The 72089-nt window shown below is 35.8% G+C and overlaps 1 protein-coding gene and 2 long non-coding RNA genes across 3 annotated transcripts in view; all 3 read left to right on the forward strand.

Annotated features, from left to right (window-relative positions):
- The first annotated feature begins 14669 nt into the window (after positions 1–14669).
- LOC138698844 (uncharacterized) lies at positions 14670–21119 on the forward strand. Its single transcript, XR_011331955.1, has 3 exons — positions 14670–14852; positions 16906–17152; positions 18912–21119. It is a non-coding gene; the product is annotated as an uncharacterized lncRNA (long non-coding RNA).
- An 18394-nt stretch (positions 21120–39513) lies between these two features.
- On the forward strand, positions 39514–48479 carry LOC138698015 (uncharacterized). The gene is made up of 3 exons (XR_011331654.1): positions 39514–44744; positions 44845–46948; positions 47246–48479. It is a non-coding gene; the product is annotated as an uncharacterized lncRNA (long non-coding RNA).
- Positions 48480–58971: 10492 nt separating this feature from the next.
- LOC138698016 (interleukin enhancer-binding factor 2 homolog) overlaps positions 58972–72089 on the forward strand; it is a 39054-nt gene continuing 25936 nt past the window's right edge. Inside the window, exons 1-5 of the mRNA XM_069823691.1 lie at positions 58972–59179; positions 59444–59622; positions 59710–59838; positions 70876–71044; positions 71179–71341. Coding sequence (XP_069679792.1) covers positions 59461–59622; positions 59710–59838; positions 70876–71044; positions 71179–71341 — 623 coding nt within the window. The 5' untranslated portion in view covers positions 58972–59179; positions 59444–59460. The remainder of the gene's footprint in view (positions 59180–59443; positions 59623–59709; positions 59839–70875; positions 71045–71178; positions 71342–72089) is intronic.

Here is a 72089-nt window from a genome sequence, read left to right on the forward strand (position 1 = left end):
TTAATTATGGTTTATTTAACGACGTCGCAACTGCCGAGGTTATATCAGCCTCGCCGGTGTGCCGGAATTTTGTCCCACAGAAGCTCTTTTACATGCCAGTAAATCTACTGACATGAGCCTGTCGGATTTAAGCACACAGCCGACAGAAAAACGGATCATTATATCTAGAAGTGCCGTATCTATTATCTCTACAATATTGTAGGACTTTTCATCAGAGTATATTTTACCGACATTGTTTCAGTATGTTCCACTGGGAGAGTGTCAAAAAGTATGGTTCCTGCTCTATAGGTCTTTAGCGCATTATTGATTCCAGATAAGAGATTATCTACCCATAACGTATCCTGGTTGCAGGATTGGTGGAGATAGTTCTATCGACCAGTCGATACATCAGCCAGATGTGACGTTTTTCAAAATATTTTCTGTAACGACGTGTTAAAACAATGCGAACGAGATCCCTACGAAAAGCGAGAAGAATCTGCTAACCACTTTTGATGTAATTCGCGACATGCCAAGAATTCTCGAAGGGCCTGTTATTCAGTGTAACGGCGCTACCACCTCCGCACCGAAGTTGAAGATAGAAATATTTACAAATTTCTATGAACTTCAGAATACTGGCATTAATTAAAACCTTGCGATTTACGATAAATGATAAATTTTCACTCACTTCATTTATTTCTCCACAATATCATAACAGTGTATCGTTTCCTGCTTGGGGTGGTTACCTGGTTGAGTTTTTTTTTCCCCCAACCGTAAGGCGAATCCTCGCCCTTATCTCACCAAACACCATCTCACTATCACCAATTCCATACACACTAAATAACCTAGCAGTTGATGCAGCGAATCAACTAAAAAAAACATATAGGTTCCCTGCCCCTAAATATTCACAAAAGTCTCTATGCCATTCTTAGTCATTTTGTTGATTTTTCGTTAATCACCCTCTAGATATTATTTGTGAAGACATGGAATACGCTTAAGTAGTTCACAAGAGGTAGAGTTTCCGCTTATTTATTGAGCAGATTGCAGTGGCTGACCACATTATTAGGAAACTTTACCACTTTATGTAGTTGTGAATAATCTATTATTGATTTTAAATCCTCAGAGAACTTCATTTTGACAACATATTTTTTATGGTTTGCATTTTTGGCACTTACAACCTTTTTTATGTCTATTCTACAATTTTATTGTTTATCTTAAAATTTTGAAAATCAATATTAAAAATGCCACATAAAATTTCATTTATCTTTAAAATTGGCTGAGATATATACATTTTAGTGAACTACTGTATCCTTGTATTTTCTTTTCAAAATTTGAGCTCCAAAATGTTTCTTATTAATCTCGAATTTAAGTTATTGCAACAATTATATTTCTAGATACAGCCGGTGCCAGCGTTTTTGGCGCATGTCCTTGAGTTCGGCCAGTCAGTGAGTACTTGTTGGCAGTGCAGCTGAGAACGGTACCACCCAACACTGACTGCGTCAAAGGCAAGGACATTTGCATTTTGCGTTTCTGAGGTGTGTTCTTGAGTACACTGTCCAGTCAGTGGCATGTGGTTACTTCGGCTGAGAGTGATACCACCTCCTAAACAGATGTGACGTCAACAATCTGCCAATCACAGTAGTTGTCAGCTTTCATGCCCACAGTCTCTGGAAAAATAAAATACTCGCTCTCAACGTTTCCATTTCTTATTTCACATATCAGAAACGGTGGCTTTGGTTATACAACAAATGAAAATTGTGTATCAATTAGAAAAAAATTCAAATTTCAGTATTTCCTCTCAAGTTATTTTCAGCTCAAGTGGCTGTCCAGATTTAAACCCCCTATCTTTCACTTCCAAATCTGGTGGAGATATAATGATAACTTGATGAGACACTTATGGGAAATTGGTGTAATGATGGTAAACGGATAATTCGTCGAACATACCTATTCTAGTACATCTTTGTCCAGTACTATTTCTAACTGAACTCGTCGGAGTTTAACCCAGATCTCCGGCTTGGAAAGTCAGCGATCTAGTGAGGGTGAGTCTAGATTTACAATTACTTTCTGTGTTGTTTAACAACGTTCAGTATACAGTGTTTACAGACTATATGGCCTCACTGAAAATGGATGTGAATCTAGGTAAACGATTTAATGCAAAATCGAACTCGAAATTAGAATTCGAGTAACATCAATTAACCTTCTTTTCCTGAATGACTTTGTGCGAACGGGGGGAGGGACAGATTTCCCTTCATGCATCACGCCCCTGAGACCTACATAGACCGCAGTTGAGCATGTTGCCCATCTTGTAACACTCCACTTAATTTACATCCCAAAACCGAGGCGGAAAGCAGCGCTGCCATAAGAAACAATTAAGGGGGTAGCACAAACGAGAGAATTGTAGTCTAATGGATGCCATTCCGATGGGAAACACTTCACTAGCTGCTGCTTCCTGGTAACGCAAATTGCTTGTTTGCTGGCTAGTATAGCTACAGAGAAAATATTGCCTTAGTATCTACAACTTACGAGGAGAGTCAAAAAGTAACCTTAATAATTGTTTTATTAATTGAATCTGTACAATAAGACTACAGACACTTCACCATTTTTCAACATAATCCCCACTACGTTCAATGCAAGTGTTCCTGTTATACTATTTCTAAATGAAACTATGAATTCAGGTTAGTCAAAAAATGTAAATACAGTGGACTCTCCTAAGTTCACTGAACAGAATTGAAAAGTTCAGTCCAATAAGGGTAGTGGGTGTGGCAGGTGAAATGAATACAAATTCTTATTGGTTATCCATCAACGAATACAGTACTGTACTTGCATTTCCTGCCCACCCCGAGACTTGTGTATGCGCTTCTAGTAGCACAATGGGTTTCGACAGTTCCGTCTCACAAACGGCACAATTCTCAAATAGAAAAAGAAGAGTTCATTAATTTAAAATCAGTGATTAAATATGGATGTCTTAATCAATAAAATATTCTGTTTTCCTTTAACAAAAGTATCACTACAAGATACAGAACCAATTCCCATTCAAATGGCAAACCCATTTCTTAGTGCCCGTATAGGGGCGTGTCTAATTCTCTTACGTAAGCAGTCGAACTATGGGATGTCGAACTTAAGATCTTCCACTGTATCATAAAATCAACTTCTTGTACTCAAACCACTCTTTTCTCTACTGCATCGTAAATGGCTGACTTCATGTTAATTTGTCGCAACTAGTTCAAGTAGATACTTTAAATTTTAAAACCCTCGCGAAAACAAGTTTAAGTCGATTTGAGGCATAATTATACAGGGACATCGTTTTATTTTTACTAACATTTCTAATATTAACCTAGCTGTACCTTTGGATCAACGATTAAGAACCGGAAACACCTTTTGCTACCCCCTTCCATGACTGGAGTTCGATGATACTGACGTAATATACAAACAAATCACTTTACTAGGTATAGGAGGGAAGAAAAGTAGTTCATCCCTTTACGTAAACTAGGAAATATCGCAATTTTGAGTTTGATCATTTTCATTAGGTTTTTGTTTAATCAAAATACAGTACAGTATTAAGAATGAGTGATTTTACTACTCACGAACTGAGCTATCTATTCGGACGTATTCATTATGCAGTGTATATTATACTGTCTACAACACATTAGCGTACACTATAGGGAATGAAGTTAAATTGAAAAATAATCATAATATGGATATTTAAACACATTTTTGAAAATGGTGGCAGTTCATTTCGATACAGGCTTCAGTTCTAATGTGCATGTTATCGCACTATAGACTATTGTACGTAATTCCAATTACCAGGTTCGTACTTCGTATCAGTAACTCATGTTGAAATAATTCTGTACCTACTCTATAAAAGAGACCTTACGTACTGTAAATTCAATCTTCACTTCTGTCCGATCCGAAAACAAAAAATTGCTCAGACATGCTATCTACTGTCCGTCCAAGTGGTTACGTCGCAGCGTCGTAGAAAGGGAGAAAATCATTACGTAGACGTCCAATACCTAACATAAATTAATGTTCTCAGAAAAGAGCTAAGACAGCCCAGCCACTAACATATACAGAGAGGCGCATAGAAGCAGGTGGGGGAAACCGGGATGCGACGTAGACAAATGGAAAATGATGCGATATTGAAAGCTCTTTCGTTACTGGAAAACGCGAACATATTTTTGAACGTACTGTTCACTATGACCGTAAGGCTACTATGACTGTATATGCTGTCTTGGTTCTGTGTGGAGGACGGTTGAACTTCATTAGTAGAAGGGATGGGAGTGAAGTACATTAAAAAACTCAGGTACAATAAAAATTGAAGTAAAAATAAGATAATGTCTCTGTATATACTGTAGTAAAATCTGTACCGAACTTCATGGGGTGTCGTCCTCGGTTGTCGTGTGATTGCCATGATTTTCGGGTTCATACACAGTCAAAAAAACTGACCTTCAAGGAGGATAAAATCATATGCATGTCTTTTTTTAAGAGGAAACTAATCTTGAAAGATCAATATAAATAATTATATTTAATGAAGCGCCTGAAGGATATAGACAGGCAAACAACAGAAGTGAATGTATTGATAAAGTTGCTCTGGAGATCCAATCGATGATCGAAACAAGTTGAGGAACTGATACCTCTATGTGCCACTGTCACATATTCTGTAACACAGTACATGAGGGTAGGCCAGTATATAGATATAATTATACAGTATGGACGCTCCGCGTCGGTATCTTTAATGTAGCAGGACTGATTTAATGACCTTCAAACCAGTTTGAGCGTGAGATTCTGCTTTCTCCCAGAAGTTGGCACTGACATCACACCAGCTATCATTCGACACAGCGGAAATATAACACATACAATTAATACATCTAGGTACATTATGTACTCAAATAAAATAAATTGGACCGATGAAATAATAAATCCTTCATTAACTGTAATGTCTAGACTCTAGAGTTCCTTTATAATGAGAGTTGTGATGTTGACCTCCATCAACAATTAAAATATGTAATGATTTGATAGCACTGAAAATGGAAAAACAAAACTCCTATGAGAAGTAAAACTATATGCCTATATTATATTGTATACAAATATTAAACGAATGATACATAATTTTATAATGTTTTATATTATTTTATAATATAATTTATTATATATAAAACATAAAAAATATTATTACAACTAGGTTGTCACTGAGAAATAAGGAAAAACTGTTAACTTCAATTTATTTGAAGCAAAGCATTACTGGATTATGCAGTAAGGTAAGCGATGTTTGGATCCTGTGTCTCAACTCTATACTCAATTATTATCTTAGCGTGTGCTCGATTACACTAACCTCTAGCGCTTGAAAGTGGAACTAAACGCCGGCGCACAGAGAAACAAAACACAGGAAAATTCTCTCAGTGTCCATTCTTTGTAATACCTATTCGCTGGGTAGGCCACCAAAGGGAAAACTGAGAGATAGAACTTCAACTGAGGGATTCAATCCGGCATCGGAACTGGAATCCGGTGTGGCTTATTGGATAAAGCATCAGCTGAAAACTCGGGTTCGGGTCCCGATGCCGAGAGAGTTTTTCTCTGTTCTGTCCATCCTTCATCTATGAAGGAAGCAGAGAGGGCAGGCTGGGCTTAGCCTGGTTTCGTCTAGGAGCTTAGAGGGCGCTTAAATTCGTCAACGAAGAGGGAACGAGAATATGTCCTCTTTGCGATAGAGACGAGACTTCCCATCACCCTTTGTCGGAGTGTGAAGTCACAGAAACTCTTAGGAAACGATACCTGTCAGAGTCCTTCATTAACACCCGGCAACAATTGACATATTAAATAACGCTAAATTCTTTGAGAGTCTGGGAAAATTTATGACAAAAGTTCGACAGCTGAGGGTGGAACTGGCCGTGGTGGGAGGGGGGCTGAGGAAATAAGGTGAATAATTATTTTATTAGTGTTGCAATGGGTAGTATTGACTCCGAACGCAAATAAGGTAATTAGGGAATAATGTTATTTTGCATTTATTGTGTGTTTTTTCCTATTTGTTTTCATTGTGTGTGTGTGTGTGTGTGTTTTATGTCTTACATTTATATTTATTATTTGGATTGTATATTGCAATTTTGTTAAGAAATTGAATTTAATTGTTTTTATATATGTTTCACTGTATGTTTTTCATATCATACTTTTATTTTATATTTATTATTTGAATATATATTTTTTTTTAATTTGGTATGGAATTGAATTAGTTGTAATTGTGAGAATAATAATTATGGTAATGATAATAATTTTATTGATAATAATAATGATAATATTATTATTATCATTATTATTTTGTTATTATCAGTATTCTTTCTTTCTTTGAAGATTCAAACTGTGCATAGTTATAGCACGAATGGTGGAATTTATAGTAGACAAAGCAGATGTTGTAAAGGGTACTCCCGTTTCCCCCTATCATTCCCTCAACATACTCCATCTTCCCCTCATTTCGTCTGTCATATGCAACAGTTACAAATAGGCTGGGGCGAAGTCTTGGGGATAGTACGGGTTTTCGATGCTGATATTGGAAGGGCTTGGGACTCCGGCCCTCTCCGGAGCCAAGTCCCATCTACAGACTGGTACCTAATAATTACTCGTCTGTGGATGGGACTTGGCTCCGTCAGAGCAGAGATAGGAGGGGCCATCTGTCAGCATGGGATTGACGAATACCATTCTGGCTACATCTGGGACTTCGATATACAGAGTAGAATGAGGACTAAAAGGATCCTTTTGAGAGAATAAGCATTTCTAGTTGAATTTTGGAATGCGTATTCCAGGAATACGGAAGACATTGGAGAGGTGAAATGCTTCGACCAGAGGCGGCTTTTCAGGTGAACAAAGTGAAGCACAACTTTACCATAGAATTTTTAAAAATTGAAAAATTCACTTTACTTTACTATGCATCAGAATGCGACTGATTTTATTATATTTATGTTCATGTAAGTTCAAAAATCGCGCCTCGCTAAAGAACTAACGAACATATCGCCTGTGAATCCACTTCTTGCATTGCGACTTTCTGTTTCTCTTGCTATGGTTACCGAAGCAACAAGACTCCGATACGTTAAAGTTCTGCGCTGGTGAAGTGAACTCGAATTTTCTCCTGTCAGTTTCACTCGGCCATGGTTACCATAGCAACAAGCCTACACTGCTCGCCCCGCAACAGCAGTTAGTATTATATCATGACTTCGGTCAGACGTGAAATAGTACAGGAGACGAATTCACAATGTTCCGCCAATCAACGACAAAGGAACTAATCAGGGTAGCCAACTCTAACAATGACAATTACAGAAATTTAAAAGTGTAAAATTAATTTCGTGCATAGAAAAGATATACTAAATGAATATATTTGTATTTTCTTTTTTTTTTTTTTTACAGTTTTACTAAAGAAACAACCACGAATCTTGAGAAATGTGAAAATATAGTCTAATGTAAGAGGAATTGAAAAACTTGGTTATGGTGTTAGCGTTTAGGTACTACTGTAAGCTATGTACAAAGTTAAATTTTGCCGCGGTTTCGTGAGCGAGTGCATAAAGATTTCATTGTGTGTATTGTAATTATTTTCTCTACTGTTTTTATTGGATTAGTTATTAGGCCTATTTTAAATTAAGAGTAATATTTGTTCATAAAATCAGAGTGCTTTAGGGATTTAGGGCTGTTTATTAATAAGTTTATACGCGGAAAGAAGTTTTTCTTCCATGAATAGCATTAAAAACTAATTTCGTAGTTCCATATCACAACAAAGGCTCTCTTCACTCGCAAATATTTCCATTCAGAAGCAAATTGTGCACAAAATTATGAAGAAATCAACCTCTCCACGACAATGCTACTGATAAATTTTCTGCCATGAACAGGATTGAACTTGTCTTAAAAAAATTAGTGTGATTATTAATTATGACCGTTAATTTATGATGATGGTTATTATTATTATTATGATTATGATTATCATCATCATCATCATCGTCGTCATCAAAGTAACGTATTTTAAATATACCGGTATTTAATAAACATAGCCCTATACATATTTTTGTTATTATAAAATTAGAAGTCGACCCAACACTGCTTCACGCACTTTTTACGTCACGAGCCGCCACTGGCTTCGATGTCGCGGTAAATTTATTTTATTTTGGAAAGTTCAAAGTAAATATTTACCTTCCCGAGGCTATAAACAAAACCAAAGACGAAGACAATCTTCTCATAAAAGTTACTGCGTCGGTGCAGAATACCTTATTTGTTTTGAAAATATTCTCTCTTCTTTCTTTCCCTTCTCGTCATTAATTACCCAAACTTAATACTTTCTCTGTTAGTAGAATTACCTATTCCACATGATTTATGTACCCTCTGTTCTATCGGCAAGGGACAGTGTAAGCGTGCTAGTGTCATAATGAAGTCTTGAGCAAAGTTTTGCAACAGTTGGCGTCACCAGCAGCTCTCTTCTAATCTAATTAGTGTGCTCGATTCTCACACATTCGTAACTAAGCCATGAAAAGAGGGAAAATGTTTTTGTGGCTGATTACACCAATGTAGTATGTCACTCAGTTAATATATTGTTTTTTATCCTTCAGTGCACACATTTATGGATGAAATGTAGTATGTAAAAGACTTTTTTGCATTCTTCACATTGATGTGATTCACCATCATAACCACGCATTTTCCCTGTTTTCTACTTCAACGCAGGAGATGCTAGGATGATATATGAGAAATTATGGTGATGGATTATTAGGATTGGAAAGGAGTTGGGTCGTGGCCCTTTGAAGGAAAAATATTCATTTAATCACTATAATGGTAGTAAAAATAAAACTGAAGTACTTTCTCAAGGTTTGTACTTATGAATATGAGCACTTTCTGTGACTATATACTCGTAACCACTAGAATATACTCATTTTCGTAAGAATGAAAACATTCTACCTAACGCGAATATATACTCATCTCAACGGCCTTCTTGATCATTTAAAAGTTAGTATATACTTACTCGTGTTATATACAAGGTGTTTCCGAGGTGGTGTTACAAACTTTCAGGGATGATGGCGAAGGGCACATGTATCAATTTGAGATAAGGAACCCTGGTCCGGAAATGACCGAGTCGAAAGTTACAAGCAAAAATAGTTCTGTGGAAATGAAATAATTTTATTCCTCTGTACATCTTATTTATGTGTATTTATCTGTACATCTTACACATACTCTATTCATCTGACGTCGTTTACGTTGTCTACTTACAGTATTCCATTCAGTGCGCTGTCTGTGGGATGGGGATAGGAAACTACACTAAAGCAATGAACATAGCGTAATGTGTAACGGACATGGTCGGTCCTGATATGCACGTCTGTAGACAGGAGTGTATGTGTACAAGTTGCAGTGTCCAGTCGATCAGTCCTAGTGAAATGGAGGAGTACACGAGAGCGGAATAAGCAGACCTCATTTTCGAATACGCGTGAGCCAATGGGAACAGTAGACAAGCTCACAGATTGTATCGGTACAAGTACCCACGTAGGAGACATCCGGCCCATACCATTTTTCCACGAATGTTCCAAAAGGTAAGGGAAGGAGGACACGTGGTGCCAAATTACAATTCCATTTCCACACAACTATTTTTGCTTATAACTTTCGACTCAGTCATTTCCGGACCATGGTTCCTTATCTCAAATTGATACATGTGCCATTTGCCATCATCCCTGAAACACCCTATATATTATCCTCTTGACCACATCGCACTGTGATGCTAATTTTTATAGACTTCCACATGCTATCGGCATGCTATAATGACTTGTGTTTTGAATTTTGTAAATTTTGATAATGCATAGATAAATAACAATGAATCAATAAAACAGGAAACAAGAAAATAGTACTGGAAACTGTCATTAACGAGATGTTGGATGGAGATTACAATCAATTTCTAGAATTCCAGGTGTATTAATAGTATTTTTATTATGGAACAATTATTTATATATAATTATAAATTTAAAGTTACAAGTAATTGCATTTTGCAATTCATATTTTACAAAATAAACTGTAATTGTTAATTATAAATAACAATACATAATCTCATAATTTGATAGTAATTTATATTTTGTATGTCATGTTTTTTATAAATAACAAACACTTGTTTAATCAATTTACATTCACTTTTGTGAAGGGTTAATGGTTTTTTTAGTTTTTTTAATCCACATATTCACTTATTTTTCTATATTTTTCCATGAGGCACTACATCGTTGATAAATTCTGCCATTTTTTCAGACTTGACTTTAAACTGAACACAAATCAATAAATACTCAGAATTGAACCTGCTACAAACCATACTCAGAATAACATGAGAAAGAACGTATAAAAATGACAACGTACTAGCTTTTATTATCAAATATGAGTAGTGTAAACATTGGTAATTTCGTGATAATTTCATGAAAACTAATTTAAAATGCAAATGTGTAAATATATCCTTTTTCCGATTTTTTCATCTAAAAGACGATAACTTGCTGTACAAATCTGGAGACATAAAAGATTGGATACGTTCTTGAGTATGTGCCAAAAACCACTTTTACAACTTAAGCTGAAAGGTTGGTTATTTCGTGATAACCTTGATAATTTCGTGATATTGCATTGATAATTTCGTGAGAGGTAGAATAATTGTGGAAAAATTCATTAAAGTGAAATTAAATTCTCATTTATTGTTACAAGACTTCAAACATAGTAATTCCGTCTAATATTCATAGCAAGAAAACATAGAAATACATATCAACACATAATAAGAATGAAATCAAAGTAAAAATTGAAATTGAAAAGGGATCTTCTTTGCCCTGAAAGGGTGAACACTTTTATTACGGACTTTACTATAGCCTATGTTACTAGGGTAACTCCAAAAGTAATACATAACGTTTGTTTAAAAATTATATTTTTATCCTACAGCTTTGCTATTTTCACAGAATGTAGATGCATCCTTAAGGAAAAAAATGTCACTTTTCCACATAATCCCCGTCCCTTTCAACTGCCTTACGTAACCTAGGAACGAGAGCCTGTAGACCAGCACGGTAAAAGTCTGGACCAACACGTCTGAGCCACTCTTTAGCAGCGTGCACAAGGGATTCATCTTCTAACCTCGTTCCGCGAAGGGATCCTTCAGTTTACCAAAGAGATGGTAATCGCGCGGTTCCAGTTCAGGACTGTAAGGCGGAGGTTTCAGTGTTGTCTATCCGAATTTTCTGATCTGGTCTGTGGTCTTGTGACTGACATATGGCTGTGCGTTGTCGTGCAATAGCAGAACATCCTGCTTCTCCCGATGTCGTCGAACACGACTCAGTCGAACTAGAAGTTTCTTGAGATTTGCAACATACCCGTCAGAATTAATGGTGGTTCCGTGTGGCATGATGTTCACAAGCAAGAGTCCTTCTGAATCGAAAAACACAGTAGCCATAACGTTTCCTGCCGAAGGTGTACTTTTGAATTTGTATTTCTTTGGTGAATTTGCATGATGCCACTCCATTGTCTGCCTCTGTCTCCGGTCCAAAATGGTGGAGCTATGTTCCATCTTCTGTCACAATTCTTGCAAGTAAGTCATCTAGCACTTATCATTGACACTTAGCATGATAACAATTCAAACAGAAGCTACACTGAACCCATTGCGTCTCCGTTTTATTTTTCGTTGTCACATCTTGTCTTCAGATTTCTAAAATTCCTATTGTAATACAATTTTTAAAATAGTATAAAATGTAACACTTAATGCTCAACAAAATTTCGCCTCAAACAGCTAAGATTTCTATCAGTAAAGCTAAGCCTATATGGCGACTACAGATGTATCTAAAATTCCAAAAACATTTCCTAAAATTTCATGAAGATACAATAAATCTTTGTACCAAATATCATATCCTTACCTTTAGTAATAAGCCTGTAATGTAATTACAAACATCCACAAAATTTGTACGCCTGAGAAGTCGACGCAAACTTGCTCTCTCCAAACATAAAAGCTCACTGAAGCAACTACAATAGTCACACAAAGCTTAGCTGTATGTTTCTGGAAACTGGATAACATGTGCAATCCCTTGGCGGAAATTTGGATCTCGTAACACCATTGGTTAGTTCACAAAAGAGCAAAGAAAAAGTATCACGAAATAACCACTGCCACGAAATTACCAATGTTTGCCCTATATATTCTGTACAAGATGAACCTTGAGTAAATTCTACTATGCTTCCATGTTAGAGTATGTTATCAAAAATGAGTAAGTATACTCAAATGTTTTTATTCTTACTAACAAGAGTATTTACTAAAAAAAAGTCTAGTATATATACTACAGTAGCCTATATACTCATTTTTATTCTTATCACTAAATGCTTGTTTGATTGTCGTTATAAATATCAACATTTCATTTAATTGGGCCTTAATTTATTCTCAAATAAAGAACTGGCTTTATATTGCACTGAAATGTAGCGTGAATCATGAATCACAAATAAGCCCTTAATAAGTCTGTTTCGGCCACTCTGCCTTTCCGCTCTTAACTTTTGAGTTTGTTGTTGTTCTGGACATTCTCTTTTTCCAGTTATCAAACTATGTGGATATCAAATTATTTTTTATTTTTATATTTTGTCAATAACTTGTTTTACTTCAAGTTCTTTTCAAATTTCGTTATTTATTTTCTGACCCAAAAGTGCATAATGTGTTGTTTCTCTGAAAAAAAAATGAGCCACTTTCAGTCTACCTTTCTTTATATTTCAGAGTGAAAATGTCACTGCTGTACAACAGACTGGGAAGAACCACTTTTATTCTTTTTCTTCATTAAAGTAGATATGATAAGGTCGTTCAGTGTTATTTATGTTTATTTGAATTTTGTAAATTTTACGATTGTGTTTTTATTTTCATATGATTTATCATAACGCTAGTAACGAAAGCTTTTCCCAAATATTTGTTATGTACCACAATTCTATTTCGTGTTAGATGCTGTATAAATATTCAATGTTTTGGGTTCCTCCAATAATATTTCCACTCCAAATTTGTTTCATAAATTGTGTAATAGGAATTATAGTAGAGAAGGCAAGACTTGTTCAGTGACCTTTTCATATGCCATGGCTATATCACTAATAGGTATGGAAGGGGAAGATAGGTTTTAGTCGTGTCGGTAGATTCGTATATTAACCATCATGAAACAAACTCTCTTTCTGATTGCTTATTCTTCCCCTAACTCACAGTTCACGTGCCAGGTCTCGCCCCGTCTACATATATTATTTTCTCATTTGTTAATTAACACTAACCATCTGAAAAAGGAAGGATGTTCATTTCATTGTTTATTAATTTGATTGCTGTTTGTAAATTTGGTGTCATTTTGGAATCATTTTATGGCCTTAACTATGCCAGTAGAAATAAATCTACTAAATAATTAAATAAATAAATACATTTCGAACACTCTATTCTTCTCCATATTCATATTTAAAATGCGTCTAGTCGTTTCTCTTCACTTCATCGTAATGTCCATGTTTCTGCTCATACAATGTCACACTCCACACAAAGCACTTCACTATTCTCTTCCTTAGTTCTTTTTTGGGTTATTTACGACGCTGTAACAACATCTAGGTTATTTAGCGTCTGAATGAAATGAAAGTGATAATGCCGGTGAAATGAGTCCGGGGTCCAGCACCGAAAGTTACCCAGCATTTGCTCGTATTGGGTTGAGGGAAAACCCCGGAAAAAACCTCAACCAGGTAACTTGCCCCGACCGGGATTCGAACCCGGGCCACCTGGTTTTCGCGGCCAGACGCGCTGACCGTTACTCCACAGGTGTGGACCTTAGTTCTTTTTCCAGAGGTCCGCAGAAGATGTTTCTTTTTCTATTAAAAGCTTCCTTTGTCATTGCTATTCTCCTTTTCATTTCAAGGCAGCAGCTCATGATACTACTTATAGTACACCTCAAGTATTTAAACTCTCCACTTGCTCTGCTACCTCATTTCTAATTCGCATGTTTACTTTCTTTAGTTTTCTTCCGATAACCATCGTCTTCGTCTTATTTGAATTTATCTTCATCCCATACAGTTCACAGGTGTCATTTAGCTCTAGTAACATATCCCTTGGTATCGCTTCCTCTTCTGCCAAGAAGGACATAATATCAGCAAATCTTATGCACTTTATTCTTCTTCTTCCTACTATTATCCCTCGCATGTTCTAAAACAGTTCTTCACTAAATCCTCCAAGTATATGTTGAATATGGTACGTAACAAAGAGCAACCTTGCATACTCCTTACCCTATTCTACTTTCTGCTGATATTTCTTCTCCTATACTACTGTGGTTACTTTAAGTCACTTTTTAACACAGAAGAAACAATGCTCCTAAAACAAATCCTCTTTAATTAATTTTTTCGTTAATGGTTTTACTTTCCATTAATGCGAGCAATTGCCTGTAACTCTCATTAGCAATAATTGAATGCTTTGACAATTCTCATGCCTTGTGGAATAAAGAGAAGTATGTTGCCTAGATAGCTGAAAGTTTTAAGTTACATATATGTTACTTCAACAGCATGTACAGTTCTTGAAAAGCATCGCTGCATTCCTAATTATAAGACTCTATAAATATCATTAATACATAGTCGGCCCTGACAGTAGGAACGCCACGCCCGTGCTCTCTTGTCGTGTACCGGATGTATAACCACGGAAACCATATTGCTTCCTGTTACTCTTAATTAAATAGCTGTATCATCGATTAGCCTGACGTATAACTTTTGAAGATAAAAAAATATAAACGTGTGTGAGCTGCTGTAAAATTTAGTTGTTACAATTAATTTGTGAAGGAAACGTAGTGCCAATTTCTACACAACGTAGTGTGTTTTATGTGTGTAATTGGATGTAGACATCGGATTTAAAACTACTTCAATTTAGTTGATTCACTAATATAGTAAGTTTCTCAATACTATACAGACAAAGTATATTTCACTTTAGATTATTTCTATAACACTTGTGCTATCATTAAATATGCTAGCATCCTGTGGGAATCAAATCAGAAAATTTACCTAATCGAAATCTGCTATAATTCCGTTGTCGAAATCTGAATGTGCGAGTACGTTTACTTAACATAGTAGACCTATTCACTTTACCCTTATGTCCGTAATTGTAATTCCTCTATTAATATTTCATCGTCTTATTATGTTAAATGTAAATCAGTTTAACAATGATTGATAACATGAACGATATGTAATTTATTCTACACGTAGTGCAATATTAATTCAATAGAAGAAATTTTTTACCTCAGTGTGTTTTCAAAATTTATGGTTATAATATATCCATAGATTTATTTATGCATGTTCAACAGTTTAAAAACATGAAACAGTATTTAAATAAGTCGGTGTTATATATTTCCAAGATACATAGAAATTTCACGTTGTGTAATTCGCAAGTTGGTTGTATTATTTTATGTTTCAATAATTTAATTTTATTTGCTCATTTATATTTACTTGATGTAAGAAATTGTAAAAACTTCAGTCAGAATGAATACATCACAATTTTATTATTTATTTTAGTTAAAATATCCATCATACTTATTATTGATTATAGTATTTCTACTCGACTAACGTTTTCGCCCTTGAAAGAGCGTCACCAGGTCATATTTAAGTTGCACATTAGAAAAATTAAATTACACATATGAAAACAGATTATATGATAATTTATGATATATATGTAGGCTATATATAAAATATTAAAAATTACAGTTCAGATTAGTGCTTAAAAATACGTGTGTCTTGTTCTGCTCAAATTACATGAAAATGCATTTAGGTTATTTTATCTTAGATGGTCTCAAATGGCCCACCTGGATGGCGCAAGCGGTAGAGGCACGGCATGTTTTTGTCGCTTGGCCTGAAGCGTTGTGGGTTCGAGTCCCGCCTCAGGCATGGGTGTTGTGTACGTACTAGTTTAAGGAAAATCAGAAAAACAGAAATAAGATAAACAGAAAAGAAAACTTAGAAAAGAAAAAAAATGCAATTCGTTCACTGCAAAATCCTATTCACGTCGCAGTCGGTATTCCATTGCACTGCGGCGTACTAGTTACTTGCAGTTACTTAATTTTTGCTATGTGTAGCATACGTATGATCTGATGATGTTCTGTGAAGAGCTAAAACGTTAGTCTAGTAGAATAATACTATAATCGATGATAAGTTAGATGACGAAAAATTGTATCTAAAATAGGTAATACAATTAATTAAAACTGTAACTTATCAGAAAACAAAATGACCATTAAAATCATAAATTGAGTTCTTATTTTTTGATAGTATTCGTTTTAGTAAATATTCATTTCGAATAAATATCTACATAAACAATTTTATTTTAAAGCAAGGTCTTTGAAAGAATCCTTCAGAACAGTGCTAAGTATAATGATATGGAAGTATGATTATATGTACTGGGGTTTTCAAAAGTAAAATACAACTTTAACTGTTCATAGTTTCTTCATTTTCTATACGATCTTACAAATTTGCTTATTACACAAAGAATGGAATTTTTGCATCACCATGACAACGAGTTTGTTTGTTTCTGATTGTTCTGGTGGTCGTGTTATCAGCAGACGCTTTCTTGTAACTTGTCCTGCAAGATCGCCAGATATTAACTCAGTAGATTATTGATTGTGGGGCTAACTGAGCAACCTGCGGCTTATAGATGAGTTGAAGGATCCCATCGCAAACACTGTGACAGATATTCTCAGAACACGAACTCAGAGATGCTTGAAGAAAAGCTATTCCTTGTACAAGAACAAAATGATGGATATAGACAACATCTATGACGAAGTTGTGACAGTGGGTGGTGATGCAAAAGATCCTATTTCATGTGTAATCTGCCAGTGCCATAATTTTTAAGATTGTGTAGAAAACGAAGAAAATATGAGTAACTAAATTTAGCTCTTACCGGTACTTTTGAAAAACCCTATACCCTACATCTACAGTATGAGACTCGCTTTGCAGGCCCTGGTCGGAGGAGGACATCGCAGGGGAAGCTGAGAGTGGGGATGTAGTTGAACTGATAAGAGGTGTTGACAGGCTAAAGGGCTGACCATTCAGCTACCGCAGGGGTCATTACATGCATAATGTTTTTATGAAGCTTGCACTGTAGACGTTATCAGTTCGGAAGCTGGCGGATAGGAGCGTGGTTTAAAGTAGCTTTGAAATAACAGTGATGCATTCCTTTTACATTCTTCACAGAGCCGGTGAGGTGAGTCCAGTATAATACATATTATGTATGTATGTATGTATGTATGTATGTATGTATTTATTTATTCACACTGCAAATGGATATATACCCGGTGGCAGCGGTAACTAATTACACTCAATAATGACAATTAATAATAAACACAATAAAATATACAATTAATAATAATATTAATAATAATAATTAATACTACTACTAATAATAATAATTAATACTAATAATGATAATAATAATAATAATAATAATAATAATAACAGGGAGCACGATCACTTAAATGAAGCACGATCACTTAAAATAACATTTAAAGTAAATCTAATTTGTGTCTTAACCCTAAGTTTGAACTAAAACCCATGAGTATGATATGTTCATACCTGCACAAGTACCTTTCAGCACTACACTCATTTCGCTGTCAACTCACTCACTGAAATGGAACTACGACACATTTCACTGATTCTATCCTGATTTCACTACACTTCAAAAACATTTCACTGTTCAAATACTTAGCACTACCACTATAAACCATAAAGCTTCACTGACAGAAACACACTTGACTTACACAACACACTTCACTGACACAACACACTTTACTGACACAACACACTTCACTCTTCACTGACACAACACACTTCTTCAAATAACAAAATATCAATTACACCCTTTAAATAGTGTATATAATATACTACCGTCTATTAGTAAAGTCCTTAAGCCTATTTTTAAATACATTTTTGGTTGTTGGTAAAGCCTTTAGTAAGTCTGCAGGTAAAGCATTCCAGTTCCTGATAGTACGATTGAGAAAAGAAAACTTTCCAGTGTCCGTCCTCTTCTATCTTCTTTCCCTCAATTTGTATGAGTGGTCGTTCCTTAAGTCGACCTGGTTGGCTAGTTGGTATAGCGCTGGCCTTCTATGCCCAAGGTTGCGGGTTCGATCCCGGGCCAGGTCGATGGCAGTTAAGTGTGATTAAATGTGACAGGCTCATGTCAGTAGATTTACTGGCATGTAAAAGAACTCCTGCGGGACAAAATTCCGGCACATCCGGCGACGCTGATATAACCTCTGCAGTTGCGAGCGTCGTTAAATAAAACATAATATTTTTTTAACATTCGTTCCTTGAAGAGTAATTTGGCGGCTGCAACCTTTTTTTTTATTTCGCTCCAGGCAGGCTCATCTCTGTAATTATGTTTTGAACATTGCGCATAATCGAATTCGCGTTCTCCTCTCCGTGAGTGTTTCCCATTTTAATGGTGAACTTTACGATAAAGCTTGAGAGCCCGTTTCTGAATCTTTTCCAGTGTCTTAATATGTTCTGATCTATAATGATCCCAACATGCAGCACCATATTCCATTACAGGAGGACTAGTGATTGATATGCGATCTCTTTGGATATGCACACTGTATAATATATATGTAATTGTTTTAATTGAAAATATCCATGAAAACATTGTTCAGTATGATAGTTTGTAATTAAATATAATTATTAAATTTAAGAGGAATAATCAATGTTCTACATCCATAATACGAACTTACTGTTGTAAAATTGTATTATTGCCTGACACAATAAGAAATGTTCTGCATATTTTTATATTCAGATTATTTGCATATTAATATTAAAACAATGTTCGTATTTATGTAAAAATCAAATGGAAGCTAACGTTAAATATTATTTCGGGTATCATTTTTGTTTATAATTTGAAAACTGCACCATAAACTGTTATAAATTATTCTCTGAAATTTATAAGTCGAATTAACTCCATTTTCTTCCAGATGGGCCTCATGCAAACGATAATTCTATGGAGTATGATAGTATTAGCTCGTGTCTACTGTGATCACCAAGAACCAGCATCCAAGTTGGCAGTGTATGAAGACAGAGAGAATTTTGAAGAAAGCGAGTGTGATGAAGCCCGGTTTATCGACACAAGAGAAGTGAACGAAACTCTAAAGTGCAAAAAGACCCAAGAGTGTTTGTACTGGAAAATTGACAGTATTAAAACTTCACCATTAGATGATTTATCACAAGACTTTTTCACCACAGGAAATATCAGTTTAGGTCTTGAAGTTATGTCACTTTGCAAAGACATTATGCTGAATTTAGATGAACACGTTAAAAGTTTCATGAATGTCTGTAAGAGTATAAATGCTGAAGACCTAAGAGATGAAATTCAGAAACTATATCACAAATTTTGGCTATATAAAGAATTTTACAAATTTGTAAACGAATTCCTATCATGGAAAAAGTTGTCGAGGCTTTATGAAACCATAGTAGATTCAAATAACTCTGTGTATACCGTAGAACGTATAAAGGAAGCCTATATTACGGAAACAACAAAATTATATGACAGAACCGTAAAATTCCTGAAAATTGCGAATGCGTCTCATCTATTAAGCAAATTCAACGGTTCAGAGATTTCGATAATAACATCTGATGATATGAAATTGTTTATGCAGGAAGGCTTAGAATTTCTTCGCTTTCGTCATAGTTATAAAGCAATTTTATATTATATTTATGGGCCAATTCACGTTTTGATATTTATTTCAGGCATTGTAGGAAATTGCACTTTGCTTATAATGTTTATTCGACACAAAGAATTGCGCACCAGTCAAAACGTTCTGTTGATTAATCTAGTAATCGGGGATATTCTTAACCTAACTGTAAACTTAATGTATCAATATGTTATTGAAATCATATACGAGAATCAACGCACATGTTTTGAAATTCACACTTGCAAAATTATTACTTTTTTCCAGGTTATTCCTTTTTGGTTAAGCATATACTGTTTAGTATCCCTTAGTGTGCAAAGATTCGTTTACGTATCAACTTCTCTGAATCACACGGGACTGTTTAGCTCGGTTAGAACAGTGACTATAGTTAATGTAATATCATTATGGGTTGTATGTGTTATCCTATGTATCCCTCATGTCGTCTTCACGTCTTCGGACTATTTTGGAATTTGCTATTACATTAATAATTTTTACGGATCCATATTTGATTTAATATTTGGTGTTCTCCTACCTGTACTAATAATAGCAACGATGCATACCGTAACAGCTCGGCGTTTGTCTCGTAGTATAAGAGCCATACCTGGAGAGACTGTCGGACAAGGACTAGTAAGACGCTCCAGAAGCAGAAGCGCAAGTGTGCTGAGGGGTTTGATCATTGTGTTCACATTCAGTTACTTGCCGTATTTCCTGTACTTATTTCTATTAAACTCAAACATCATACACTACGGATCAGACTGGCTAGAGTACTTACTCTATCAATTAATATTTTTAAATTCTGTGGCCAATCCCATAGCACTCTATTTAAGTAGTGGAACATTCAAACGTTATTTTAAACTGCATCTTCTGTGTTGTGTTAAGACAGGCCCGCAGAACCCGTAAGTAGGGGAACTATGACGTCAGCCTCACTCCACTTCTATTGGGGATGATCGACTTTCTCATATAGTTGTTTACATTCTCTGCCTGTGCAAAGGTCCATCAGTGGCGGCATGTAATTTTCAAAAAGGATTGTAATAAATTCATTGTATTTATAATGCGTTATCTCGTTTCAAAGTTTACAATTATGATAGATTTCCTGTCGGTAGTTTCTTTGAGATTTCTTTGCACCTAACCTGCTTTAGATTTTCGAAAACTTTCTTCCTATCATCACCTACGGAAGCATAAATTTATAGTATTTAAGTAATGAACCTTAACAGTCACTATTAATTTCAATTCAAAATGAACACAACGAGTGATTCCTTAATTTAACAATATATAAATAAATAATCAATATACAGTTCGTAATAATGAACTTACCCGAAAGTTTGTGCATTCCATAATTCTTAATATGGGCTTTGTTGAAATGTGGTGTAATATTGAAATGACGAGTAGAAATAAATAGGGATGGGACACAGTAAACAAGCAATTCTTTCGTCGTCAACAACAAAATAATCATATTCCCATTTCCTTTGGAAGTAGTATTTCTTCATGGGTTTAGATTTTGCCATGTTCCAGTTCTCTTTAAACTGCAGCACGCGTATATGTATTTATTTATTTACTTACTTACTTATTTATTCATTCATTCATTCATTCATTCATTCATTCATTCATTTATTTGCTTATTTACTTACTTATTTATTTACTTATTTATTTATTTATTTATTTATTTATTTATTTACTTACTTACTTATTTATTTACTTATTTATTTATTTATTTATCTATTTATTTATTTATTTATTTATTTATTTATTTATTTATCTGTCTGCCCGCCCGCCCGCCCGCCTGTAGTGCCAATTTTATCATTCTGAAGAATTTTTAATCTCATCTGGTAACAGTCACACTTATGGTAAGTCTTTGTTTTTTATGGAAAGAATAAGTGAATTAAATATTGTTTAATAGATTGTTCTGTTTACTGGTTGAACCACTTTTCACAGTACGATTTGTACATTACCGATAATATTTAAAAATATGGGCGAAAATTCATTTCTTGCTTTCTTTGGAGTAATGACTTTTGTGCATTGCAAAAGACAAAATATGATTTCGAACTTCATCTTATCTTCTCCTGACTACTTTCTTCGTGCTGGTTTCCCCCTCTCTTGTCTGTGTCTGGTATACCTGATGTTCTCCCTAGTTTCTTACCTAATATCACTTCAATGAATGCATTAGTTTCACCTGATTCTTTTAAGAAGCAGCCTTTGCACACCTCAAAATTTTTACCATATGCATTCAAAGTATACGTATAAGTAAGAAAACTATATTTTTCCCCAATTCTCACCATTTCTTAAATTGGATGTCGCTTTTTGTCTTCTAATAAGGCTAGATGCATAGGGCCGTGACACTCTATCACGATTTCCTATTGATCAGTCTTCAATAAATAGCCACTGTCTCTCGAAATCTGTGACTTTGTCCTTGCATTTCTTTCTACAATCGCTGAATGGGTGAGATTTATTAGCAACATGCTCCTTATTTTTAACATAGATACTCGTATAACATTTTAATAATTGTACGTATAAGTAATACAATTACTACATACCTTTATTGGATAAATGTTATAACCCTTCTTTACTGGTTCCCAAAATCTGAAGTATTTTCAGAGCTCTGTAAGGCATGTTTCTAAACTAAATGCTATCAACAAACTGACACAAGGAAGTGGATTATTGAATTGCAAGTGAAGAATAGTTATCGTTGATGCAGTTTCATTATTAATAAGCAAAATTAGTGACAAATGAAATTGATTCTTGTTAGGACTATAGCGAAAAAATTATAATTGAATAATATCATTAAATCATCAAACAACAAATTCGTATTAAATCATTAATCAACACTTAATCGCTAACATAATAGCAAGATAATTATGTGAAATACATTTTTAAAAAACCTGATACAAAAGAAGCGATAGAGCAAGTTAAATTCACTTACCTGTTTATTACCATATAGGCCTGTAAGATGAATGTCAAAGGTGGTAAAAACAAGATAACTTGACTTTTCTGTATATTACCAAGACTCATAAAAGTCAAAGGTGGGAATTACAAGATAAGTAGACATATCTGTTTCTGTCAGGGATTTTATAACTTGTATGAATTATTTTAAAGTAAAATTCGCTTATATTACGTATATTATTAATTGACTTATCTTATTACCATCAAACGACGGAGAAAGTGCAAAAAATGAGCACTATCGAATTAAAAAAAAATCGAAAAAATTGACTTACCGGTATCTGGTTTTTCCCGGAACGAGTGATTTTACCTTTTCTGCCTTTTTTGACGTAAATGCCTAGTTAGTCGATTTTATCTTGTTCAACGCCTTTTTTTCTTGTAACTTATACCTTTAAGATTTTTTTAATTTAAATTTAAAATAAACGTTGAAATTTAAAAATAAATAGCTGTAATTTCTTCACATAACAATATCATTCTCTTTTTTTTTTTTTAGCTTGTTAGCAATCAACAACGTTCACTCATGCAGAGTACAACGCCGATAATGTGTAGCGAGCACCGACGCACAGTGGGGTATTGGTAGATTTAGGCGGCCAAAATTATTTTGTACTTTAATTGAGTCTAAACGTGCTGTCTTACTGATTTATTGTATTTTAAACGATGTGAAATACTTTTTATATAGAAAAATATTATTTCTACATTTTCAAGCCATTTAATAATTCATAAAATCAGAACATAAGTTTAACTTAAATATTAATTTTATTATTACTTAAAATCTGACTCACGTTGATCAGCCGGATGATGATGATGATGATGATGATGATGATGATGATGATGATGATGATGATGATGATGATTCATTTCATTTGTTATGTCAGTAGATTCTTTGACAAACCTTATTCTAATAGGGCAACAATAACGTGGTGATGATGGAGTTGGGTTTTGCCAGATCTAATTTTTATTTTGCAAAAAATCTGTGGTACAAAAGAAGTCTGAGAAATATTTGTATCGGAATCAGCATCATTCTGAAATTTCTGTTTATACTGAGCTTACTATAATCCATCACATCCCCATTTGCAAATTAACACCAACGAGTTACTTTCGTCTTCACTTAAAGTTTGTACAACTCCTATAAAATGCGTCAACAATCTTGTAATCGTATAGTCCAATAACCTTTGTAACATCTTCTTAACAGAAGTATCAGTAGTATCATATGACTCCTCATCCAAGTAACAATCCAAATTTTCCTTCTGTAATACATTGCAGCAAGGATATAACTTTTATTAATTCCTATTATTTCATATTGTCTTCTTGAAAAACCAGCTTCAACAAACATGTCAAGTTCCTCATTTCACCTGGGCAGCATAAGTCAATATCTACTTCCGTATCTGTAGTCCTACACAAACCATCTTTCTTTCTTCTTTTGCTTCTCTCAGTCAATGTCTTAAATGTCTTCTTTGGCCGTCCCGGTCGATCGAGTCCGGATGAATTGCCACAAAACCCGAACAGGTAAAGATAGTTATAAGATCGATATATATTAATTGCCACAAAACTACCTGCGGTAAGAGAGAAGACAGTCTGTCAGCTTTCCCAATAACGGGACTGCCTCATTGGACAAAGCATAACAAACACACAGAGTGAAAACAAAAACAGACCACAAAAGAGAAATGTGGAGAACGAACAAAAAAGGGGAAATTAAGTAGGGGAGACTCGTCTAATTTGGCAATACTTTGTATTTTGACACAGTTTGTAGTTACATATTCTGAAATTAAATATTCCTCTATTATGGAATGTGTTTAAAAATTAAATCCCAATAAACCTCTGAAAGAAAATTCTACAAATCTAAATTACTTTACACATAACACACTAATAAATAACAAGTTACAGGTTTCCAGATTGTGTACTTCATCAGGATAATTTGGCAATAATACAGAGGTAATTTGGCAATACGATAAAAAAATAAATTTTGCAAAATAAAACAGTGGTACAAGGTTTATAAGACTTAATTTACTAGGACAAGAAATCACTAAATACCATAAACACAAAACAAAAGCAAGAAAAAAAAATGAATGGATTTTTCCGATCACTCTTATTAATTATATTGAAGGCTTGTCTTCTAATTTCTGTTGTCGATAGCCCAAACCCAAGTTCTTGCATTATGATTACATATGTCACCAGTTTTTGCTCTTCCTCGACGGTTAGAGCTAGGGGTCTTCCTTTCTTGGGAAAGACAACGTCATCGGGTCCTGAGGATGCATACAGAAACCTCTTTAAGTTGTTAAAGGGTACATTGTACTTCTTAGAATCCCTATAAGTCGACCATCTAACTTTCAAAACACTCCCAACCGCAGCCCCCAAATCATCTTTGGATTATTTTTCAGAATAATGTCCTCGTTCTCTTGGCATATCTGCAACACACCACACACAGTGCTGCATTCAAGACTGTAAAAATGCCTCATACGTCCCTACTTTTAAATTTTACCATCGAGTACACATTCTTGTTCAAAGAGAGCAGCAATATATCACTATAAAGGAAAATGGCTAATTCACACTACCCTGGAGAAGACATTTTTTGCTAAGAAAAACATAAAACAAGCTAAGGTCTGATGGGTTATTAACAGAAGATATTAATTATATAAATGGCTTACCTTATAATATGGAATCTCAGTTTTTGATATGCAATGCACAAACAAACGTAGGTAATGAACAACACTTTCTTTCCGTCTTTGTATACACACGTCCATACAACCACCACGTCAACAGGAAGTATTCAACACTTCTTTCTATTAGTAACAATATGTGCCACTATAATGCGCGGATTCGAATGAAACGAAAAATAAAAGTACATTCAGTTGTTGCACTCTATGATCGTGTCATTGAACTTCTTAAAACTCTGGAGGAAATTTGGCAATAGAGGAAATACAAGAATATTGCCAAATATCCCATATTGCCAAATTTTCCGAGTTTCCCCTACAAGTAATAGCATACACATAACAGGCCTAAACATAGTAAACAAATAGATTAGACGTTCAAACAAAAGTTCTTCCTTCTTAGGGAACAAAGTACAGGTGGTATTTTAAAATGGCAAGTGATCCTCTGATAGCAGTAAGGGAAACATCACGAATGAAGTCGTTGTTCAGCTAGAACTTCTTGCAGAACCTGACAAAGAGGCGAGGTATTGTGCCCCTAGCGCCACCCATTAGCCCAACTACTTCAATGGAGGTGAGGTGATATTTCTCCAAATAGAATGGAACTGTGGGCTCATAAATTCTGCATTTTTCTGCGTGGACTTCAGCGGGCTGTTGTTCCTGTGCCTCGAACCTGACTGTCGGGTCGATAATGTAGGCGGATGTAGAGCCTGGTGGAATGGCAAGCATGTCAATTCGCCGACAGGATCCCTCTTGAGAGATGCCATGGACTTCTTCGTGTACAGTGAGACCTTTCTTTCTCAAGGCTTCGGCAATCATGGACCTGATTCTGTGATGTCTAGAGTTCCTCAGTGTCTCGCTGAAAGGACAGGCACCCAAAACGTGGCCAAGAATTTCAATCTCACTGACGCAACGACGACAGTGGTTTCCGTCTCGGGACCTTCCTGGTATAGCACGCAGCGGACAAACATTAGCTGTCATTTTAAGAGCTAGTCTCCATTTACTGCTAGTGAGGCGATTAGGTTGTCGGATCCACTTATTGGCGGGAGTGAACTCCTTATAGAGGATGACGCCTTTCCCTTTCTGATTTAAAGAGCACCAAGATTGAAATGCTCGCTCCCTGAGGTCTTGTCTCAATTTTTTCACTTGAAGTGAATCAGAAGAGATTTTTTGAAGTCCAAGTTTATTTAAACAAACCCCAATTTCATTAGACAAGTTGCGACAAGCGTTTACATGGATATTTTGGGATCATTGTAAGCTCTGACATGCATTGATATGCTGCAAAAAAGCTTCCCAGCTAGATTTAAATAGTCCCAATCCCTTGCATTTTCTGTCAGCATAAAGCATGTTGTCTGGCGTATCAGTGGGAAGCTGGACTATTTCCTTCAATGTGGTTTTAATGAGAACATCGGCATCAGAAAGAAATTTGGCTGGTATTTTATTCAGTGGTGTTGTCTGAAACTGATACATCTGAGTAGGGCAGATGTAGCTGCATAATACAGAATATTTCTGATGGTGTTGTAATAGAGGAGTTGATGCAAGCATATCTAGTTTGTTCTTTAACTTTTCCATACACCTGACTGCATCAAATACAGTAGAAGTGTGGTAACTTACACCGAGATATTTTATGTTTTCTTCCGGGACAATTGATGGAATTGCTTGGCCAGAAATTAAGTCGAGTGATTTGTAATTAAGAAGTCCTTTGGTTACAGAAATTCATTTGCATTTATCTATGTTTATGTGGAGACCAATTTCGTTAAATCTAGTTATGGCAAGTTCAACCACTACCCGTGCTGAGTCTTCGTTTCTAGCAACAATCACGGTGTCATCTGCAAAATCTAATGATGTTATCTTTGGTAGTCCTGGAGAAACTGAAAATCCATGCTCTTCTTGCAATTCATGAGTAGAAAGGTCTTCAAGAATATGGTCAGTTGATATGTTATAAAGGGAGGGAGAGAGCGGTGAACCCTGCATAACTCCTCTCTTGATAGTGATTTGTTTGGTTTTGTACGTTGTCGTTTCTATTTGAGTTTTATTATCTCTCTGCAGCTCTAGTATTAGGTTTGATAATTTGGAAGGCAATCCAGGTCCTAGTAAAGTGCTCTGGAGATGTTTGTAATCCACATTGTCAAAAGCTTTACTTATGTCGAGAAATACTAATGTTACGTCTTTCTTCTGAGATTTTGCAGCAACTAAAACGGACTCTAGAATTGATGTATTTATCAGGGCACCGTGGGAATTAGTAAACCCTCTTTGATTTTCGCAGAAGTTAATTAAAGCTCTCAAACGGAAATCAAGAATTCGATAATCAGCCTGTGTTCTGGATTTCCAACTTGATGCTCTCCTGTCCCAAGTAAGCCAAGCATACAACACCGTATCCCGTATCGCCATTATTTCCGGAGATTAGAGACTGAAATCTTTCAAGTATTCTGAAAAAAGTATAGAAAAAAAGTGCAACGGATTTGCTCGATTTTATTGCTTATTACTAGTAAACATGCGAGGATGCTACAGTCAAAATAGCAGGTCTCTAAGCCCCTTCGTTCTCCTTGTGTAGAGAAAAGTCTGTTTTGGTAAGTCAAAAAGACCTTTATTTGAAAATTTGCCGGCCTCTACCGTCCATATGCGTATAGTCGGAGGGTTGTCCTTTGCACTACGGATAGAGTTCGATGAGCTCTATTCGCCCCACTTATCAGCTTTGTTCTCACTATACATACGGCAGAGTTGTGGCGGCAAGAATATGGGCGGAATAAAGGTTTAAAACGTTGGTATTATTTTCTCTATAATCAGCCTGTGTTCGGGATTCCCAATTTGATCCTATTCTGTCGGAGGTAAGTCAATCGGGAATACAACACCGCATCCCGTTCCTCGATATCGCCATTATTTCCGGAGATTAGAGACTGAAATGTTTTAGGTAGTCGGAATAAAGTCTAGAAAATAGGTGCAACGGATTTGCTTGATATTTTTGCTGATTACTAGTAAACATGCGTCGATGCTACATTGAAAAGGGCGGGTCGCTCAGTCCCTTCGTTCTCCTTGTTTAGAGAAATATCAGTTTTCGAAAGTCAAAATGACCCTTTCTTTTTAATTTTCCGGCCTCTACCGTCTATATCCCTGGGGCAGAGGGTTATCCTTTGCACTACAGGTAGAGTTCAAGGAGATCTATTGGCCACACTTATCATCGTTCTCCTCACTATACATACGGCGGAGTTTTGGCGACGAAATGTTGGTATTTTTTTCTCATAATCAATTTTTGTTCGGGATTCCCAATTTGATGCTATTCTGTCGGTGGTAAGTAAAGGGGGGATACAACCGCATCCCGTTCCTCGATATCGCCTTTATTTCTGGAGATTAGAGACTGAAACGTTTTAGGTACCTACGTAGTCAGAAAGAGGTCTGGAAAAAAAAGTGCAACGGATTTGCTTGATATTATTGTTGATTACTATTAACCATTCTGGGATGCTACAGTGAAAATGGCAAGTCTCCGAGCCCCTTCCTTCTACTTGTATAGAGAAAAGTCTGTTTTGGAAAGTCAAAATGCCCTTTTTTTTAATTTGCCGGTCTCTACCGTCCATACGCCTTGGGGCGGATGGTTGTCCTTTGTACTACAGATAGAGTTTGAGGAGATCTATTCGCTCCACCTTTCAGCTTTCTTCTCACTATACATACGGCGGAGCTATGGCGGCGAGAATGCTGGCGGAATATATATTGTATTCCCCCTTGATCTTCGGACACGATAGCATCATTTTTTTTTTTCTCGAAAATCAGTTTGTGTTCGGGGTTTCCAATTTGATGCTATCGTGTCCGAAGTAAGTCAAGGGGGTATACAACAACGCATCCCGTTCCTCGATATCGCCATTAATTCCGGAGATTAGAGACTGAAACATTTTAGGTACGGTAGTCGGAAAAAAAGTCTAGAAAAAAAGTGCAGCGGATTTGCTTGATATTGTTGCTGGTTACTAGTAAACATGCGACGATGCTACATTGAAAAGGGCGAGTCTCTGAGCCCTTTCGTTCTCCTTGTGTATAGAAAAGTCTCTTTTGGAAAGTCAAAATAGCCATTTTTTTTATTTGCCGGCCTCTGTTGTCCATATATCTGGGAGCAGAGGGTTGTCCTTTGCACTACAGACAGAGTTTGGGGAGCTCTGTTCGCCCCATTTATCAGCTTTGTTCTCACTACATATACGGCGGAGTTATGGCGGCGAGAATCAGCCTGTGTTCGGGATTCCCAGTTGATGCTATCGTGTCCGAAGTAATTCAAGAGGGAATACAACACCGCATCCCGTTCCTCGATATCGCAATTATTTCCGCAGATTAGAGACAACTGTTTTAGATAGTCGGAGAGAAAGTCTAGAAAAAAAGTGCAACGCATTTGCTTGATATTAATGCTGATTACTAGTAAACATGAGGCGATACTACAATACATTGAAAAGGGCGGGTCTCTGAACCTCTTCGTTCTCCTTGTGTATAGAAAAGTCTGTTTTGGAAAATGAAAATGACCATTTTTTTAATTCCCGGCCTTTAATGTCCATATGCTTGGGGGCAGAGGGTTTTTTTTTTTTTTTTTTTTTTTTTTTTTTTTTTTTTTTTTTTTTTTTTTTTTTTGCACTACAGATACAGAAGAACTCTATTCGCCACACTTAACAGATTTCCTTCCACTACACATACAACTGAGGTATAGGGCGAGAATGTTTGCGGAATAGAAGTTTAAAGCCTTGGTATTTTATTCTCGAACATCAACTTGTGTTCGGGATTCCCAATTTGATGCTATCGTATCCGAAGTACGAGTAAGTCAAGGGGGAATACAACACCGCATCCCGTACCTCCATATCGCCTTTATTTCCGTCGATTAGAGACTGAAACCTTTTAGGTAGTCGGAAAAAGGTCTAGAAAAATAGTGCAACGGATTTGCTCAACTTTATTGCTAATTATAAATAAACATGCGGGGATGTTACAGTGAAATGTTCGGGCCTCTGAGCCCCTTCGCTGTCCTTATGTAGAGAATAGTCTGTTTTGGAAATTCATAATGACCATTTTTTTGGAATAACTCTTCTCGGGTTCTCAGCCAGGTGAGTTGGAGATTAGCTTCCAAGCTTTCGACAGCTAGCTCTGCCATCTTGAAGAAGATGGCAGAGCTAGCCGTCGAAAGCTTGGAAGCTAATAAGATGGCAGAGCTAGCCGTCGAAAGTTGGAAGCTAATCTCCAACTCACCAAGATGGCAGAGCTAGCCGTCGAAAGCTTGGAAGCTAATCTCCAACTCACCTGGCTGAGAACCCGAGAAGAGTTATTCCACATCAAACGCGGGGAAAGCCTCAAGTCGACCATTTTTTTTTAATTTGCTGGCCTCTACCGTCCATATACCTGAGGGCAGAGGATTGTTCTTTGCACTACAGATAGAGTTCGAGGAGATCTATTCGCCCCATTTTTCATCTTTCTTCTCACAATACATACGGTGGATTTATGGCGGCGAGAATGTTGGCGGAATAGAGATTGGTATATTTTTCTCGATAATCAGCCTGTGTTCGCGATTTCCAATTTGATGCTATCCTGTCCGAACTAACTCAAGAGGGAATACAAGACCGCATCCCGATATCGCCATTATTTCCGAAGATTAGAGACTGAAATGTTTTAGGTGGTCGGAAAAAAATCTAGAAAAAGAGTGCAACGGAGTTGCATGATAGTATTGCTGATTACTAGTAAACATGCGGAGATGCTACATTGAAAAGGGCGGGTCTCTGAGCCCCTTCGTCCTCCTTGTGTAAAGAAAAGTCTGTTTTGGAAAGTCAAAATTACCATTTTTTTTAATTTGCCGGCCTCTACCGTTCATATGCCTGGGGGCAGAGGGTTGTCTTGTGCACTGCAGACACAGCTCGAGGAACTCTATTCGCCCCACTTACCAGTTTTCTTCTCACTACATATACGGCAGAGTTATAGCGGCGAGAATGTTCGGGGAATAGGAGTTGGTATTTTTTCTCGAAAATCAACTTGTATTCGGGATTCCCAATTTAATTAGACATAGCCTACAGACTTTTTATTTGAAACATATATTATTAACAGGGAAAGGATTTATATGTAAATACATATTTACTTATAAAGCTAATATAATTTATATTTTGCATTATCTTTATGTTTCACAATGTGTAGGGTTGAAAAATCCTACTTTTATTTTCCATATTTTTCCATATTTTAGAGTTTAGTACATATTTTCGTTAATTTCCATATATTTTCCATATTTCATATAAAACAGTCCATATTATATTAGGTTTAACAATAAAACAAAACAAAATTCCATTAACTTTTAAAAATACATTTCAACAATAGAGATTTAAACACATGTTCAGTAATCCCTTTAACATCAGAGTTATTTGAAAATTAGCAGTCCTATCAACAATGGGAAAGTAAGTTACAAAACTGTATTAATTTAATTTAAAATTTTTAACAGACTTCAGTTGTGCAGCTCAACAGTTAAATGCCAGTCAGAGTACACATAGGTTCAGTTTTGTAAATCATACTATAAAGACGGTAAATATGCCAAAAGTACGTCATTCAGTCAATTTAAAATCAAAACTAACAAGTTACATTTCAGAATTTAAAGAAGATGGTTTATCAACTGACAATAAAATATTATTTTGTAATTTGTGTCAGTGTGCAGTATCATCTACACAAAAGTTCCTGGTGCAACAACACATTACAACTAGTAAACATCAGGCCAACAAACAACTAAATTCCAAGCAGAGACAATTGTTTTTAACACAACCAACAACATCGAATGTAAGATCTGAGTTTAACATCGACCTGTGCCGTTCTCTCATCTCTGCTGATATTCCTCTCTACAAACTAAAGAATAAGGTCTTCAGGGAATTCCTTGAAAAATATACTCAACATACAATCCCGGATGAGTCAACACTTAGGAAGACGTATGCTCCATCCATCTACGATGAGACAATACAGAAGATAAGAGATGAAATTAAAGATAGTTCAATTTGGGTTTCCATTGATGAGACTCCCGACAAAGAAGGTAGACTTGTTGGTAATGTAGTTATCGGTTTGTTAAGTGAACAATATTCTGAACGAATTCTTTTACATTGTGATGTTCTAGAAAAGTGCAATAACAAAACTATAGTTAAACTGTTCAACGAAGCTATGGGTATCCTGTGGCCAAAGGGTATTATGTACGATAATGTGTTATTCTTTATTAGCGATGCTGCCCCTTATATGGTCAAAGCTGGACAAGCATTATCTGTTGTATATCCTAAATTGACTCATTTTACTTGTGTGGCGCATGCATTTCATCGTGTGGCAGAAGTGGTCAGAGACAATTTCCCTAAAGTAGATTTGTTGATTTCATCAGTGAAAAAAGTATTTCTCAAAGCTCCCAGTAGAGTTAACGTGTTGAAAGAAATGTACCCTGAAATTCCATTGCCACCAAAGCCAATTTTAACTAGATGGGGTACATGGCTAGAAGCAGTTGAATATTATGCCGAACATATAGACTCTATTAACAATGTTCTCCTTGCATTGGACTCTGAAGATGCAGTCTCAATTGATACTGCGAAAACAGTTACCTGTGACATAAGTGTGAAGAATGACTTAGCTCACATTCAGCATACATTTTCATGCATCATAAAAACGCTCAAAAGTCTCCAAAATAGGCACCTTTCACTATCTGAAAGTTTTGAAATTATAAATAGTACTGTGGAACAACTGAATCGTGGTAGAAGTAAAGTTGCAGATGCAGTAAGAGCTAAGGTGGACACTGTACTTTCAAAAAACCCTGGATATGAAGAACTACAAAAGGTTGTTGCTGTGATGAGTGGTGAATCAACAGTGAAGATTAACTTGGACTTATCCCCAGCAGACATTGTGAAATTGAATTATGTACCAGTTACTTCTTGTGACGTCGAACGCTCTTTTAGTCAGTATAAATCTATCCTCAGAGACAATAGAAGAAGATTCACTTTTCAGCACTTGAAAGAAATGTTTGTAACCTATTGTTATGGTAACAGACAATAAAAATTGTGTTTTGTTGAAACTACATTGGAAGATAAGGTACGTCCATTATATTTTTTGTTTAGTTTGATTAAAATGTACCAATATTTAACGTACATAGTCATTTTTTTATAATTTTAAGTCCATATTTAATTCCATATTTTGGTAAAAATCCATATTTAATTCCATATTTTGGTAAAAATAACTACATATATATTTACATATTTCATATATTTTTAGTCCATATAAATCCGTTCCCTGATTATTAATTATTACGCTTTTAGAGGCGATGAATATGAAGGTTCAGGGATTGGCGACATTGCGCTACGGTAATGCGTCAATACGGCGACATCACTTAACAACAATCTGGCCACCCTGGTCCATGCACGAAACACTTCGAGCAGGGAACAGCCGCTTTATGAATTTCAATAAGAACTTGTTAATTAAGAACTTAAGATGGCTCAGACGGTAACATTTGAGACTCACATTCAAGAGGTCCCGGGTTCATGGTTTCCCTCAGTTACTAAACCAAATATCGGATTGGAAATTTACATACATGATTTATCACTATCAATATGTATTAAAACAAAATCCAAATCCGCTAGGTACATGAACACACGACAGTAGAAACAGAATCTCAACAATACTTAACGGGCTATACCCAAAGATTCTACATACGCCATATGACATTGATGTTAAAGCTTGTATAAATCGCTATGGGACAGGACAGATTAAATGTAGTGTTGGTAGACTACATGTCCACAATAATTGAAGAGTTCAATAACAAGATTATCCAGATGTTCGCTGAACAGAAAAATAGGCGAGCGAAATTTTTATACAAGTGAAGGTAATGTAATTTTATGAGCAATAATGAAATGACTTTTTAGTTTTAGTATACGCATGACAAACTATATTTCAAATAGCCCCGGACAAATTCTAGGCCACTGATAATACGAATATGATTTTTCATTACTTAGCGCTCCTCTCATACTTATGTCCTTATTCATGGTCCAGGCACAGTCTACTATATACAGTCACGAAGCTTGAGTTTTGAGGGTGCTAGAAACAATAGACTGTGACGGTACTATTTTGCATTGCCTGTAATGAGGCGATATTAGCGATCCTAGTGGTGAGCAACTATCTAATGTTTGCATATTTACTACGTATTGAGCTTCGCGACTGTATATACTAGACTGTGGTCCAGGTCTGAGCACCGTACGTAACTATAGGCATGTAATAACATTTATATTTCATAATTTTGATTTCTTTTGACACCTCCTAGTTCCACAAAATATGTTTTACTGTGTTACAGAATTTAGCACCCAGTCCAATCCTATTAGTGATTTCTTGTTGAATTTTTCCAGTGCAATCTCATTCAGACGCTAAATAATCTAAGATGTTGATAAAGCATCGTAAAATAATCTACTAAAATAAAAAATTTTCTGTGCATGAAATCCTACTTCCTAAATAATCTATTTTGTCAGATTATTTTAAAATGTGATTTCCGATCCTAATGTAACCACTATCTGGCTGTCCTCTTCCAATCATCATCACTAAACACTTCTCAAGATTTAGATGTAGATCATATTTTTATAATTTCCCTGCCATTCCTCCAGCTTTTTTGTAATTTCAATTTATTTTCTTCCCATATTAATATATCATCTGCATATGTCAAAATTTTCTGAGTTTCTTTTGTGACTTTATTTTTCATAATATTCAGAATTTAATCTAATGCGACATTAAACAATAATGACGAGAGTACACTTCTTTCCACAAACTTTTCCTTGGGGGCCCTTGTATTCTTTCAAACTGATATCATAAACACATTGTGTTTAGAAACATAATTACCGGTAATAATAAATTCATCTTCTGACAGAAATTACAGAATAACTTTTGTTCCACCGACATACTGTAGCACAGTCGGCTGAGTGGCTTGCCTGCCGATCCGGAGTTCGATGGGGCATGGGTTCTATTCTCGCTTGGATTAATTACCTGGTTGGGTTTTTTCCGAGGTTTTCCCAGCCGTAAGGCTAATGTCAGATAATCTATGACGATTTGTCGGCCTCATCTCGCTATCACCAATCTTATCAACGCTAAATAACCTAGTAGTTTATACAGCGTTGTTAAATATCCAAGTAAGAAAATTACTTGTTCGCGTAGGCTTCCGCGGCTGGTGTAAATGGTGTGTGGATAAGCTTTAGGGCTTCTACCGCGTTGTCTTGGTGTTGTTGGCTGACGTTTCGACCGCTGTGTTGTGGCCATCTCCACATGTACGCGGCGCCCCCCCCCCTTCATCCGTACATCGGGCACGGTATCAAGGTCACTCTTTCGGACTTTATGACGGTCAGTATTTAATATGAATACTCCGCTTCATACAGACCTCAGCCGGATTGGACAACGTAGGACCAATCAGATGCCAGAAGGAGAACCTACGACCTATCACAGCAAGTACCCCCCCATCGAGACTAATATATCTATATAATAGCTGGCAGACTATTTCCTTATCCAACAACTGCTCTGAAGATGGCCACAACACAGCGGTCGAAACGTCACCCAATAACACCAAGACAAAGCGGTAGAAGCCCGAATCTTATCCACACACCAAGAAAATTACTTGTTTGCCGCCATATTTGTACCACAGTCTACTAGCCTATATACAGTCGCGAAGCTTGAGGTGATTTTTTGCAAAGCTCTTGATAAAGCGCTCCAAGCGGTTAGCAACTAGAAACAATAGAATGTCCACGGTCGACTTTGGACTGTGTCGTGTTTACATCGAGTGCTAGTTCGTTGCGTACTTCACATTGATGCTTGTGAAATGTTCGTTATTGGTTGTAATGAAAATGTTAATGGCTAAAATGCAATAATTGGAATAATAATATTTTACTAGAGACGTAGAAAAATTAAGTTTGTTTTAATGAAAATTATTGATCACATTTTATTTTCAATTCTGGTGGGATTATTATTGCTTAGGCCTACTTTTTTTTCAAAGGATATGTTTTCAATTATAGATGTTACTTTACTAGAGACGTAGAAAAAGTCTGTTATACTGGTGACAGACTACAGTAGTAATCGCGATTAGCACTTATCGCGATCATGCCCGATCGCGACTACCGAAAATGTGGTGACTCACTACATCCCGTCTGGTCAACAGCTGAATTACCATACGTATATGTTTGTTTCCCTCCTGGACAACATCTAAAGTTCATACTTTCTTTTGAGGTTTGTTCATTGTTTTCTTTTTCCTTTCTTTTTTTTTTTTTTTTTTTTTTTTTTTTTTTTTTTTTTTTCTTGCAGCTTGATATGGGAATTTATTTGTTAAAAATGTTATATGCTTTACAATGTAAACTGATACAATTTGTATCATTACTATTTATATTATTTTGAAAATAGATTTTATAACCTATAAAATTTATATCGTGCCAAAAATTTATATTATTTTGTAATAAAACATTTTTAAAATCAACCTTAACCTCAACGATAGCGTCGTAATGGAGACTGAAATTGAAAATCTGAAAAAGAAACCAGTTCCAGTTAGTAATCCATTATTTATTGAAATGAAACATCTTTCAGCAGCCTTTTATTGCTCTCTATATATACAGTATATGAAATATGAATAATTCGTCTGTCATTTGTTAATATATTTCTTTTTACTTTTCTCACATCTGCATTAAATTTCTCCACTACGTCTAATAGTAGCCAAATTCATTTTCTAGCCACTCATTTTCGTTTCTATTTCACATAATACAATGGAAGGAGTAACGAAATTTCACAGCAGAAGCTATCACGACTTCCTAAATAATATAATTCAAGGTGATTCGAAACCAAAGATTACTAAAATGTTACTTTCGTCCACTGGGCCGTGCCTCAGCGCGATTATCTTGTTCTGGAAACAGGATTTAGCTCCTGATCGCGATCGGGATGGTGACACACTACAAACCCGATCGCGATTAGGTTGATAATCGCGATTAGTGACTGTAGTCTGTCACCAGTATAACGAACTCACTCATCCGCCAGGTGTGTGTGTGTGTGTGTGTGTGTGTGTGTATGTGAATATTGCACTTACGTGGTCCTTCGCCTGCACACGTGCATCTTCTCTCCAGCCCGTGCGCTGTTGCAGGTGTGCAGCTTCTCCCTCCGCCAATGCCACCTAGTATGTATGTATGTATGTATGTATGTATGTATGTATCTATGTATGTATGTATCTATGTATGTATGTATGTATGTACTGTATGTATGTACGTACGTACCGTATGTATGTATGTATGTATGTATGTATGTACTGTATGTATGTATGCATGTATGTATGTACTGTATGTATGTATGTATGTATGTATGCATATGCAGTTTTGAAGCCAACAATGGGAAGGTAGAGATAATAATTAAGGAACACCCTTTTTCTCTTATTATAGCACAACAATTTCATTGCATGTATATTCCATACCTTTTTTTTTACATTTTTGTTTCTTTGTAATACATAATGCTGCAAAATAAGAATAAATTTTATTATAGGTATATGTACACACTCAACGAGAAAGAAGCTGCGTGGGTAACAGAGACGGCGGGAGCGGGGGCGGCAACGACGACGGGGTCGGCGTGGGCGGAGACGGTTGAGTATCCGAAGCTCCTCACGGGCTCAACGACGGCGACGTGGGCAGGGGCGGCGACGGCAACGGGAGCGGCGTGGGCAGACACGGTGGGGTAGCCGAAGCTGGGAGCGGCAACGGCGACGGGGGCGGCGACGGCAGCGGGAGCGGCATAAGTGGCAACGGCGGCAGGGGCGGCATAAGCGGCAACGCTGTGCTTCTTGCGGCCCTATAGAGCAAGAGCCTCGGCGTGGGCGGCGAAGTGGGCGGTCTTGGCGGCAGCTACTTCGGGGGTGTCGAGGGGCACTCCAGCGTGAACAGCGGGGATGGCGTAGGCGGCGGCGTAGTGAGCTGGACCGGCCACGATGGCGGGGGCGGCGAAGTGGGCGGTCTTGGCGGCAGCTACTTCGGGGGTGTCGAGGGGCACTCCAGCGTGAACAGCGGGGATGGCGTAGGCGGCGGCGTAGTGAGCTGGACCGGCCACGATGGCGGGGCGGCGAAGTGGGTGGTTTGGCGGCAGCTATTTCGGGGGTGTCGAGGGGCACTCCAGCGTGAACAGCGGGGATGGCGTAGGCGGTGGCGTAGTGAGCTGGAGCAGCCACGACGGCGGGGGCGGCGAAGTGGGCGGTCTTGGCGGCAGCTACTTCGGGGGTGTCGAGGGGCACTCCAGCGTGAACAGCGGGGATGGCGTAGGCGGCGGCGTAGTGAGCTGGACCGGCCACGACGGCGGGGGCGGCGAAGTGGGCGGTCTTGGCGGCAGCTATTTCGGGGGTGTCGAGGGGCACTCCAGAGTGAACAGCGGGGATGGCGTAGGCGGCGGCGTAGTGAGCTGGAGCGGCCACGACGGCGGGGACGCCGTGGATGACGGGAGCGACGAGGGCAGCAGGAGCGGAAGGACCGACGGGAAGGTTTGTGGCAGCCACACGCAAGCCGTTGACGGGATCGGAGACGTAGCACGAGGCCGTGTCCATCGATGTAGGAGTAGCCTCCGCGAGTGATACCGTCAGCGGTGCGGGTGTCGGTCTTGGCAGATGGACTTCCGGAGTAGCCGTAGCTGTACTGTCCCAGTGTGTCATGGGCGTGGTACCGGTTGTACACGGAGGTGGCCACACTAATGGGGGCGGCTAAGACGGCGGGAGCGGCGGCATAGGACATGGCACCCAGAGCGACAAGGCGGGAGACGATAACCTGTACAGAGAACATACGCGAACGTCAAATCTGGCACCCTGGCACCTTGCCTTCCCGTGTACCAATCCTAGTTGGGGCAGTTTACTTTTCAGCAGAAAGATCGTGAAGATTTGCGGTGTGGTACAGTTTTCTTCAACGCATTATCTTGATATTTTCATTTTACTAAAGCACCGAATAAAAACATCTGCAGTACAAGTACATTGTTAAAGGTAGTCTTTAAAGAAAGGAGTAATTTGCAGGTTAGTATGGTAACTCCACGATCTGAATTTATGTTAATAAGAGAATTGCCATTAAATGATATATAATTCCCCACGGCGTTCTATCAGATTTCATAAGAGTTCATTTTGTTAGTCTCGAGGACAGGGAGATTCTGAGTATTTGCAGCGTGGGAATACTTTTCTTTGAGTTCCATAATTTCAGCGATTATTACCATATATACCACACACATAACTTATAAATCATACTGTAAGTTGAAAGTGTAAACTCATACCTTATTGTTGAGGGGCTGGGGGAGTGGGCGAGGACGGTTCGTCGTCCCCCTTCTTTGCATCTTGACCCTGTTGTTCGGGAATTTCTGGAGCTAGTTCTTCCGAGTATACCCTTTTCAATTCACCCCCCTCCACAACAACAAAGTGGCCGGTGTTTCTCTTGCTGTGAGGAATAAAGATTGGCGGTGGGGTTTCTTCTCCTGCCAACTGCCCGCCCTGACCACTCTGGCCTGGCTCTTGTCCTTCCTCTGGTTGTCGAGGTAGATATTTAGAGTAGTCGGTGACCTTGATTTTTTCCTCTGATGGTGAATTCAGGTCCTCGCGCAGTTTCGGGCGCCTATGCCTATCCTTGAATAGGATGTCTTTGGGATAGGGTCCCTGAGGACTAATGCGATTCTCGCCGGTGATGATTTTATATATCCCGTATCCTGTGCCTATCAGGGACCCTACTCCGATTGATGTAGCTCCAAACTCCAGTACTCTTCGGTTATGAGAAAAATATTTCAGCGCTGTTCTGAACGAGTTGAACATGTTTCCTAATATTCAGAACGTATGTAACACAGCAACGGCATTGCTATTGTTGTCATGCATCGTCTCCATAGAGACCGCAGTTATTGTTTCATGTAGATCAGCGGTGAACAAACTAGGTATCGTGATTGCATCGTGTAATCAAAGTCATTCATACCGATAAGGGGAGTTTCCTGTACATTGCTCTCTGTCTCGCTCACGTACTGAAGGTATCAGTGTCGGTACCATGTCGCTCTACAAACCCTCTGTCTCTCTACGAGCAGGAAAGAACGTTTCGTACAGAATGAGAAGAGGAATTTATTCGATGTTCTGTCCGAGAAAATGTTAATGTTCAATTAGTAGTCGTATACAGAAGCGACATTACAGAGCATTACGCCGAATACACAGGAATATAGTGAGGAATACATGTGAGGCTCTTGAGGTTGAAAGGAGAGAAGAAAACAACTATTTGCAAGGTGGAAAATTTTTCTGGAAAAATATATAATGGCAAATTTTCCATCTGACGTCACAATATTAATTCAATATACTTATATTAATAAATGTTTAAATCTGACATAAAGAGAATATAGTCGCTTCATAGCTTGTGAACTACACTTTTAATTTCTTTGAGTAACGCTCCCAACTTTTCGATACCTGCTCTCAACGTTTTCAAATAAACTATATGTGAATTTAAATTCTAAGCTTAATTTATATTTATTAATATTAATATGAATATTAATTTATATTGACATACATCAAAGAAATAATTTCAGTGTAAAAACTTTACAAAGTCCTACTGCATGTAATTAATTTGGAGTATAATAGGCTATTTTCTTCAACATTTGTGCATTAATGGACACAGTAAATAATAATGCTTAACGAACAATGAAAGAGTAGGGTCTATTACTTTAAAGTAATTAGTATTTACTACGTAAAATGAAGTACTTGTTCGTTTTTTGTTGTTTCGAAATTACTGCAATTTTTTTCTTCAAATACTGTATAAAAATCATATAAATAAATTATGCTTCACAAACCACTACTTTGTGAAGTGTAACTGAGTAAGCCTAAAGTTTCTTGTATTACAATTGTCAAATATAGACACTGATAATAACTGTTTTTTTTTTTTCGTTAATGCTTGTAACACTTAGATCTAATACACTATATTTTTACTTTTTGTTTCTGTCTTACCGAACTGGAAGGTCCTCGGTTCAATTCCAGTTGGTGAGGGAATTATCTCGTTGCCGAAACTGTTAGAACGGCCCCGAGGTTCACTCAGCCTCCTATAAAATTTAGTATCGGGTTTTCCCGTGGTAAAAATATGGACGGAGAGTGGTCCGATCACAACTTCATTCTAGTGCGGAGATAAAAATATATAGAACTCTACCTCCTTGCCCCCCAAGAACCTTCATGGCGGGTAAGGGGCTATTTTTACCTTTACCTTATCATCTACGAGCTCTTACTTTTCGAACGACTCTCTTCTTTTTTTCTGACACTCAAGCTAGAAATTTATTCTCATATCTAATTTTTCACTAGCCCTGGCTATATTTTTATAGGACATGCAATGAGCTCCATTAGACGGAGTTAATTGTAACTTTGATGAAATTGTATGATTCTATTAGGCCTACTGACCTTCGTTTTCCAGTTCAGTACTGATTCATTAAAGTTCTGAGTTTATATCTCAAAATTAACCGAAACTGGAATTGTCAGATTTTGAAACCACTTCTCTCGTTTTCATTAAAATTAATTTTACACAATGTCATAATAGGCCTAATTTAATTTACATTTACATGTCACGAATGGGATAGTTACTATATTATATGAAGCACGCCAACGAATATTGAAGAGTACAATACCTCGTTTAGCCTTCTGAATAGACAACCCAACGCTCTCGTTGCGGAGTATGTTGCGCAATTCCTTAGCGAGTTTGACATTTCGCCGGACGTGAGAGGCATTTTTCTCTATTTAGTCACACATTGTGACTGATGATTCTGCGTCTGGATGCTAACAACACTTCATACCAAGACCTCTGTTTAATTTCAAGTTCGTATTAATCTTAAAACTGTATCGGATTCAATTTTGTTCAGAGGCGGCTCGTTGTAAGAGCACATAAAGGCGTCAGTTTAATGTGCAATTCTATTGTTTACGATTGTTAATAGATTTTACACAATCCATACAAATTACATAACGCACTGCTATCGGAGCGGCCATGACATGAATTTTCTGTGCAGGAGATCAGAGTTCAAATCCTGAAGGTTTCAAGTGGGATTTGTGACTGGCTAAATACAGAACAGGAGCAGGTTTCTTCGAAATACTTCGCTTTGTCCTTTCTAGTGTAATATCAGTGGGATGATGATGTATTTTGAGGGCTGTCTGGGTGGAGTACCGCTATTGTTTGGGGGAGCGGTCTGTGTTTTCTGGTGACCGTTAAGAGACTTGCCTGGTTCCGTCTGTATAGTATCTCCGGAGCTGAGAAAGCCACCCTTACGCTCACTCATTCATTTCATCCCCACCTTCTAGGAATTTTACGCTTAATTAAGCTGTCTGTAAGTCTACACGCGGACTTCGTCTTCGTTTGCCCCCCCCCCCCGTACAAACAAACACACACATAAAGGATATTTTGCTTTAGTCTAGCGTTTAGCGTTCGTATACTTTTAGAAGTATATTTTATGATGATGATTGCCTTGTAACAACAGAAGAACGAAACAAAGAGCACAGAATAATATTGCTGTAGCTGTACTCTTTGAACAAAATACAGCGTGGTAATCGATCAGGCCCAGTTTCATTATCGATACTTACCGCGGCATTCTAGCGCACACTATCGGATGAAATAGAGAATTTCACTTATTCTATTACCTTTCGTAATAAAGTAATGACGAAACTATGACGCATCTGTGTAACAGTTGTATTGTTATACATTACATATGTAGTGATTATTAATCAGGAATTAATAAACTTTGTTACACACTCATGAGGTATCTCTTTTTTTTCGACAGGTATATAGTTCGTCACCAACACGTATAGGGAAGACCAGGTAACTTGATACCCTAAGGGTGAAACCTAACCATTTTCCCCCCATTACTACATATGCTAGTGCATTATGGTGATTTTCTAGTTTGAAGGTTGAATTTTCTTTTGCCAACTTCGTTTCGAATTTCGGTACTGACAAATACTACAACTGGTAGTGTTTTTGTAACTGTTATGTTGGTGTTACTGCCGTACTCGTTTTAAACGGCGTCAGTAGTGGCGTTCTTGAAAATTTAATAGTTACTAGGTTTGTGAGTCGGTTACTGGAAGATAGTAAAATTCGAACTTATTAATAATTAATTAATATTAGTATTAATATTAATGCATAATAGTTATTTTATGTGTTGCGTTGTGGTTATAATTCCAGAATAGTCAGATAAGTACGAATAAATATAATATACTTGGGCGTGATAATGCACGTGGGTAATCGATAGAAATATTATTTCACATTTTAATTAATTTCTTTCGTGTTTAGATTTTTATTACAATATCAAAGAAATGAAATAGTGTGGCAGTGACTCCTCCAAGGAAGAAAAGTGTGGCATTCAGAGTACGCTTCAGAAGTCTGTAGTTCACATGAGTGAAGAAAGAAGATAATGAAGAAGGAATTATGCTAATGGAGACAGCAATTACAACCAGAATAGCAAAATTGTTAGGAGTAAGTATTCTTAAGCATACATTTCAAAGTGGTATTCAGTTTTAGGAGTTTGCACTAATAATTTCATGATTGTGGTCACAAAACAAATTTTTAGGTTAGGCCTAGATGTTTAATCAAGTCAGTGATTTTCTTTTTTCCAAACTAAATACATTTAAGATACTGTAATACTGCAGTAGTTGATAGCTTAAATACATTTACAAATTAGACGAACAAATAATCAAACAGCACGAAAGTAAATTTCCAGTTTTCTCTTTTGGTATTAAATTAACCGTTCAGATCACAATTTACATGCCACATCGGCCGAAGAAAATGCAAGTCATATTGTAATTATTAACTTGATATTCCATCAAATATTACATGAATGTTGGCCTGTTATGGTGCTTAAAAATAATTCAGTTTTATATAATAACTATATAACATACTCTATAAAGCATAGGAACGTTGACTCTGGCTGAATAATTTATTCATGACTTGTCTAAGTAATATTAAATATGGTGTTTCTTCAGAAAAGATACCCCATCCAAAGTACTTGTTAAGATATAACACTCGAGAGGACGAGGACGCACTACTGGGAAACTAACCATTTCTCTTCGTCCTGGACCTCTCGCATGTTATATTGGTAATTAGTAACAAGTTTGAGGGAGGGACTTACACAGTGCATTAGAATATACAGGTAAGTGTCGAAGGATTTTTGTGCTGAAAGTATTTGTGGCTGTGAACTAAAACCACGTGTTTATCGCTATGTAAATATCACAGAAATCAATTAAACAAAATAAAATTAGGTCTTCTTTGATGTAGCTTTTCTGGAGAGTTACCTAAATATTAGCCTACTTAAACCTATCGTAGACCCAACCTAACATGTTGATCATTTTCTGTTCATATAGCTGTAAATGTTGGTATCATGCATGAATTTTATGATATAACAATTTTTAGAAGTGTTATGTTATTGTTTGTTATTACAGCTAGGAAAGTGATAACAAATTCACAGAAGGGGACCCCACTTGCGACACCAGGAAAACATAGACTACGTAAACATCCAGTGACTGATGCTGATGATTTTACGAAAGATGCAATTGCGAGATTTATTTATGACAAGTTACATAAAGGTAGGGAAGTTACAGGAATTATTGTGTTGGTTTATGCAATGTAATTCTGATATTAGTCATATGTATAAAAATATGGCATAATTTTCATTTATTGTTACAGGGGAAGTACTAACAGCAGCAAAAGTTCTGGAACATATGAATGATAATTATGAAACATATTTATTTAGAGGATCCTTATCATCAGTGAAAAAAATTTTGAAAGAGATGAAATTTCTGTGAAGCAAAGGGGATCCTTATACACATGTACGAGAAAGTGATGTTATTCGTTTTTAAGAGAGTATATAAGAAATGTGGAGCGTGAGAACCCTAAACCCATAGTATTCTTGGATGAGACTTGGATTTTTATGAATGGTAAATTTCAATCTATTGTGAGACATTGAGTGATTGAATTTTTTACTAACAAATAGGTTAACACTTATGTGGAATATGAAATTGCAATTAATATAGGCCACTAGTAATGAATTCAGGTGGGAACAACATGTTTTGCAATTAATAGTTTCATATTATAACTAGAGGTTAGTTATAAAATTCTTGAACGGTTTTCCTGTGTTTAAAATTTTAGTGTCTCTTAGAGTGTCAATGTGAATTGCTTATCTCTCTCTGTTTTTTTAAGTAGGTTCATCCACTAATTCATGGAATAAAACTGTAAATTGAGTAGTATACTGTATAGGTCAACTGATGAATTGTTTAAGCTTATAATAAGTTTGTAAATTGAAATAATTTGATTGTATATGCTTGTATAGTTTGGCTGATGAATTGTATATGTTCTTAAAATGATTACTAGTCTGTGTAGCTCTACTGATGAATTGTATATAGACCTACTGTAAACTGAATGGTAATAGGTATAGCTCAACTGATGAATTGTTTATGATTATAAATTGAATTAATCTACTTGATATTAATCGCACAAATTTGTATAGCTTAATGAAAGTATGCTACTTTGTATTGTATATATTTGTATAGTTTTGGCCGATGAATTGTATATGCTTTAAATTGAATAGTAATCTATATAGCTCTACTGATAAATTGTTTGTGTTTGTAATTTGAAGTAGTTTGCATGATATGTATTATCAATTTCTGTATATCACAACTGGTTGAATTGTTTATGCCTTAAATTTAATTAAATTGTTTTGTATTATAATATAGCTCAACTTATGAATGATCGTTTGCGTTTGTAAATTTAATAATCTGATTGGCTATGTATTGTATACTTTTAGTAGAGCCATCGATGTAGCTCAGTCGACAGACTCGCTGGGCTGCTGATCCGGAGCTGCGTTCGGGCTTGGGTTGGATCCCCCTTTGGACTTTGGTTTCTTCGGAGGTTTTCCCCAGCCGTGGGACTGAAGCCGGATGGTCTATGGCGAGTCCTTGGCATCAACCCCTTTGATTTCATTACCTGGTTGGGTTTTTCCGAGGTTTCCCCCACCGAAAAGGCAAATGCCGGGTAATATTTTGGCGAATCCTCGGACCTCATCTCATCTCACTACATCTCGCCAAAATGTAAAAAAATGTAAAAAAATTATACAAAATTGTAAAAATTGTAGAAAATTACTAAATTGTAAAACTATAAAAATTTGTAAAAATTGTAATTGTAATATTATAAAATGTTGACATGTTCCACATATTAAAGCTTCATTGCTCATGTAAGATCTATGGAATAAAATAAATGAATGAATGAATGAATGAAACCAGGTGAAGTTTCCAGTGACATGAATGGTGTTATTCGTAGACCAACAAATGAGGGTGGAAGATTAGATGCCGGAATGAAAGGTGGATTTATACTCGGTAAGTTATATTGATTTATATTTTACATAAATTTGGCAAGAGTAATGTTTTAAATCAGGGTACAAAAATATAAAAATTGGTGACTAAATAAAAACGTGGGAAAGCCTTTCACCAAAGAGGATCTCATGTCATGTTATGTTTTATTTTCTTTATTTAAATGCTGTGAATTCATGTGACGTAATTATATGCCCAGGTATAATTTTTATTGCAGGTGCTGATTTAATTTTTTCATGCAATTGAAAGAAAAGTCAGGACTACCATAGTGCTATGAATGGCCCTGTAGTTGAGAAGTGGGTGCAAACACAGTTGTTGACCTGAGAACATTAGGGCAATGCGTTATTGTCATGGATAGTGCTGCATATCATAGCAGACTTGTGGAAAATCAGCCAACAACAAAATGGAGGAAAGAACAGCTACTGGTGATTGCAACTGAATATAATAGATTTGTTGTACTAAATGATTAGAGTTGATGGTGTGAAATCACCTTTTGATATTACATTGCAATATTAATTTCCATACTTTACAGTCATTATTATTATTATTATTATTATTATTATTATTATTATTATCATCATCATCATCATTACTATCACTACTACTACTACTACTACTACTACTACTACTACTACTACTACTACTACTACTACTACTACTGCAACTGTTTCTCTTATTTCTCATGATTAGGCATACTTATAGATGCTACTTTTTTCTTTCAGGTGAAATTGAATCTACATAAGAATCCTAAGACAACAGAGCCTTGCCAATTACTGTCCTGAAGCGGCCTTGTCTTATGTGTTGTGTCTATTTACAATTAATTCTTTCAGTTTTTTTTTCCCCCTTAATGTAATGAAGTTGTTGGTTGATTGATACCAAGTGTTCAGCAGTTGATGTCATTTGTTATCTTGCACTCCAATATTTAACCAGATGATTGAAAGCTGTGTAAAGTTGGACAGTCAAGACAATGATCCATATCTTCATTGAGATTTCAGAAATGGCACTGGGAGATTCTGAAATATCAGTTCTTTGTAAATATTTGAGACAATCATGGCCTGTGATAATATGAGTACTGCCACTGTAGATTTTCATAGAAGTTCAGTTATTAAATTAGGTGTATTATTTTTACTATGTATTGTACTATATTTTTGTTTCGCTTAATTGATGAATTATGTATGCTGTAAATTGAATAGTAGACTGTAGGCCTATAGCTTAACTGATGAATTATATGTGCTGTTAATTAAATAGTAGGCTGTATACCACAAGTGATGAATTGTTTATGCTTGTAATTTGCATATGTATTATCAGTTTCTGTATATTTCAACTGATTGAATTGTTTATACTTTTAAATTGAATTAACTTGCTTGCTATGTATTATATTTTATAGCTTAACTGATGAATAATTGTTTAGGTTTGTCAATTTAATAATCTGAGTGCCATGTGCTTCATATTTTTAGTGGAGCCACCAATGTAGCTTAGTCAGTAGACTCGTTGGCCTGCAAATTCAGAGCTGCACTCGAGGGTAGGTTGGATCCCCCATTTGGTCTAATTAGTTGGTTTCTTCTGAGGATTTTCCTCCATCATGGAGCGGATGCCGGATGGCCTTTTGCAATTTTTTCATTTGCTTTAGAATCATTCCGATTTTTGTTACCACATTGTCATGTTCTGATCTTGTTATTCTTTTAACAGTGTGGTAAGATGCAGGTGTAGATAACCTTACAGTAATTTTGCTACCTTTCAGCTACCTCATTACCTCCCACTCCATAAAGTTCATGGATCCACGGAAGTACCAGTCGTCGATGTAATTCGACCATTTTGCTTAAAATTTTAAAACACTGTAAAATATTGAGATTTCATGCTGTTACGTCCAATACTGCAGCAAGAATATCTGATTTTGAATCTGATAGTATGACAGCCTTCGCAGATTTATGAAGTTGATACTGGAGATTTTGTAAGCTTAAAAGTGTATCTAAATTTTCACTATCAAAATTAGTCAGTGTTTGAAGTTAGTTAGTGGCATTTAAAAAGGGCGCGTCAGCTACTATGGCTATTTGCGCCCTTATCTAAAATCTTTCACTAAACACAAACACAATACAATAACCAGAATGTTTAAAAGAACTAAAAAGCATTGTCACGGTTAAAATGGGGCAAACAAGTGTTTGAATATAATTCCCTGTAAAAGGGAATATACTGGTATTGTACTACAAACCACTACATCTATGGCTTGGTAAACAGGATCCATCTATAAAAAATACCGTTTGTAGTCACTCACTGACCAGATCATTTATCGTTTCTAATGATTTTTAAAATGTCTGGAGAAGTATCATATTTCTTAACATCATCTGTTAAAGTTAACTTATATACAGTACTATTCATTTTCAAATAACTTGGGATTGTGTTTTATTAGTAAAGTTTCCCTTAATTGAGCAAGTTTGAGTTCTCCAAGTAGAGTCAAAAAGTCTGTTGGGATTTTGGCTCAGTTTATTAATATTTGTGGACTGTGATTTTTTGTTCTAGACAACCATATTATCTGCAAATGATGAGATTATCATAAGATCTATTTCTTTAGTTAGACCACCGGCATTATTAATATTGGAAAATGTATTCCTGAAAACAACAATGTGGGAAGCCCAGATGAATCTGTCTCTATTTACATATTTGTGACAATGAATCAAATAATCAAGTCACTGACCCAGTGTAACACTTTATCATGGACACCCTAAGTTTGCAATTTCTTAAGTGATTTATATCTACAGAGCCATATGATCCTTGAAAATAAATTAAAATTGCTAAGGTGTTTTGTTTTCTGTTTAAAATATCTTTAATATCTTGACTAAAATTTAAAATCTGTCCATTTGTTGAATATAATTCTCTAAAGTCAACTCAATAAGATGAAAGTTAGTTACTAGATTCCAGGAACCAATTCAATCTATGAAATCATCTCTTCCATAATTTTGGCTATCATACTAGTAAGTGGTATCTGTCGATAACTCGAAAAGATATTAGTTGAATAATTGCTTTTCAAAATTGATGTTATGATAGATTTTCTCCAGACAGATATTGTATTTTAGATGAGATTACAAGATAAAAGTAGTGACTTTGCTTGTTTGCCAACATGTTTAAGAAAATCAGCATGTGTATTGTCTGGACTTGGAGATGTTTTGGGTCTTATGTTATTAAATTAATAGTAATATTCAGTTCTTGATTAAATATTGTTATATAAAGTAGATTGTAGATTTAATATTTCTTTCAGTTTTTCCTTAATAGTCTGACGTACACAGATAAAACTAACAACCACACCACCAACTAATTTAATAGAAATTAAAATATAATTAAATGTAGAAAAAGTAATTAAAATTATAAATACACGTAATAAACCATAACCCCCTAATTTCAGCAATATACTATTTTATTCCCTTTTACAGCTTGTAGATAATTATTAATTATAGTTATTACTTATTAGCGTAATATTTATTGAACTTATTGGCTATTTCACTTCGTTTGAAAGATGTTATTGTGTACAAAAAGCATTTTTGGATGATCGTTTCATGCTGTATGTTGTGTATAAATGTATGATTTCTGGCCATCTCTTCTGTGTAATCCAGCTTTTATATAGAATTAATAAAATACTCTTTTGGTAGTAATTATTTTATTAATTGAGTACTTAATTTTTACCAACTCACATTTCTTGAATCATTTGTTTTTTCTTATTTAAATTTAGGACACAAGAGCCAAAAAGAGACTTCACAGTTATGTATCATACATTTTTTCAATGACAGACGTGGAGTTGCAGAAATAATAAGTGTAAGTGTAACATTAGTAAGCAATTTACAAACAAATTAAATCTTTAAAAAGGTATCTAGAAGTGAAATTACTTATGGCTTTTAAGGACCAAAATTATTTTTGTAAGTTGATTTATTATTATTTCAGTTTTAGCCTAGTTGCATTATCCATTTTATTACTAACTTCAAAAGATAATCAGAAGTTCATTCGAATTCCAACCAAAAGTCAATTGGTTATTAATTTATCTACCTTTAGGAAGTACAGTATATGTACGCTGGAATCTTTGAAGTGAAGTGACAATAATTTAATTAGTCTTGGAACAGATTTGATTCTTGAATATTATATTCTATACTATACTTTGTTGTATATTTACGTCTAGTAACCTATTAATGCTACTATTAATAATAATGTAAAGGAATAAAAGAATAGAACATAGCAATACACTTCTCATGTGATTCATTTCCTCCATTTCTCATATAGTTTGCCTACTAAAATATATTAGAAATTATTATTGAAACTATTTAGAATAACCTTCCAACATAAAGGTAAAGTACGGTGAGTAAAGAAGTCATTCAGTACATAGGATCGTGATTTTACTACATGTGGTGGTATCTGGTAACAGTTGGCAACACTGACAAGACGGAAATATTTGCTGTTTGGGAACTGAACTTACGTGATCCTCACTATACACAGTTTCTCATCAGCCACTAATACGGTTTCACTCACTCACACCTCCGCACCGTTGCATATATACAGCATAGACTTACTAAATAACCACTAGACCGCTCACTGGCGTTAGTGTTATGCTCCCAAATTGAACAGCCGGCGGACGGCCATTTGTTTGTTAGAGCTGAATAAGCACAGTTCTTTCGTGCGCTGCTTTTAATTGCAGTAATGCACACGGATGTAAAGATAAAGTAGGAAGGAATGTTATATTTCACTGATTAGTTAATCCTTCATTTCTAAGACGATTTTTTCTCCATATTATGTTATAGAAGACAAATTATTGTACTTGTCATGTGACTCTTTATGCTTCAAGTTTCCTCTGAGTAAAGATTCTCTTAACCGAAAGTGGATAGGTGCAATCCGCAGAGAGATTTTCTACCCTACAATGAATCATTCAGTGTCTTCAACTCATTTCGAAGATAGTTTTTTTTTTACCTTTCAAACTATGCTATTACCAGTGGCGTAGCGTCAATGTAAGCTAAAAAGCTCAGCTTCCCCAGTTAATAATAATTTCATAATAAACCTGCAGTTTATGAAGAAAATTATTTATTAATTTTAATAGAATTTATATTTACGCATTAAATATTGTGATGCGGCAGCTCAGGATGATTTGTGATGCAGCAGTAAACAAGAAGCCTGCACACACCAGCTTCCAAGCAGACCGGTTTCCTCTGTGTAATCCACCCCGCAGATTTTCCATCCCTTCCTAAGCTATCCTAGTCGCAAGGCTCGCAAAGAAGCTAGCTTTACCATTTAAAATAAGTAGTTTCCGCGTTATCCCTTTTCGTCAGTTGTGTTCAGTTGAAGTGTTAGTGTGCATTGTGGCTGATATAATAAATAATGAGCGAAATAACAGTTCCTGACACTAATTTACTTGAATTTTTTTTAGGACAATTGTATTATCAAGACTGACTGACGAACAAAAGTGTGATTTAAAAAACAAATGACCGACTCCCTTGCTGTGAATGAAGGACACAACCAAAAGACAGACGCATACTTACGTAATGATACTAATATTGTGATTTCTCTAAGTATGACAGGGAGTGAGCTAATGTTATACGTATACGTGTCTATTTGTTAAGAGATATGTGTAAACCGTGAAATCGTATTTTATTACGTATCATTTGAGATCATGCCTTATTGGTGTTACTTACGATGTTCCAACCAATCTTCGACTGCTGACTTGAAATTGACTACTATTTACTTTAAGACTGTATTTTTGTAATACGTTTTCTCATATTGCATGAAAGACAACTTGAGTTAGCTTCCCCTACTCGAAATTTCATGCTATGCCACTGGCTATTACCATATACATTGTGTCCTTCATCTACTCCATATCATTCATTTTCTTCAAACAGTTCTTTTTTCAGTGCATACATGAATAATTATATACAGTTTTCTTTCGGTCCACCGAATACTAGATTCCCATAAGATGGAGAGCGATAGAATTCTACTAGCACAGAGTTCAAAGTTTACTTCCTAAATATAAACGCGATTTATATCGCTACTGCTGTTTATTCAGTGTACTAGCATATTTATGTATTGTGCATATACTATTTTCGAAATCTACACTCCTTTTATACACACTAGCAATAAACTTCCACACGTGATCACTGTTAAATTGGAACAACAGGGTAATACTGGTGACAGACTACAGTAGTAATCGCGATTAGCACTTGATCGCGACTACCGAAAATGTGGTGACCCACTACATCCCGTCTGGTCAACAGCTGAATTACCATAGAGGAAAGAATTTTCTCTATGTACATACTGTACGTATATGTTTGTTTCCCTCCTGGACAACACCTAAAGTTCGTTTATAGTTTCTGAGTTTTTACATAAGTATTTTCCTTCTTTCTTAATTCTTTCTCTTATAGAACTTGTGTTTGTGCGATAGCTATGCAAGATCCTAGATCTACTAGCTTGGACACTTGTGAAATGAATGATAATCTCAACACATTATGTGACATAGCATTAATAAACTGCGATTCAGAAAATATGGAGATTAGTAATCAGCCTAATACTAATAATGATAATTTTGTTTTGAACACATCTATTCTTTCCAATGACTCAACAATCAAACAAATGAAAATCAGAAAATCAACAGATGAATACACACCAGCTAAGAAAACATTAAAAACAAAGGCTGCTAAACAAATAGCAACATCAATGAAGAATCCTAAACCTATCCAAACTCACAACAAATTTCAAATACTAACTACTGCCACGCCCACAGACTGTCATAATACCATCAGTAACACTACACCCTGCGTCGGCACATCTACAACTCCATCAAATATTAATCCCGCAATATGTGCAGTTTCAAAAAACACAATTTCTCAACCCAAACCTAAGAAACCACCACCAATCATTTTATTGACCAAAGTGAATTATTTTGATTTCGCAAAACAACTAAAACAATTTCTACGCGAAGAAATCAATGCACAATATTGCCCACAGGGCTTAAAAATCTTTGCTGCTAATAATGACGATTATAATGACATAGGTAATTACTTGAAAGCTAACAGTTATGAATTCTACACCTTCCCTAATGGACAAGTTAAAGTTCATAAAGTAGTTATGAAAGGTTTACCTGTAGAAACATCAAGTGATACAATTCAAAATGAACTTGTTTTGAAAAAATTTTCGGTCCAAAGTGTCAAACAAATGAAGAAAAAGATAATAGATGACATTTCTGGAGAATTAGTGTCCCTACCTATACCAGTATGGATTATCACTACATATCAAACTCCAGGAACCCCTGACATCCATACTCTAACAGGGCTTTTTAATCTGAAACTAAACATAGAAGATTATAAAAGTTTACAAGGCCCAATCCAATGTTTCAGGTGCCAAGGTTTTGGACACAAAGCTGTCACCTGTTTCGTCCAACCAAAATGTGTGAAATGCGGTAATGCACATTTTACATATAATTGTGATGCAGTCTCTGAAGCAATACCCAAATGTGCAAATTGCAATGCTCAACATACAGCTAATTTCAAGAACTGTCCAAAATTCCTAAAATATACTCAGGGAATACAAAACAAAAGAGAACAGAGCATTAATAATTTTACTCTTAGAGACCAAGATTTCCCACGTCTTCCAAATAGGAATCCAACTCCCTACAGAAATCACAATCAGGATACGCTTAACAAACAAAGGGACAATTCATCTACAATAGAAGACTTACAAGACATCTGGAATTTTACAAAAAATATTAGGAATTATATCCAGAAGTTTAAAAGTATAATGTCAAAAATCAAATCAGAAAATAATACTTTGACAAAAATCGGAATACTAATTGAAGGTCTTATAGATATCCTTGATCTCGGAAACGGCAGTGAATAAACCTCTGAAACTAGCCTATTGGAATGCCGATGGCGTAAGAAGAGATTATGATATTCTAACTGATTTCCTTGAAGAGTTTGACATAGACATATTTTTAATAAATGAGACGCATCTAACAGCCAACCAACGTTTCACAATCCGAAATTATACAATATATCGCACAGATGGACCTCGAGGACATTATGGTGGCACTGCTATAGCTGTTAAATCAACTTTATATCACCGACATATATCTACACCTAACTTTACAAATCTTGAAGCTACATTCATAGAAATTCCAATAAACAACTCAAACTTGCAATTAGGAGCTATCTATTACTCTCCAAATCTGAAACTTCTAGACAATGATCTAGATTTGCTTCATGAAATGTCAAAAAACTACATTCATGCTGCTGATTTCAATTGTAAAAACCCAAAATGGAACTCAAGAATTATTACTCCGAGAGGAAAACAACTTGAAGCACACGCTTCCCTACATAAATATAACATAATAGCTCCTTCACAGCCAACTCACTTTCCATACAATAATCTGCATATGCCGGATGTATTAGACATTGCCCTTGTCAATACTACTATTACACCTCTATACATTGAAACAGTTTCTGCTCTGTCTTCAAACCACGACCCAGTCATTCTAGTTCTAGATCACATTCCAGCTTCTTCTATATTAAAAAATGACAAAAGAAAAACAGTCAATTGGAAATTCTTCAGGGAACTCGTAAACTCTTCCGTGCCAGGCAATATAATCATTGAATCAAGAGAGGACTTAGATAAAGCTGTACAAATCTACACTTCCACAATTAGCAGTGCTATCAAAATCGCAAAAACTGCATACAATAAGAACCCAGACACAGCTAAGAACCTAGAAATTCAAACTCTTTGCAAACAGAAACGCTTAGCTAGGAAAAAGTGGCAAAAAAACTCGAAATGAAACTGACAAAAATATCTATAACAATTTAAAAAACAAATTACACAGAAGAGCTTTTGAACTGAAAATAGATAAATTTGAAGCCGATGTCAAGGATGCTGCATCTTCGAATACTATCTGGAAAATAACAAAAAGACTTACTTCATCTAACAACATCAATAAACAGCAACCCATACATACTACAAATGGCATCAAATACAATCCACAAGATAAAGCTGAAGCAATTGCTGAATATCTAAAGGATCATTTTAGTGAACCAACTGCTGACCCGAACTATATGATCTCAAATCAAGACATGATTGACAATATTAATAGAGATTTAAAAGTTCATGATGCAAGTACTATTCCTCATACAACCCCTTCAGAAGTTAAAAAAATTATTAAGACTTTAAAATCTTCAAAATCTCCTGGACCAGACAAAATTAGTAACTTAGTTCTAAAAAATCTACCAAAGAAAGCTATATGCCATATTACTAAGTTGTTCAACTCAGCATTGAAAACTCAATATTTTCCCTCATCTTGGAAACATTCACAAATCATTACAATTCCTAAACAGAACAAGAACTCTATGTATTGTCAAAATAGAAGACCAATATGTCTTTTGAATACACATGGAAAATTATTAGAACGGATCATCCTCAAACGAATGTTGCCTTATACAGACACCATTATTCCTCCTTGGCAAACAGCTTTTCAAAAAGGAAGATCAGTAACTCATAATGTAGTCTCTCTCGTAGAAGACATAACCAAAGGCTTTAACAACAAATTCTACACAGCAGCCATCTTTTTGGACGTTTCTAAGGCATTTGATAAAGTTTGGCATTTAGGTCTGCTGTATAAACTTAATAAATTTCTGCCTCGCTCATTAACTCACCTTCTAGCTAGCTACTTAGAAAAGAGATCTTTTCAAGTCCTCATAGATGGCCAACTATCTTCCACTTATATAGCAGAAGCTGGAGTTCCACAAGGCTCTGTACTTGGTCCTATATTGTACTGTCTCTACACTTCTGACATTCCTACTACTCTCAAAACTAAAACACTTCTGTATGCTGATGACACAGTTATATATAGTGTTAAATTCAGTCCTCAATATGCTGTCTCCGCAGTTCAAAACCATGTACTTCTATTAGAAGAATGGCTTAAAGAATGGCGTATTTCTTTAAATCCTGAAAAATGTCAGTCAATAATTTTCTCCAAGTGTTTAAAAAGACCTCGTGACAAAATAAAAATATGCAATCAAGAAATTCAATACAGTGACCATGTAAAATATCTTGGTATTACTCTTGATAACAAATTGTTATGGCACAAGCACATAAAATCTGTAACAACTAAGAGCTCTCTTAGAATATCTCATCTTTACCCCCTGTTCAAATCTCCTGTCCTCAGTCTAAGAAGAAAAGTTATGCTATACAAAATGCTGATTTTACCGATTCTAACTTACGTTGCCCCGGCTTGGTGTTATATTCCAAAAACAGTGTTTCAACCTCTTCAAATTGTTCAAAATAAAGTGCTCCGAATAATACATAATTCAGACTGGTACACAACAAATGCACAAATACACTTTGATTTGGACATGACATTTCTGAAAGACTCATTACGTGAACAAGTTAAGAAGTTTTATAACAGTGCAAATTCAAGTGAAAATCCATTCATCAAGCGTCTTGGTCAATACAATGCAAATTTCTACAAGAAACACAGAACACCAAAATCCTTTTTAAGTGAATAACATGCACTTTTCCACAACCTCTGACTTCCTTAAACCTATACTAATGTCTCTGTGCCCAATTGTTTTGACAGCTGGACATGAACAATATTTGTGCATCGTTATTTGAATTTACACTAAAATACGAAAAGGCAGAAAACATATTTGTTTTGGAACTTTATCAATAAATTGCTGAATGTGAAAAAAAAAAAAAAAAAAAAAAAAAAAAAACCTAAAGTTCATACTTTCTTTTGATGTTTGTTCATTGTTTTTTTTTTTTCCTTTTTTTTTTTTTTGTTGTTTTTTGCAGCTTGATATGGGAATTTATTTATTAAAAATGTTATATGCTTTACAATGTAAACTGATACAATTTATATCATTACTATTTATATTATTTTGAAAATAGATTTTATAACCTATAAAATTTATATCGTGCCAAAAATTTATATTATTTTGTAATAAAACATTTTTAAAATCAACCTTAACCTCAACGATAGCGTCGTAATGGAGACTGAAATTGAAAATCTGAAAAAGAAACCAGTTCCAGTTAGTAATACAGTATTTATTGAAATGAAACATCTTTCAGTGAATAATTCGTCTGTCATTTGTTAATATATTTCTTTTTACTTTTCTCACATCTGCATTAAATTTCTCCACTACGTCTAATAGTAGCCAAATTCATTTTCTAGCCACTCATTTTCGTTTCTATTTCATATAATACAATGGAAGGGGTAACAAAATTTCACAGCAGAAGCTATCACGACTTCCTAAATAATATAATTCAAGGTGATTCGAAACCAAAGATTACTAAAATGTTACTTTCGTCCACTGGGCCGTGCCTCAGCGCGATTATCTTGTTCTGGAAACAGGATTTAGCTCTTGATTGCGATCGGGACGGTGACACACTACAAGCCCGATCGCGATTAGGTCGATAATCGCGATTAGTGACTGCAGTCTGTCACCAGTATTACAATAAAATTTACTGATCACGTTTTATTTCCAATTCTGGTGTGATTATTATTGCTTAACCTCATCCCACTTTGTTAACTACATAAGCCTACACTACAAGTACCGGTACACGTAAGTTACTCCATTAATTCATATTTCCATTATTATTGTTGTAAAGGGAAATGCAAATTAATATTTATTGGTTTCATAGTTAATTATCGCTATAATCTTGAATGAGTGAAGCGATTATAGTACATTTCAGTTCGTTCTGCACAAACAAAAATAATATTAACGTATTTCTTGTAGGTATCTTAGAGTTTATGGTGGAATTTAATATACTTCATTAAAATAATAAATTAACTTTATGCATTTAATATTTCAGTAATGGAAGGAAGGTGTTAATTTTTCCAAAGGAACACGACAACGAAAGTTTAACATATTTTCTCGTCTGCTAGGAGAGAGATCTGCGATGATGAGGCGATAGTAGCGACCCTAGTGGTGGGCAACTACCCATGTTTGCATTTTTACTACATATTGAGCTTCGCGACTGTATATAGTAGATTGTGTTTGTACAATGAATATGCACGCACTTAGTCATCTTAATTTAAGATGGTTGTGGCAGATATGGTAATGAACATTGTACAGAAACCGCTCTCATTAATTTCTACGTATATGGAATGTTTGCCACGATTTATATTTTATTTATCCTTCTGAACCCGTATCGATATCTGAATAATACAAAGTCGACGGCTAAGTAATCATTTGGAAGTCTAAATTATGATTAATTTGTGGAAAGTTCCTATTTTCAATGTTTTATATTTTCTATAATATACCGATAAAGCAATTAAGTGGAAAGAGATAGGCCTACTCAATAAATTCAAATACTTTATAATAGACTAATTAAGGGAAAAGAAGTGTTCGTAAAACTGGAAGAAAAATGAATCTAGTTCTTTTCTCCCAGATATAGTACTGTTTTTCTTTCGCCAAGTTTGGTACCTTTTATTTTTCACTAGTGAAAGCCGTGGCGGTGTACGCTCGGTGAAGATTTTCGTAGGAGAACCGTTGCTGTGGAAACGCTATTATTCACCTGTGTAACTACGTCCTTGAATATGACTTCGAAATGAAATAGAAGGCACTGGAATTTGTAATAGACGCCGCCATTAAAGTATACACGCTGAAAGCCGGCTTGTGTTGACTATTGATTATTTTGTTAGATTTGTGGTAAGTTATATTACCTTAATTTATACTTAATGTTATTAATAATGCAACGTAGTGAATGTGTATATGTAATATAACGGGATAATATATATTATTCGGTACATATTAAAATATAAACATCTATATTAGGTCTACCGTGCATTATCATGAGTGGAAATGTTAAATCGGATTGGCGGAACCGAAAATTATATCATAGATTATGTTTTGTGTATTTTTTTTTTTTTTTTTTTTTTTTTTTTTTTTTTTTTTTTTTTTTTACTGTTCCAGGAGATAACAGCAATATTATGGTCCGTGGTCGAGGACGTGGTGGCATGGGGAGGGGAATGGGACGACCTGGACCATTTAAAGTGAAACCTTTTGTTCCAAGACATCCATTTGATCTTGCACTGTGTGAATCCGCATTCCCTAGGGTAAAACCATTGCCAGATGAGGCTGCCTTTACTCAGGTAATTTTATAGTTAATCATTGCTTATTTATGTTAATTATAACTATATTGTACTTAAAGTACATATTTATAATTTTGTCATAAACAGGCTCTTCTGAAGAGAAACACCGATCTGTCCCCTTCTTCACATGAACAGACATCAGTTTTGAACTTGGTTACCAAAATTCAGGCCGTTATGGACAATTTGGTTGTTGCACCAGGAACTTTTGATGCTTGTGTGAGTAATGAGAATAAATTAAACATTATTATTATTATTATTATTATTATTATTATTATTGGATATACTAGCGCACGCTGACGGGTTCGTCATGTTATCAAGTGAATAGCTGAGCGGAAAAACTTTGCACGCATCCTGTTAGTGAACTCTGTTGGTTGAAAATGATAGGAGAACCTTCAATTTAGGCTGTAAGTTAGGACCTAGGAGTTTTTGGGAAAATGTTATAATGCTAAGCATCAGGTATTTCTGTTTCTGTAAAATTTCAGTTTGCCGTTTGCAACGTTTTTCCGCTCAGCTATTCAAATGTAGAAATAGATTGGAGACTCTTTCCTCTGTCATATCAAAATAATAGGTGACATTACTAAAGAAATAAATTTCAGAACACGGATATCTTCCTTTTCATCTTATTCCTTTTGTAGATAGCGAGTTTTCGTAAGGTTGAGAATCAGTGACATTTAGGTTTGGTTTGTTCAGGCCCTTCATATGCTTTGCATGAACGTTTTTTGGTAGATATGTCTGCCCAGTAATCGAATCTCATTCAGAATGAAAGAAACTGGGCTTTAAAAAGTAGGAAGCCGTATCACAGCACAGAATAGTGGACATCAATAATGGTATGTTGGTAATAGTTGCAAAAACAAAACAGATGAATATCGATGTAGTGAATACATGCAATCGGTCAGTCTACGCTAGTATGGCATTATTATTATTATTATTATTATTGTTGTTGTTGTTATTACTACTATTGTTATTGTTACTACTGTTATAATACCGGTAATTATTTTTATTATTATTATTGCTGTTATTATTATAAATGGAATATGGTATGATAAAATTCGCCTTTTATAAAGCCCAGATGAATTAAGAAATAAATGGGAAATGTCTTCTGTTGTTGTTGTTGTTGTTGTTTTCTAATGCCAGGCATTTGACAACAAAGTCATTTGACCTCTTGCACTCCAATATTTTTCAAAGATATTATCATGACCAGCCACCGAAGCACAGATTTTGAGGTGTTCCGAATCCATTTCTTGGTTTGAGTTGCACAATGGGCAGTTAGGGGACTGATATATTCCAGTTCTATGCAGGTGTTTGGCCAAACAATCATGGCCTGTTGCCAATCTAAATGCAGCTACAGACGATTTTCGTGGTAAATCGGGAATTAACTGTGGATTTTGATGCAGAGAGTTCCATTTTTTCCCTTGGGATTGAGTTATCAAATTTTGTTTGTTGAAGTCTAAGTATGTAGATTTAATAAATCTCTTCACAGAGTAATACGTAGATTTAGTAACAGGTCTGTAAGTAGCAGTGCTGCCCTTCTTTGCTAAAGCATCTGCATTCTCGTTTCCCAGGATGACTAAAGTAGTGTTTACATAGTTAAAGATTTGCGTGGTAATCTTATATTTTTAATTATAATAAATGAGTTAGACTTAATTAGAATAATGACTATCGTAAATTTAATTCAAGTTAAAGAATAGATGAGTATGAAATACACTCAGGGACAAAAAAAAACGGACACTTATATATTTGCTTGTATTTTGTTGCCAATTATTTCAAAATGAAACAAAACCCATTTAAACAAAATAATGTTTCATTTAGCACCTTATACGACAACATTTGAAAAAAAAAATCTCTGATGAGAAAATTTACAAAAAATTACAAAGGGTGTATAACTATGGCATCGTTTGGTCTACTGTTTTTTCATTTTATGGTGCCTTAAACGTTAAAAACTCTTTTTAGTAACGAGTATTACCCCCTCTAGCTTGAATTACTGCATCCATACGTCTTGGCATGCTCTCAATTTGGTTAGCAATGTCTTCTTGAGGAGTAAGTTCCCATTCTTCGCCAAGTGCTCGCCTCAACTCTTGTAACGATTCTGGTCTCGGTCGTCTATTCTTAACACGCCGTCCCAGCATGTCCAACACGTGTTCAATTGGGTTCATGTCTGGACTCCTTGCTGGCCATGGAAGAACATGGATTCCCACTTCTTGGAGATAATCTCTGACCGCATGGGCAATATGCGGCCGTGCATTATCATGCATTAAAACAAAATTATCGCCTACAAATTGGCCAAATGGTACAACATGATCAGCCAAACATTCATTTATATACCTATCAGCTGTTAGTCTTCCATTTTCAACAAAAACCAACTCTGTACGAGCATCCATACACACTCCTGCCCAAACCATCACTCCACCACCTCCATACGGCACATTTTCGGAAATGCAACACTGTGAAAATCGTTCTCCCCTCCTTCTCCAAACTCTTTCACGTCCATCAGGTGAGCACAGATTGAAACGGGACTCATCAGTGAACAGAACACAGCTCCACTGTCCATTTCTCCAATCCCTGTGATCATTTGCAAAACGCAGTCGTTCAACTCGATGCATCCTGAGAAGTCTGGGACCAGTTGCAGGTCTACTCGATATCAATCCACTTGCTTTCAACCTCCTCCTAACTGTTTTGGCCGAAATTGGGCGTCCATGCATGTTAACAAATTGCTGGGCTACACTAGTAGCTGGCAGGTTGCGCTCCCTAAGAACTCTCAACACCATATACCTGTCTTCATTTGGATTTGTAGCTCTTGGACGACCCGAACCTGGTCTTCTGGTATATTCTAGGGTCTCTCTATACCGTTTTATGGTATCATGGGTTGTGCTTCTAGCCATATTCATAACATTTGCAATGTAACATACACTGCATCCATCATCGTAAAGGGCTACAGTTCGAGCCACATCTTCAATTCGCATCTTGTTTTAAGACAAATGTTACAACCCCACTTAACCACTTCCCTTATTATCCCGAGTTAACTCGGGTTGCTAACATGTGTCAAAATTTATTAACCTGAGTTAACTCGTTTGAGTCCCATTGTCTACTTCATAGTGATTTTTAAGTATGTAAGAAAATTAGTGATGTACAGTGATTCTGCAATATTAAATGACCTCTTTACGAAAATAAAAAAATATGACACTTTTTTTTCACAAAACTGGTAAAATAAATAGTAAGGGAAGAGGTTAAACTCAGAAAATGTAAAAATAAAGAAATAACGAATGATAACGATAATGAAGCACAAAATGGTTGAGACAAAATTGTTATAGCTGAGACTCCGAAAGCAAAATTTGAATATTTGGTTGTAATGGCTTGTTTATAAAACAAAAAACAATCAACAATGTATACACGTCTCCATAACAACAGATGGCTACCATAATATTGTATGAGAAGATAATGTTTTGCAAAATACCAGCAAATATTAAAGTGTCTGTTTTTTTTGTCCCTGAGTGTATTATGTGAAAAGTTATCTGATATACTTTCAAGGGGTGATACAGAGAATAAATGTGGCTTACAACGTACTATTATCTACTTGGAAATACTTAAAAATGCCTCATTATTCTTTCATTAATGTCATTCATTATAAGGACAATACAAATAATTGTAGGTACGGTGAAAATCTTGGTAAATGCTCACATGAAGGTTGATCAAGCTTCCAAATGTACAACCATGCCATGCCTGAAATAACTGCTCGTTTCAGCAATGCATCTCTCCCCTCTTTCCACGTGCCATCATTTTGGTCATTTATTTATTATTCCTGTATTGTGCCTGTTTTGGTCCAGGAGAAATTACTCTTCTTTAACGCAAAAAAAAATGCTAAGGATCGCTTTGGATTGTACATACCACTTTAATTATGTATGGTGAGAAAGTAGAAAATGCCCAGTAATAGTTCTTGACATCACATGACTATGTGAGTAATAATACAATGGGACGAGCATTGCACATGACAAAGCAGTATCAACTTTAGTATGCAAGTATTTTCCACTTTCCAGTGTAGTACCTAGAACTAGTTGTATGTTTGTTTTTTTTTTTACAATGTTTTATCTACTGCTATGATTATCTAGCATCTGAATGAAATGAAGGTGTTAATGCCGGCAAAATGAGTCCAGGATACACCACCAAAGTGCCGAAAGTTACCCAGCATTTGCTCTTAATGGGTTGAGGGAAAACCCTGGGCCTATTTCACCATTAAACTTCGCAACTTTTGAAAGATGAAAAGTCTTTCTGGTCCTACATAAATTAGTCTGTTTTGCACTTTTCATTTCATTCTGCAAAGTCTTCGCATATATATAGTCATTGCAACTCTATGTTGTTGAGCTCCATGTCCTAGTCAATGAAGACATATCAGTAATAATGGTTCTTTAAGTGAAAGAGATAAACTTGTTTTTGGTTGTAGAATAGACCCATTACTTTCAAAAACACAATCTGCTTGAGTTGACGTAACTCGAAAACATCCGCAGAATTGAAACAAATTTAGGTTATGGAAACTTACCTATTTTTATATGCCCTTTTCTTGGGTTCTTCGGCACTTAAATCATTTAATAGTATGTAAACATTCCCTTCTTATCAAATTCCTTCTCCAAATTATTTTCAATCCAAAGCTAAAGTATATATTGGATATAATGGATTTAATCTTAACAGCAAAGAGACTTCTTTCTTTGCAAAAATCTCATCCACTTTTAAGCATATGACTTTGCACTTATCAAAGTTATTGTAATGGTGAAACAAAAGTAATAATATATTTGAAGAATTTCCTGTACTTTTACTTTTCTCCCAGCTAGGTCCAATGGACCCGTCAACGAACAGCAGGTGTGGTCCTCCAGACATTCTGGGGGTTGTGTATGAATGAAGTAGCCACCAAAACGTTAAAATATGGTGTTCACTTAAATCGGCTACAACTTGCCATTTTCACTCCAATATGAAATGAGTATCATTAAGGTAAAATTATCCGGAGGTAAAATAGTCCCCCATTTGGATCTCCGGGCAGGGACTACTTTAATGATACAGAATCAACTAAACATCTTACAATGGAATGCTGGTGGTATAACATAAGCCAAGAAGACAACTAGCCAATATACTCTCAGATAATAATATAGATATCTTCCTTATTCAAGAAGCAAACCTTAATCCTGACCAATTAAAATATTTTAATTTTAAAGGTTTTAATATGAAACTGTTACCCAAAGGTAGACAGATCAGTAGTGGAATTCTCGCAGGTATATCAAAGAAATTAATTACAAATTTTCAAATTATAAAAGAAATGGATAATCAAGACAAATTAGAACTAATAAGAATTGGAGTATGGAAAAATCAACAACATTTCAAAATCTCCAGTGCCTATAACCCACCTAATAATCCCCTTAATCTAACTTTGATTGATATACAACCTAAAACTATCATAATTGGTGACTTTAACGCCCACTCCCAACTTTGGGGCTACGATAATGTAAACCAACCTGGAAAAATGATCATGGACCTCCTAAATACTACAACCGCAGAATTTGTCTACAGAAAAGAAGATCCCCCTACTTTCATTCATTATTCTGGTTCTGGTACAAATCCAGACTTATTACTAGTAACATCAGATATCCATCACGAAACCAAGAAAAAAATAATTGAAGACCCTGGATCTGGCCATAGAGTCATCATTGCTTCTATCCATCTCCACCAAAACCGAAGACAGGAACCCTACAATAACAAAACAACATGGAATTTTAAGAAAGCGGATTGGAACTATTTATTACAGAACTAGATGAACACCTCAAGCTCAACACACCACTAATGGAAAATACAAACTCAGATAGATTAAACAAATATTTCTGTGAATCTATTCTTAAAATTGCAAAAAAGCACATTCCACGAGGAAAACCAAAAAAATACACCCCATTCTGGACAGAAAATCTGAATTTATTGAAACAAGATAGAGATACTGTAAAGCAAGAACCAAAGCAGAACATAGCAAAACACTAGAAGATACTCAAGATTGGAGGAAGAAGAATGTCATTCTTAAAAAAGCAATCATAACAGCAAAAAAGAACAGTTTTAATAAATTTATTGAACATATTAATTACAAAACCGATAGCGCTAAAAACATATAAATTTCTGAAGAATATTTCCAATACACAGGAAAATACTAGCCAACCTATTATTCATAATAACAAAACGCTAACAGGTAGTAGAGATATAGCAAACGCATTTAATAAACACTACTCAAACTCTCACAGATTACATCCCAATATCAAAAAAAACTGACAAATTTATCAAAAGAGAATTACATAAAAATAATAAAAACAATATTACTAGTAATATCACAAAACCTGAAATAGTTCATCAAAATTTTACTTCCAAAGAATTAACTATAGCTATGCAAAATTTAAAAACCAAGAAATCTCCTGGCCCCGACAACATTCATTCCGAATTTTTTAAACATCTGGGGGACAAAGCCAAGTCTGTACTTCTATCCATTTTCAATTTATCATGGAACACTTCAATTCCTGCAGCTTGGAAAAAAGCAATCGTTGTACCAATTCACAAAAACGGGAAACCTGCTCATAATGTTAATAGTTATCGACCAATAGCACTATTAAGCATGATAGCAAAATCCATGGAGTCCATGATCTCCAACAGATTAACTTGGTATTTAGAATCCCAAAATCTTTTATCACCAAGACAAGCCAGCTTTCGACAACTACACTGTACCAATGAACAAGTCATACGCCTCAGCCAAGAAATAAAAGACAGTTTTAACAAGAAAGAAGATACCTTGGCAATATTTATTGACTTTCAGTTAGCACAGACTCTGTTTGGAGAAATAAATTATTACTAAAACTCCAGAAATTAGGTATCTCCAGCAATATGTTCAGATGGATGTCAGAATTCCTTAGTCAAAGATTCATTGCCACTAAATTCAATAACTCACTTTCTAATTACAAACATATCGAGGTCTACCTCAGGGCGCTGTCCTCAGTACAACTTTATTCAATATATTTATATAAATGACTTACCCTCCCTATTAGAGGAATCAAACATGAAAACAGCACTACTTGCAGATCATATAGTTTTGTGGACTTCCGGATCTTACAGACATAGAGACAAAATTCAAAATTCTGCTCTTAGAGCTCTAAATCAACTACATGAATGGAATACATCAAATTTGATGACATTCAATTTAGGCAAAAGTAACTACCAAATATTTTCACTTGGTAAAACGAAAGAGAATTCAATATCTTGGAGTTATTTTCGATAGTAAGTTAACATGGAGCAACCATTTGAAATACATTTCTGAAAAAGCTCGTAAAAGATTCTCCCTTCTAAAAAGATTAGCAGGAAAGAAATGGGGATGCTCTAGGAATACTTTGAACACTACATACAAAATGTTTATACAGCCAGTGCTGACATGCTGCGGAGAAATTTTAATTACTTCACCTTTCATAAACGAAATAGACCAAGCTCTCAGACTCATTACTGGTGGAATCAAAACAACTCCAATAGATTCTAAGAGATTCCTCACTAATATTAACAGCATCAAAATGACAATAGAAGAAAAAGCACTGATTCAATGTGAAAAACTTATCAGATTACCAGGAAACAATTGGCATTCATACAGTCCTCTCTGTAGATTGAAAACTCAAAAAAGTTTCATATCCATGGTTCAAGAATTAAAACAGAAAATCAATATCCCGAATTTAAAAGAAAACTTATAAATTAAACCAAACCCTTTAACTCTATTAAATATAGAATATAATCTAAATTTAACAGAAGAAATACAGAAATCAGAAGAAAACACTGAAATAATGAAACAATTGTCTTTAGAGACAATTAATATTAGGTACCCTCCACAAAACTGGCTTCATTTATACACCGATGGATCCTTGATCTCAAGAGAACAAGGTGCCGGTGCAGGTGTTACGTGCTGTCTCTTCTCACTTTATAGATCTCTTGGATATGGAACAACAAGTTTTGATGGAGAAATCATTGCAATAAGTGAAAGTCTCAGGAATCTTCTATGCCACATCAATAAATTTAAGAATGCAGTTATATTGTCAGACTCCAAAGCAGCTATTCTATCAATCGTCTCTAAACACACACCTTCATCTCAAACAGCAGAAATAACTAAAATGCTCTCTCAATTAATATCACTCAATAAAAGAATTGTATTCCAATGGATACCATCCCATTGTGGACTCCTGGGAAACGAGAATGTGGATGCTTTAGCAAAGAAGGGCAGCACTGCTACTTACAGACCTGTTACTCAATCTACGTATTACTCTGTGAAAAGATTTATTAAATCTACATACTTAGACTTCAACAAACAAAATTTGATAACACAATCTCAAGGGAAAAAATGGAACTCTCTGCATCATAATCCACAGTTAATTCCCCATTTACCACGAAAATCGCCTGTAGCTGCATTTAGATTGGCAACAGGTCATGATTGTTTGGACAAACACCTGCATAGAATTGGAATATATGAGTCCCCTAACTGCCCATTGTGCAACTCAAACCAAGAAATGGATTCGGAACACGTCAAAATCTGTGCTTCAGTGGCCGACCATGATAATATCTTTGAAAAATATTGGAGTGCAAGAGGTCAAATGACTTTATTGTCAAACATCTGGCATTAGAAAACAATAACAACTTTTCCTTTTCACTTTGTAGACAGTTTTGAAAAGTGATACCTTAGTCAAACAGAAACTGCAATGCAAAGTGCAAACTGCAAAGTGAAAAGTTGAAAATTTTAATGGTGGAATAAGCCTCAGATCATATTACAGATATGAGTTAAATTTAAATAATTTACATTTCTTCTTGCTACAGTAAGTTTGAGAACTTACTGGCTTTATCAGACTTATTTAATCTAGAAATTACGTTTAAACCAGTTAACAGAAATTATCACAAGAAATATTAGGAAGTAAAGAAACATGTATTATTTAATGGGAACTAAACTGTGGTATTTAAGTCATAAATACTAACCTGGCAGAGGTCACATGGTTGTATATAACGTGAGAGATTGTGCATAGTGCTTTTGACCGGGGGCCTTTTTCTCTGTTTTTGTAGTTATTTTACCGTATCCTAATGTAAAGCCTAATAATAATAATTATTATATATATATATATATATAAGTCGACCTGATTGGCAAGTTGGTATAGCGCTGGCCTTCTATGCCCAAGGTTGCGGGTTCGATCCCGGGCCAGGTCAATGGCATTTAAATGTGCTTAAATGCGACAGGCTCATGTCAGTAGATTTACTGGCATGTAAAAGAACTCCTGCAGGACAAAATTCCGGCACATCCGGCGACTCTGATATAACCTCTGCAGTTGCGAGCGTCGTTAAATAAAACATAACATTTTTATATATATATAATGTAATTATAGTAGCAGTAGTTTTTTTTTACTGCACTACACTACTTTCAACAACTACTAAATACCATAATAACCACTGACTGAAGACTGATTTCTACCATAGTATTAGCTTGCTAATCCAAATCTTCCGATTGAAGTATAGTTCATTACAGAATAGAGCTTTATTTGTGTTACAATTGCCATTGTTGTGATAAATTGATATCCATGTGCATTAACTCTCTACAGTGTGTAATAACATCTGTTCACAAAATCGCAGAACACGCCACAATAATTGGAAAGAAAATATAGTCAAATTTAGAACATGTGTTAATTAATAAAACGTCAAAGGTCACCCCAAACCCAAATCAGTAATGGTGCTTATTTGTATTATTTCACACACTAAGAAAAGGAGGGGAGAGGTACTGAAGACTTCAACAACCAATAAAAGAGAAACATCGTGTAATTCACCAAAATGTCGAAAAAACCGTGTAGAGCCCCTTGCGGGTTAAATGTGTTGGAGAATTGTAGTGTTTCCTGAGATAAGTTTAATTGCGGAATACGACGTTATTGATGACGTAGTTCGTGCTTTGTAATTAATTTTTTTAATATTCTTAATTTCGTTGAAAAGGATTCTTTCCTGAGACTGTAGCTTTTTTTTTTGGTACAATGGCAAGGTTCTTAACTTGTCATTATTTACTCCGACTATATGAGCATAACTCATAGATGTCTCTAGTGCTGAGAAACACAGACCACTTAGTCTGCATCACAGGCAGTGGGTCTACATTACACTCATAATGAATAATGATGGAGAATTGTTGGGATGTCACAAGGAAACCGGAGTACCCAGAGAAAATCCCTGTGTTTTCTGGACCATGGGCTACACCAACACAAGTTATAAATTTGGGGGAAGCCATGGGCATAGCTCATGCAGTAGATGTATTTATCTACTAATGTGGGTTTGATTCCTGCTTGGACTGATAAACTTGTTGGGTTTTTTCCGAGATTCTCCCCAACCAAATCGTGAATAACAGGTAATCTATGACAAATCCTCGACTTCATCTCGCTCATTTCCATCGATGCTGAATGGATCTAAGTCCACAGTACAATAAAAGTGTACTGTGATCCCTTAAAGGCATATTCAGTACGGATTTTTTATAAAGTGCACCAGTCCCGCCCTATCTCTTAAACCTAAGCACCCAGGACATACATACATACATACATACATACATACATACATACATACATACATACCAAGGAACAATTTCTAACCAAGGAAAAGTCAGAGTCGAGAATCGAACCCGAAACATCCTGGTTAGGAGCCAGCATTGCTAACAGACAAAAAGCCTGGCCTAATGCTAAATAATCTAATAGTTGTTATAGCGTCGTTAAATGACTAACAAAAAAAAAATCAGGATGGATCGACTGTAATTTGAACCCAAGCCTGCTGTTTTATAAGTCCAGAATATCAGCATTGTGGTTAAGACTGCACAGTGTCTGAAAAATAAGTTTGTGATTAACACCTCGTGGGCGAACTAGTACATGCAAAGGCTCAGAGTCATCTTGCTCAATTATAATTTGTAGTACCATGACCCAGGAGTGACTTAAGGGAACAAGCACTCAGCATTGTCACAGTTTGTATCGAATTGTATGTCTGCAGTCTACATACAGTTTCACCATTGGAGAACAGCAGCAAGTGAGAGGTGTGACAACATTGTGATCTTGTGCCATGAAACAGCAGGTAATGTCAATCACAGCCTTATTTCTCAGGCACTGTAACTATAATGTCACTTCCTGTAGAAAATCTACAATTGAAAATAAATGTAGTGTTTTCCATACCGTATGTACTTAATTAGAATAATATTGTTAATGTGTTCAGCAACTAGAAGAAGTACGCCAGGTCGGCTCTTTCAAGAAGGGAACAATGATGACTGGACATAACATAGCAGATATAGTTGTAATTCTCAAGACTCTGCCAACAAGGGAAGCTGTAGAAGCTCTTGGAATCAAGGTGCAAGAGGACTTGAAAGCTCAAGGTCCTCATGAAGGTAAATTAATATTTAGAAGTGGTAGGCCTAGTGTATATCCTATTTACATCATCTTAAAAAATAGAATATATATACTGTAAAATAAAAACCCAAAAATTTCGCAAAAGAAAGACACTATTGTTTTGTGTCGACAGTTTTATCCATGTTGACAAATGACCGAGGGTTTGAGGTCAACAGCTCAGATGCAACAGTGCGTGTCCTAATGACAACAGTTCACCATAACTTGCGGAAATTGGATCCGGAGTTGCACCTCGACCAGAAAATTCTCCAGAGTCACTTAGCTGCCATCAGGCACAGGTTAGTTCTTTTGCTGCTTTAAAAATATACCATAATTTCTCGAATACTTCGTGCACTTTTTTCTTCCAAAATATACAAGTAAAAAATATGGATGCATGGCTTATTTGAAATGAAGTTGGCAACATTGCACAATTTTCATCCCACACAACTTTAAGGTGGTGCGCATGTATTTCAATTGTTAACATTGTTAAAAATGACGTTTGGATTAGCAGTACATGTCTCAGAATTGAGTTCAAGTCTGATAAGTATATAGTTCATGTGTTTTATTTTTCAGTCCTGAAAATTAAAGCAGTGGTGGCTGATTGACTGAGGCAAGTGAAGCTGGGCCTCAGTCACTATGCTTCCTTAAACTCTAAATTTTAGTGTTTCTTAGTCATATATAACATATTATATTAGTTATTTGATGAAGCGTATAAAATTGTAGAAGTAATAAATTTTGTGATGTATATAGAGCTGACTTGCAGTAAAATTTGTTCCTGAGGCCCGAAATGTTTTGGCCAGTTCTGGCTTCTGCATTTTGTATGTTTCCATGGGTTTTAAAAGGTTGCACTTGGAAAGCTTAAACTGAGGCACATTTCTTGTGGCCTTGAGGCCTAGCAGGTATTCACCCAACCATCAGCCTTCACTTCTCCCATTCAGAATCCGGTCTTTGTCATTGCTGGTCTCAAGGGTGAAGTGGAGTGAGTATAACAGTGGTGAATCGTTGTGTGGTCCAGTGTTATGTGTTTCTGGAAAATAGAAATCTAAA

This window comes from Periplaneta americana, chromosome 4, assembly GCF_040183065.1.
Source record: "Periplaneta americana isolate PAMFEO1 chromosome 4, P.americana_PAMFEO1_priV1, whole genome shotgun sequence".
NCBI lineage: Eukaryota > Metazoa > Arthropoda > Insecta > Blattodea > Blattidae > Periplaneta > Periplaneta americana.